The sequence below is a fragment of the Camellia sinensis genome, chromosome 3 (genome assembly GCF_055761805.1).
Source record: "Camellia sinensis isolate YWXY chromosome 3, ASM5576180v1, whole genome shotgun sequence".
Taxonomy (NCBI): domain Eukaryota; kingdom Viridiplantae; phylum Streptophyta; class Magnoliopsida; order Ericales; family Theaceae; genus Camellia; species Camellia sinensis.
The window spans coordinates 227,821,474-227,893,562 of NC_138963.1; the positions used below are offsets into that span (position 1 = coordinate 227,821,474).

At 42.5% G+C, this 72,089-nt stretch overlaps 1 protein-coding gene and 1 long non-coding RNA gene across 2 annotated transcripts; both read left to right on the plus strand.

Moving 5' to 3' along the window:
- The first annotated feature begins 16,896 nt into the window (after nucleotides 1-16,896).
- On the plus strand, nucleotides 16,897-17,763 carry LOC114306011 (uncharacterized). The gene has a single exon (XM_028251169.2). The coding sequence runs from the start codon at nucleotides 16,897-16,899 to the stop codon at nucleotides 17,761-17,763; it is 867 nt and encodes a 288-aa protein (XP_028106970.2).
- A 2,797-nt stretch (nucleotides 17,764-20,560) lies between these two features.
- On the plus strand, nucleotides 20,561-21,142 carry LOC145823148 (uncharacterized). The gene is made up of 2 exons (XR_014365348.1): nucleotides 20,561-20,669; nucleotides 20,845-21,142. It is a non-coding gene; the product is annotated as an uncharacterized LOC145823148 (long non-coding RNA).
- Nucleotides 21,143-72,089: the final 50,947 nt, after the last annotated feature.

Genomic DNA, 72,089 nt, shown 5'->3' on the forward strand with positions numbered 1-72,089 from the left:
TTGTAGATGATGTTTGCAATGACTCCATGGCCATCACTGCCTTCAAAATGGGACTACACCCAAATAGTGCCATCCGCAGTTCCTTGACCAAAAGACCCCCCAAAATAATCTGGGGGTTGATGAAGAAAGTAGAAGAATACTGCAAAGAAGAAGATGACGCTTTGGGGGTTAAAGGCGGACACAGTACCACCAAAACGTCCCCCCCTAAGATTGCCCAGCCAATAAGTTCCGTACCTCCTTAGAGCCCTGAACCACGCCAACGGACTAAACGAGAGAAGAAACGAGATTCTTGTCGACCAAGCGATCAGTGCCCACACCGAACAAATGAGCAACTGCAAGTTGATAATAGGCACACAAAGCGCGCCGACAAGAAATATATAGAGCTGTCAGATTCAATCAGCTTGGTTATGTCCCAAATTCAACATATTCCGTTTTTTAAATGGCCATCCAAAATGGTGGGACTTCTCGACACGAGAAGACGGGACAGACGGTGTGAATATCACAAAGATCACAGTCATGATACGGACAACTGCTATGCTCTAAAGACCACCTTGAGGAATTGGTGCAAGATGGTCTGTTTCAGCAACACGTGCGAAAGAACACAATCAAATCTGTTGCCCTTCGGCAGGATTCGCTTCCGCTCGGCATCATTCATATGATATACGACCTTCCAACGCCACTTGCCGTACACGCAATTCAAGCCCCCCAGAAGCAACGCACACCATTGAAGCAGCCCCACGAAGCTCCGAGTATTATCTTCAATGATTCTGATCTTATCGGCGTAACACTCCCCCATAGTGATCCATTGGTCATAGAGCTACACGTAAACCGATTCGTCGTTGAACGCGTCTTCATAGACTAAGGAAGCACTTCCGAGGTTATGTATTACGAAACCTTCGTCAAACTCGGTTTCAATCAATCAGACCTGTCTCCGGCTCCCCATCTATTGTTTGGCTTCAACACGAATCCAGAGTATCCGTTGGGGAAGATCACACTACCCATTCGAGCTGGCTCCCGAACGATGGATATAGTATTCTTGGTCATTAAGCTCCCATCGTCGTATAATATCATTATGGGGCGAACTTGGTTGCATGCTATCCAAGCCGTGCCTAGCACCTACCATCAGCTGCTGCGCTTTCCTACCCAACACAGTATTGAGCAAATTCGTGGTTCCCGGCACTCCGCACCAGCATTCTGTTCCCCTCCCGAAATACCGAATCGAAACATCCTCGACTAACGCGGTCATCGGAAGGATTCCATATCGGCTTAGAAACACGTTACGGCCTTGGAACTCAAGAATTGTCATTAAACCCGACTTGTGGGGAATGATCTCAGTTCTAAAATGATTCTCCATGGACATATTCCTCCTTTGTAAATGCAAGGATTCTTATTGGGTAGATTTAATCCCATCCTCTGCAAAATCTAATTAAAAAGGGCATTTCGACCAAAAAGCCCCCTCGACGCTTGACACCGTTGGGCCGATAAAGCCTCCGGATTCGGAGCGCCCTTCGTGGATATCATGATTGGCCAAGTAAAGCCTCTGGATTCGGAGTCCCCTTGGCGCATGATGCCGTTGGGCTGATAAAGCCTCCGGATTTGGAGCCCCCTCGGCGCATGACGTCGTTGGGATGATAAAGCCTCCAAATTCGGAGCGCCCTTCGTGGATATCACGATTGGCCAAGTAAAGCCTCTGGATTCGGAGCCCTCTTGGCGCATGACGCCGTTGGGCAGATAAAGCCTCCAAATTCGGAGCGCCCTCGGCGCATGACGTCGTTGGGCCGATAAAGCCTCCGGATTCAGAGTGTCCTTCGTGGATATCACGATTGGCCAAGTAAAGCCTCCAGATTCGGAGCCCCCTCTACGTCGTTGGACCGATAAAGCCTCCGGATTCGGAGCGCCTTCAGCGCATGACGCCGTTGGGCCGATAAAGCCTCCGGATTCGGAGCGCTCTTTGTGGATATCACGATTGGCCAAGTAAAGCCGCCGGATTCGGAGCCCCCTCGGTGCATAACGCTGTTGGGACGATAAAGCCTCCGGATTCGGAGCCCCTTCGGCGCGTCAAGCCGTTGGGCCAATAAAGTCTCCATATTCGGAGCGCCCTTGGCGCATAACGCCATTGGGCCAATAACGCTTCCAAAAGCCGAATAACATTCCGAATTCGGAGCGCCCTCAGTGCACATCAAAGCAGGGAAATGTAACTCAAGCCAGCACAACGGCATAAACAAAACAAAACGTGCCAACACTCGAAATAAGATGCTTAACAAAAATTCACAATGGAATACAAACTTTTGAAATAAACCATTTTATTCGATTAAACAATAATTACAAAAACGCAATTTGCGTTCAAGCATTACAAAGTCTACTTTCATACGACGTCACCTTCATCCTCACCCTTCTCAAATTTCGAAGGCGAAAAAGGGGAAGTGGTCGTGAAGGTACATCGGCAGCGCCGGATCGACACCCGCTGCCCAGAGAGTGTCCGTAGCTCGAAATTCTTTGATCTGACCGCACATGAACCCACAATGTTCACACCGGCGTGACAATCGTCCTCATGGTTGAGAGCCTTGACACCATAGACAATATCAAAGCTAAGATCCAGGACAAGAAAGGAATTCCCCAGGAAAACAGTAAAATTCAACGGTTGTAGCGCTATGTCGACCTCTTCCTTCCTTCAGGGTGATCTGCTTCGACGACTTGGAGGTCGACGTTCTTCCCGTTCTTTGAACGCCCCACCCCTCGCACGGGTGGGTTCCTTGCTGCGATTCATTACAGTCTCAAGCTCAGCCAAGGTTCGAGCCCCTCTTCTACTGTTGAAGAAAATTCCATTCGACATTCACATTTGTCTGCCCCATGCAACAAAGTTGTTTTAAAGCAAGTCTGAACACAGTAAGTGAAATTACTAGGACAAAAAGTCCGAGGCAATCTATTTTTACTCCTTGTGGTGACCCCAAAGCAATGTCATTAATACTGAACTCCAAAAGACGTATGTCGATAGATGTTGGCCATAGCCATTCCATGTACTAATTTTTGGCTTTTTTGACTTAAAATGGACTAATTATGGCAATTAAAGATGGGATGACAATTTCCGGATTCGAAGCCCCTGGAGCATGGCACGTTTGGGCCAATTAAGCCACCGAATTCGGAGCCTCATCGATGCATCACGCCGACCGATACAAGTCTCCGAATTCGGAGCCTAATCGGCGGAGCAACCGTGACAAGCCGGCACGTAACCGTTCGGAATTAAATGACTACTTGAGCCGGACAATGTTTATACAATGAAAACATATCCAAACACGTGTATGCCGAATGTAGATTACAATGAAACATTTAAAATAGGATGTTTTATTCAATCAAGCAACAATTACACAATTACATAGTATTTTTATGCGGCGTCGTCCTCATCCTCACTTTTCTCGACTTCAAAAGCAGAAAATGGAAAATGATTACGTTGGTAGAGTGGCAGTGTCGAATCAATTCCCGACGCCCGGAGAGCTTCCATGGCTTGAGATACCCTAATCCAACCGTGCTTAAAGCCACGATTCTCACATCGACAAACTTCTTCGGCGAGCTTCTCTTTGGTCTTCTGAATTCCGACCAGTCCGCAGTCATGAAAGCCCTTTTCATAGGCCACGTTTCTCGCAGTCTCGATCGCAAACATGCTCACCGTATTACGATCGGCGATCGCATCACTAATTAGCCTTGGAGTAACCCTCTCTACGACAACTGGGTTGGGGGGGCGGCTGATTGGGGCGACGCAGGCTTGTTTCTCCTCAGCTCGCGCTTGGCCTTTTCGGCGTAAGCTTCTAACTTTTGAATGCGTTCGTCTCTCTATTCTATGTCCCGACGAGCGGCGCAGAGACGCATACCGATCTCATAAGCCGTGTAAAGTCCCCTCACCGCCCTGTGAACGCCTTCACGAAACACTCCGAAGTCCGGACGGCCTACCATCGACTGCTGAACTTCGGGCGGAAAAATCTATCGAGCAAACTCGACTGCCACATTTGGGTCTCGAATGATGGAATCCGCCTCCGTCATCAGTCTGTTGCCCACGAAGACTGCAAAACTCAATGGGCGAGGAGTTGCGTCGGATTCCCTTCCAAGATGAGATTGAAGAGACTTATGCTGTGGATGACTATCTCTCCTAGGTGATCTACTTCGACGTCGAGGAGATTGGTGTCTCTCCCGACCCCTTGACGTCCTACCGCCTGTGCATGACGGTTCACCGCTTCGATTCATGGCACCTCCCAGCTCAGCTAGCGTCTTCGCTTGACCTCTACTATTGAAGAAATGCTTATTTGACATTCGCACTTGTTTCGCCTTCCTCAAAGAGCGGGACTGAGATGCTCATTTAGCACGTAAATAGGACTTTCGTTCACGAAGTACACGCCCATTTATTCCCTATAAGGGCAGCATCTCCGAGGCTATCTCATTAATAATGAAGCATCAATCGCCCATCCTGTACCATACTGTACCAGTCCCAATCGCAACGATCGCCGACTGAACCAAGCCTCAATCGCCCCATCAACCGTTGATATACGGTGTTCTCGGTTCCTGAACCATTTGGGGCACGGGCAGATTAATCAATCTATACGACTCGAGTGCCCTCGCCGTTCCACGTTCGTGAACCAGCTAGGGCAATGGCAGATTCATCAATCTATACGGCTCGAGTGCCCCAGCCGTTCTACAAATCGATTCTTCCATGCAAAAATTTATTACGTTTTATTCGGCGTTCTACGTTCATGAGCTAGCTGGGGCAAGGACAGATTCATCAATCTATACGGCTCGAGTGCCTTAGCCATTCCACGAATCAATTTTTGTGTGAAAAATTTATTACGTTTTATTCGGCGTTCTATGTTTGTGAGCCAACTGGGGCAAGGACAGATTCATCAATCTATATGGCTCGAGTGCCCCAGCCGTTCCACGAATCGATTCTTGCGTGTAAAATTTATTATGTTTTATTTGGCGTTCTACGTTCGTGAACCAACTGGGGCAAGGGCAGATTCATCAATCTATACTGCTCGAGTGCCCCAGTCGTTCCAAGAATCGATTTATCTGAGCATTAGTCTTGAATTCATTTTGTTTCTGACTAAATCAGATCCCTAATTTTAATTGGCTGTTAAGTCTGTCGTCTCACGCATGCTTGACATTTTGCCCTAACTGTTGACTTTTCTAATTATACGCTCACATAACAGACAATACAAAAAATAACTTGAGAGCATATAAAATTTTCATTCATAAACTGGGCGCTGGCAGCGGACATTTTACATATGAAAATCCAAAAAATGTACATTGAATATACTTAATAAAACTAGAATGTCTCCCAGATCAATCCTCGGGATCAGACTCAAGTGGCTCAACGTCCACTTGCTTATATGGAATCGGCACGGCCGATGTAGCTCCAACGGCAGCAAGAGCTTTGAGCCACCCATGTTTGAATCCCCGATTTTCGAATTTGGGGACTTCGTCTACGTTTTCCTTAAAGACGGCGCTCTTCCCAGCCTCAAGCGCCGTAGAAACTTCGGATTCGGCTTTTTCCTTGGCCGCCTTCAACTCCTTTAACTCAGCCTTTGCCTTGGCAAGCGCCTCATTGGGTTACTCGAGCGATTCCTCACTCGCGTTCGCCCTATTCTCGGCTTCGGATCTGAGCTGGTCAGCAGTCTGAGCCCTTTCCATTTCCGCTTCGGCTCGTGCATTTTCCATAGCGGCCCTTATCGCCTCGAACTCGGCCCTGCTCCTTTCACCTTTAGCTTCAGACTTTAAGCGGCCAATTCTTTCGACGGTATCATGGTGCCGGCGGCCTAGTTCGGCTATCTTTCCAGCCGTCTGCAAAACAAATCGGGATCATCACATCAAGCAATATAGTCTGCAAACCAAATCAAACGAGCAGAAAAGAGAATATCGTATACATACCAGAAGGGCAGACTAGGCAGCGAACGCTATAAGCTCCAAATCTGTCTCTTCTTGAAAGGTGGCCTTATCAGCCGGCAGTGAAACTGAGGCGGCCAAGCTCAACACTACGGCCGGATCCTTTATGACGGATGCGTTATTAGAAATTGGCATGCTTTTGATCTTTGGTTGAACAACAAAAGGAATAAACACATCGGATTCCTCTAAACGAGGCCTTTTGCCAACAAGACTATCCTCCGAGCCTGCGTCTCCCTCGGCATTACGTTTTTTGCCCCGTTCTTTACGAACCAGTCGTTCTTTCGTGACCTGCTGTTCGGCCTCCCTCTCTGTCTCATTTAAAACGATTTGAGCCGTTTCTTCCGCAGTAACGGGTTGTAAAGATTCAACTAGGGCAGGCTCAGAACGAGCGGCCTCTGTCTTCTTTCGAGCGGCCATTCGCTCGGCATTTCTCTTTCTCGCCACCTGCGTGAGATTTTCCCCAGCAATGCCTTCAGAAAAATCGCCAGGCAGGTCCCCCAAGTCCGTAAAAATGTCTCCGAAAGCAAACTCTACCAGACCCGAAATGGACGGTGAGTCAGGCTGGTTAAGACCGGCAGTTTCAAACGCTGATTTCAGAGCTTCATCGACCTCTTCGGCCTTGGTAATGAACTCCCTGGTTGATTCGACGACCACCTCGACCTCCGGCTCTAAGTCTCGCTCCAAATCAGAACTCTTGAGACCAATTTGTCTCAGGGACTTGAAGTTGGGGAAGATAAGAGCCATATGGTGTTGTTCGCCGATTGGGATCGGAATGTTGTTTGCGGCCGAGAACATAGTATAGGTAGGCTCGTACCTCAGAAGAATATGGGCGGCTCTGCCTTGTTTCTGTACGTTTGGACGGCCAAAATACTTTAGCGCAGTCTTAATGTCCGAAAGTACTATGTCGTCAGCCAAGCTAAGAACCCTCTTCAACTTATTGCCTGCAAAAACGGAGGATTATATTTGGAGAAGAAGCTGAATAAAAGAAAGTTCAACAAACAAGGAATCACGCAGCAACCTGGTTCACCCCTCTGTTTAGGAATAGGGTCCAGGTGATCTTCGCCTTCGCCGAATTCCCAGTTGCCCCGAACATTGACCATTACATCATCAACTCGTTTGCTAGAGCTGGCAAGCATGGTTACCAAGTGATGGTCGATGTCCCTGGCCTTGAGAAAGTAACGCCCGAGCCGACCAGAGGATTTGGCTGAAGCATAGCAATGCCGAATCGCAGGAATGCCCAGGTTGATCTTGAGGCGCCGGTTCAAGTCAACAATTCCTATTACGATTCGAAAGAAATTCACATTGAGTTGCGAGGGAATCAGATCCCAGTGGCGGAGGACGGCCCTAAGAAATGGATGTAGGGGAAAGCGAACGCCAGCCTCCGTAATGGACAGGAGAGGGAACACGATTGTATTTGGGTCATCCCTCTCCATATTCGGGGAACTCTTCATTACTAGAGATAGATGAACATCATCAGGAATAGAGAAATGTTTTCGGAACCCAGAAATTCAACCCTCAAAGAGGAGGTCTTTCAAATGCTTAGCCATTCTAGAGGGAACTCAAGGATATTCTAAAAAAATAAATAAATATGGAAAGTAGGGTTGCAAATAAAAGAGAAGAAGACTTACGAGAGGCAAAGGGAACGAGAAGAAGATGGAGAGGAGTTGCAGAAAATACGTCGGAGAAGAAATACCGATAGGCGGTCCAGAAGGTTCAAATATTCGAAAAAGTATGTGTTCAAAGGGACTTAAACTTCAAATCATAATAAATGCGAGAGAAGCACGAATGAGGCGGGAAGGCGTTATAGTGACCGAAAAGCATGTACGCGTCCTGACATGCATCGGGAAGAGGATTAATCGCCGAATTTCCATTTTCCCAAATCAGGAACCAAACACGCCGACTAGCTGATGTTAGAAGGGTGTTTGAGGGGCAATTGTGGGAGCCGAATTTTAAAGGAGGCATACTTTAACAGACAGGTATTACCCGGCTCTGTCCAGAATCATCAGGATGCCGAATATAAAGGGTAGATGGGCCGAATAGGTACCGAGCTATGGAGCCGAGTAAATATGAACATAATGGAACAAGTATAAATAAAGGAACGAGTGGACCTGGCCCCGAGGCCCAGGGAACGAGTGTCACGACCTAAACCTGCCCCTAAAAGTTTGGCATCGTAACCAACCAGTAATCTAAGATTACCACAATCCTTCCTGTACAAAACGTAAATAATCGGGGCTAATGGAAGCAAAGACAAAATGCCATAAGTCCAAAGAGCTGTGCATATATATGAACAAATATTTACATGTCAAAAATGTTAATTTACCCACTCACATTACATAACACATAACAAAATATCATATACAAAACATAGGTACGTGCCACAAGTGTACAACAAAAATAAATCTTGTAGACGGCCTTCCAGGCCTAGCCCCAGCTTGGAGGCACACAAAACACCTGGTAGGCTTCCAAAACGGCGGCTCTGTTCAAGACTCTGCCTAGGCTTAACTCCCAGAACGCTCACCTATAATACATATATATACAAACAGTGAGGTAAAGCCTAGTGAATAACATTAAAGTAAAGGGGTAGTGAACGAATTTCACGTATAACGTATTTGTAAAACAAATCATTCATAATCATTCATATTAGAACATAACATAATGGTACATCTCACAGGATATAACACATATCGTCTTCCGACTAGAGAAGCAGTTCCGGATATCGATTAACACATATCACCACAATGTAGTGGCTAACGAGATCTCGTATCACGTGTATGTCATGGACCCGCACTAATGTGCCGTCCCCCATGACTTGGGACTATCCGTAGATGCCATACTAGTTTCGCAAATAGGATATTCGTTCACAGAATCAAGATAGCACTTTGAGAAAACATAGCGTATCAATAACAGTTAAAACATAATTTTTTATCAACATAACTTTACAGAAATGTTACTCACCGTGGGTTTCCAAAACCGGTTGCGCGGTCTTCGAATTTTGACCTACAAATACCAACATTATAACAGAATTCCTTAACACATTTTGCCATCGAATCAATTAGTTAATGCCATTCTATTCTTTCTTTACTTTATTTCATGTTTATGAGATGCTAATGGATGCATATAACATGTGAAAATCAGGTAAATGAAGGCCCAAAAGTCAGAAAACGATAAGAGAGCAAAATTAGAAAATTACACTGTTTGGCCGCACGTGCGGTGGCCCAAGCCGCACGTGCGGTGGCTTGGCTGCTCGTGCGGTGGCCCAGGCCGCACGAGCGGTGGAACTACAGTAGCCAAAACACTGTTTGGCCGCTCGAGTGGTGGCCCAGGCCGCTCGAGCGGTCTGGGTGAAAAACCAGTCCGAATTTCTGCTAAACCGTGGGTCTTCCTCTTTTACGAAAACAACTTCACAATCATGAAATCAAGGCCCAAAACACTTGAAAATAACTTGAATTTCTAGCTTCAAATAGAAATCATACATTCCAAACAAAAATCCAAATGCATCATGTAAAGATTTAAACCTTGAATTAAAATGAAAAATCATAAACATGCACATAAAAGCTTCATTTCTCAAATCCATGGAGTTTCCTCCCCAATATGTCAATCATGCAAGGAAAACATGATTATAAACATGAACTTCATAATCTTATGCCATGTATGCTCATATATGCTTCCTAGGTTAAAATACATCACAATATTCTCAATTAGACATAATTTTCTTTTCATTCAATTTACTTACCATGAGATCATGGGTGAATCAACTCTATTTCAAGAAATTAAAAATAGATTCTTACCTTAGGTAACTAATTGGAGAAGATTTGGCCCAAACCCTTTCTTTATCCCTTCCTTTCTCTTGATCTCTTCTTTTCTCTAGAACTCTCTCTCTTTCCCAGATTTTTCTTCTTTTGTTTTGAGTCGAAACAAGGGTCTTTAGCCTTATCTTTAGATATATATATATATATATTTGTGCCAAAAAGTTGAGCCAAACATGGCTTAGCGAATCAGACGAAATCAGTTCTCAATTAAATTTCCCAAATGGCTCTAAAAATTCCCGGTAACACATAGGCGTGTTCAATTTCGTTTTCCGAACCCATTATGGTCGTCAATTTCAGTCCCGAAGTTGTAGCCTCAACAGATATTTTTTTCAATTCAAACAGATAGTCCCCAATTAATTCATATTAGCGCATAATTAATTACGGATAATTGTGACATGCGTTTTGGGCCGTTACAATGAGTATAAATAAATGAATAGCAGACTGAGAAAGGTATGTGATAATTGTGGTGTTTATCTTAGAATACAAGTAATCTAAAACGTGAGACTGACTTGTCCGTCGGAGTGTTAATTCCGGCACCCCCGACCGGAGTGCTTACTTCCTTTCAAGTGCCTATCGGTGGATCACGAGCGTCCCCCAGAATCAGAATTAGAAGAGTATTTCCAAAAAGTTTGCCTTTTGTCTGCAAATTGTACACCCTCTCCTTTGAGCCTGCCCCTGTTTGTATGATGAAACAACCCTAAACCTGACTAATTGGTTTTCTTATACAGTAATAATGTTAGTATAAATTGTTACATTTTTACAAATATTTCTTTTCTTACTCAAGTTATTTTTGTTTTAAATTTTTATAATTTCATACCTACATCTCCCATATGTTAAGTAGGGAAAAAAATGATTTATTATATAGGGTTCGTTTGGGATGTAGGTTGATTTTTTGACTATTTTAGTCTGGGGCTAATAAAAAGTCTTGTTGAGGATAGGTTTTTTGGCTTTTTTGACTTTTGTGAGAGAAAAAATAAAATGATTATAAGTTAGATGTGATGATTTGTCTTATTGGGATAAAAAATTTATTTTGTCTTTTTGTAGTTAATAAAATAGTCAAAAAGTCAAAAAATCTGGCATGTCAAATGAAGGCATAGCGTTTTTCTTTCTTATAATAATAATATTTCAAATTTTGCAGTTGTGAAATTTACAGCAATGCTACATACCACTAATTTGGTAGCTCTAATCCACCACTAATGAGGTGAAAAAAAAAAAAAAAAAAAAACAAGACACATCACACACTGTGGCAGTGGGTGGGACATCATTAGTGATGACACTAATTACTGCTCTCACTCATTTTCATGAAACTTTATAATTGGAATTCAAAAATTGCAGATCATGTTATTCCTTTTCCTTCTAATTTGGTTCCACCATAATATGAATTCTGCCCTTCCAAACACTTCCATTAGGGAAACATCGGAAAAATATTATGTTATTGAAATAGTAAAAAAAATAAAGAATTTTTTTTGTTTGCTAGTTGGTTGGTTGGTTGGGTATAGCCCAGTCGAGATCAACTGCTGTAAACAATTTTGAAGGCTGGAAATTAGGACAGGCCCTTGTTCTGAAAGGCACATAGTGAAGTGCCCAGCTAACTGGTTCTGATTGTGCCAAGGGGGGACCTTAAAGTAACCAAATGGGTGTTTTTATTGAATCACAATATTGGGCATATGTGGTTGAGCTGGCTGTTAATATTTGCATTCAAATGGGTTGGGAATGATAATCATCAGCCCTGGCATGGGAGTTGGCTACCACCACCCAGCAAAATCACAGCTAGCATTGGCGTGTTGCCTCTGGTCTCAGAGTCTCTGATCAACAAGATAAAAGAAATCCATTGCAAATGACAACTAAGACACAAAAAGCAAACATATTAGTAATCGTTTTGTAATGACTTTTTAATTGATATATATATTTTTTTTTTGACTTTTTTAACTTGGGACTGTTTTGGTCGTTTGGTATTCTTGTTTAATTTTTTTAGCTTTCGAGCTTTGGAATGGCAAATTTTTTTTGTCTTTTTGTGATTTTTGTCCTTTTGTGATTTTTTAGCCCAATTCAAAAACCAAACGACCCCTTAATATATTATACTACGCATGGGGAGAATTTTTTTAATTTTAAATACAAATGTTCTTACAAAATAAAATTGATTTATTTTATTATTTTAAGTTGTATGTAGATATTTTTATAAAATAAAAATTATATATTAATTTTGAACTAACTACAAAAGTTGATTGTTAAAAAGAACCTCAAAAGAACAAAAATAATACAGTAGAAATTTTCAATTCAAAATATCAAAATTTTACTATCAATACCTTAAATTATGATTTTATTATTAGTCCTACTAAAGGTTATATTGATTTGTGTTCAATGAGTTTTTGAATTGCCAATACTTTAAAATTATGATTTTTATATCAGTCTATCCTAAGTGAACACTCATGGTGGTATCCTAAAGTCTTTGACTTCTCCATATGCCAAATACATTCTCAATTTAAAAAGAAAAAAAAAGAAAAAGAATAGAAAAGATAGTGAGACGCTGATAAAAAAACACTCTTACCATTTAAGTAGTACATAATATGTAATATATATATTTTTTTGTTTAATTTGTACTAATTTGAATTGCACACAAATCGTATGTGCCAACCGCTAGTACTGATTTAAGTGTATTGTCTATTAAGTGCATCTGCTAATACATACATAATTATCACTTAAAATTGAAAATTTTACCTAAAAATGATTTGAATCTTCGAGTTCTGATCTTACTTAAGTTAGGAAATGCAAAATCTCTCGTGCCCAATCCAAGGTTCGCCCAACTTAGATCATATTTGTTTGGAAAGGCTAGATTAGGGGAGATTGTAATCTATCGGATTGTTAATTTTAGGAGACATAATCTCTGGAGTATTTGGTTGGATAGTATATGTATTCCAGGTTGTTTAGTCATAGAATTAGATGTAGGGAAATGATTATTCCATTGAATTGTATGTTTGTTTGAGATATTATGAAAATGATAAATGTTCAAATGATTATTATGCCCTTTCAAATTGTTTACTAAATAATATCAATATTAAACATGTCTTTAATATTTTAATTTTTTGGGCTAGATTAAATAAATTTTATTTTTTTATAAAAAAAATAACAATTATTAAATAAAACATCAATAAAATTTAAATAATGAAATTAAATAAAGCATCAATAAAATTTTAAATACAACACCTATAAAAGTTTATTTAAAAAAATTAAATAAATAAAACATCAATAAAAATTAAATAAAATTATTTTATTTTTTAATTGAGACATTTAAATTTTATTAAATATAATACATAATTAAATCAAATACTTAGAGGGAAAATATGTCATTTTACCATTTAATCTTAGGGGATAGTTATCGTACCAATTCTATCCCGTACCGGTCCTAGGATACACTAGTCCACATATATGGGATTGATAGTCCAACCAGACTCCTAATCTGACTTACGAATTTGTAACCAAAAAATGGACTCCATGATCCAATGGACATGGCGTCCAATCTCCCCTCAAATCCTTCTAAACAAAAAGTCTTTTCCAATCTCAACCCTAAAATATCATCTTTTGTATAACTTTATTTTTTTTTTCAAATAATATAAATGGGTAGAACTTTAAAAAGAATTATTAGCAATATATATATATATTGAAATTTTTTGTTTAATCAACCATTAATAGGGATAAATTGGAAAAAAATTAAAAAAATAATAAATAATTGTTTTTATTTTTTGGAATTTTTTGTTTATAATTTGTAATAGTATAAATTAAAAGTAAAGGATCAAAACACTGACACAATATTTGGACTAGCAATTTATGTAGAGAGAAGGAAAGTGGGAGAGTGACCCATTAAATTTCTTGTAAGAAAAAGAGATTTGTGTGAATTATTTATATTGAAAAGTTACATACATGGGGATATGGGAAGCTAGTTAAATGTTAGTTTTTTGATTTTTTTTTTATAATTATTTTGTCTTTTTATATGTAAAAATTATAAGAAGTGATGTGATTCAAAATATGTTAAAAGTTAAAAACTAGTTTTTAGCTAGCTTCCTAAATTGCCCCACAATCTATTTTGGAAAGAAGCACATATTATGCATAAAAATTAAACATTTATTAGAATTTTAACTTGAGCTTCATTTTTTTGCTTTTCATATTTGGCTTGAAATATTATATATACTTTCCTTTTAAAAATAACTGAAATTTTATTTAATGGATAAATAAGAGTTAGAATTTTAAATTGTTTAGAAATAAGAAAATTAAGCCACCGTTTGGAAAGTAGGTTGGCTTTTTGACATTTTGACTTTTTTGTCTATTTTAGCCTAGGCTAAAAAGATGGTTTGAAAATGACTTTTTGGCCTTTTGATTTTTTTTAACTTTTTTTGTGAGAGAAAAGTGTAATGATTATGAATTGAATTTGATGTTTTGTTTGTTGTGTCTAAAATAATTTATTTTGTCTTTTGTGACTAAAATAGCCCCAAACCTCCTTAAGTTTTGGAGTTCTCATTACTCTCTTCATTGTAAACACCATTTGCTATATATAGTATAGATTATATAATATAAACAAAAATATTGTTGAAAGTCGTAACACAATTTTTTAAATTTTTTAATTTTTTAAAATAAGTATATAAATACACATTTCATTCAATCATTGGTTATTACATTTTAAATGTAATTAATAATTAATTATTTGATTCATATGGTAATAATCATCAAATTACTTCAATTTAGAAAATAAATTAAGATTTTGAATTGTTATTAATTTAAAAGCACATTTATTTTTGTTGATTTATTATCAATATGGTAATGTTTATATACACGTGGATATACACTATACTATTGGATTTTTGATTTCTTTATATTAAAAATATTTAGTTTTAATTTTTTTTTTTTAAGAAATAAACTCTTATTTTGAAAAATATTATGCATTAACGTAGATAATGTTTTCAATTTTTTGAGCTTATACAAATATAAAACCACATGTGTCATTTAATCATTGACTTTTCCTATAATATTTATGATATTTTTTTGCTAGCAGTTAAACCTTTACAATTTAATTTATAAAGTCTTGTTATAAATTTTATAAATTGAAGATATTCATAAACAGTTATATTTCGATTGAAGCAAAAATCATAGTATGTGTGGGGAAGTATTTTGTGAAAGACAGCACGTAGCAAAGGTGACGCCAAAGTGTCAGCTGAGGTGCCACGTGGTTTGGTCACATGCTGAGATGATCTCAGCTAGGCCGAGATTGTTTACGAAAATACCAAAATCTGAGATAAACGGATAAGAGACAAATATCCTAGATGAAAGAGGGTTCTGGTTTGGATAAGGATAAACTCCCTAGGATAAAGCTCTTAGGGAGTTTATCCCTATCTAACTGAAAGTTTAGGACGAACATTGAGCTTGAGTCCACTGAAGTGAGGCTTCTAAAGGAATCAGGTCACTGCTGGTTATAAAAGTAAGGCACCCTCGTGAGTTTGAAGGAAGTTATTTCTTGTGAGCTTAAGCACAATTTGCTATTTTTGAGAGATATTGATTACTAATTTAATTGTCAGAGTGCTCTCTGGTGGACGAACCACAGTCGAATTCTTATTTTCTTGTGTAGGTTGTTGGGCTTAATCTATTCTGCCGGTACTTTCTAACTGAGTTTCCTTTTAGTTGTGTGGTCAAAAATCAACACCCACAATTTGGCGCCATCTGTGGGGATTTAAGGAGAATAGATGGCCAACAACGAACAAGAAGAAAAGATTGGGGATGACATTAACAGCAAGAGTTGTTAACATAGAGATCCTAACGTCGGGAAAGAAAACCATAATGAAGAAGCACACGATCCGAATCTTGTCGGCAAAGAGGTGCATGCCCCAAAGAAAGCTGATCGAGATGAGTACTACAATGAAAGCAACCTCTAGGTATGGAAGGATAGATGCCTGAGGAGGGACGACGAGATGAAAGGGATGGCGAACAAGTTGACAGACCTATAGTCGGTTGTCAACTTCATGATGCAGAACAACGTGATGCGTGAACATAGAGATCCTAACGTTAGGAAAGAAAGCCACAATGAAAAAGCATGGGATCCGAATCTTGTCGACAAAGAGGGGCATGCCCCAAAGAAAGCTGGCCAAAGTGAGTACTACAATGAAAGCCACCTCCAGGTACGGAAGCATAGATGCCTAAGGAGGGACGACGAGATGAAAGGGATGGCGAACAAATTGGTAGACTTGCAGTCGGTTGTTAACTTCATGATGCAGAACAACGTAATGCAACCACTATTTCCGTTACAGGACAAGCCGGTACCAGCGGCAAAGACTGATACCTAGAAAGGGGGCATAAAACAATCCCAGCAGTCCTGCAGCATGGCAAGAAAAAGGAATGCTCACATCGGCCCTCATGAGATGTCGAGTAGGAAGAGTCAGTGAGAGGTGAGTCGTAGAGGACGCCTCGTACCAAGGAAACCTATGTCAAAGAACCTCGGCATGTACAGCGAAAGGGCCTGTGTTTCGATATAGTGAATGAAGAAAATTCTAAGAGGACACACCACGACGCCGGGAGTAGCACGCCAAAAAGACTGAAATCTGTTGATAGCCGAGCTCCCGATCGAACAAAGAAAAATCTGTGAGCTTACCTCCAGAGGAAGCGACTCAACGCCGAGGTCACATCGTCCGTTAAGCAAAGAATGCCGTTCTCAGTGGAGTTGGATGGGTTTGAGGCCCCAAAGAGGTTCCATATGCCGAGGTTTCAGATTTATGACAGCAAGCCTGATCTGAACTTTTTTGTCGGCTTATATTTAAATTCAATGGCTTTGTATAGCAGGAATGAGCAGTTGCTGTGAAAGGTGTTCCTCTCATCCTTTGGAAAAATCGTATCGAAATGGTTTCACAAATTGTTAAAAGGAACTATAAAAAGTTAGGAAGGCCTGGCCGAGATGTTTGTGGCCAGGTTTGTTACAAACAAGTTGCAGCCACAAAAGGTAGACTCCCTGCTGGCTTTAAACATTAATGAGGGTGAAAGCCTCAGGGCTTACACCGAATGGTATTATGAGGTGTTCAACTAAATACCAGTATACAACCAGGAGCTGGCGGTAATATCTTTAAAAAATGGCCTGGAGGATGAATGCCCATTTCGAAAATCACTGGAAAAAACTCTACCAAAAAGCATGGAGGAGCTAATGGCATGGATCGAGAAGTATGCCAGAGCAGAAGAGGACACGCTAGGGATGAAGGCACCAAAACAGGAGAAGAGAAACGGCTCGTCGAAGCGAGACCGAGGTAACACTGGTTCTAATAGGCAGGAAACAGGGTTGAGGGCTGCACAGGCAGTCACCACTGTATTCAGGATCCCGATCTACAAAGTTCTGGAAATGATCAGAAACCAATCGTATTATAGAGTACCAGAGAAGATCCCTGGTGAGTTTATGGAAAGGAGCCTTGGGAAGCATTGTGTTTACCATAATGAAGATGGGCACTTGACTCAAGGATATAGGGCTCTAAAGACACACTTAGAGGATCTGGTCAGACATGGTCACTTAAGAGACCTAGCAGATGAAGCCAGAACAAAGGAAGAGCAAGTAAGGCAACCCGAGGCACTGGCAGCACCACCTTTACCACCGCCACCACAACAAGCAGATGAACCTTGGGTGATCAATGTGGTTCACTCAAAGGTCAATAAAAATGATGTGCGTGGGAAAACTCAGAGGGTAAGTCACCTACAGCATGTGTACCAGGTCCAGCAAAAGAAGCTTAAGATAAATGAGTACTATGGTCCAGTTGTTTCTTTTACTGAGGCAGATCTGGATATGGTGCAACATCCACAAAATGATGCCCTGGTGATAATGCTGCAGATTGGAAAGTGCCAAGTGAGGTGCATACTGGTTGATCAAGGCAGTTCTTGTGACATCATGTATGTTAGATGTTACAAGGAGTTTGGCCTTCACCTAGATAACCTAGAACAATCCAACAGCCTGATGGTTGGATTCAACAGAACACCAACATGGCCTCTAGGAGCTACGAATTTGGAGGTGTAGACAGGTACGAAGAAGGTAAGCATGGAGTTTACAGTGATTGATAACCCCCTCCCCTTACAATGTTATTTTGGGATGACTGTGGTAACACGCAATGAGGGCTGTTCCCTCAACGTTGCACTAGCTGTTGCGATTCCCAACGGAGCATGCAATTGAGGAGGTTAGAGGGATCAAATGTAGGCAAAAAATTGTGCCACAGTAGCAATGAAGTCCACCTGCAATGTGCGAGAAGTAGAGACAGTTGAAATTGAAGACGAGGACATGGAGGTCCTAAATGAAGTCAGAAAAGAACTAGTCGATAAGAATGAGGAGGCTTTGAAGAAGATTCTCGTCCAGGAAGATGATGGGGAGCTCTTCTTCCTTCTCGGCTTAGGCTTAGCCGAGGAGCAGAAAAGAGAGTTAGAAGCTTTCTTGCGAGCAAACATAGAAGTGTTTGCCTGGACGCCTTATGAGATGCCTAGCATCGACTCCAAGGTCACTTGCTATATGCTCAATGTAGACAGGTCGACTAAACCTGTCATCCAGCGAGCAAGAAGGTCGACATTAGTACATGTGGAAGCAGTTGAGTAGAAAGTGGATAAGTTGTTGGAAGCCCAGGCCATCTGAGAAGTACAATATCCAACCTAGTTGTCTAACACAGTGGTAGTGCAAAAGAAGAATGGCAAGTGAAGGGTCTGTGTGAACTTCACCATCCTAAATAAAGCTTGCCCCAAAGACAGTTTTCCACTGCCTAAGATTGATCAGTTAGTAAATGCCACTTCAGGGCATGAGAGGATGAGTTTCTTAGACGAATACCGAGGCTATCATCATATAGCAATGTATGTCCCAGATGAAAAGAATACGGCATTCATCACCCCAAAAGGACTCCATTGTTACAAGGTAATGCCTTCCGAGTTAAAAATGCAAGAGTAACCTACCAGTGGTTAGTGACCAAGATGTTTAAACACCTAATTAAGAATTGTAACAACCCCGTCCTCTGATTAACGCTAATTCATAATTAAATAAGCCTAATCAGTATTTAAGGTGAAATCCTGAATTAATTGCATGTGTGTGTTGCGTTAATGTGCTTACATCTGTTTATCGTAGAAATACATATTTCTGTTTCTGTTTCTATTTCGTTCTACGAATTGAAAGCCTTATCGGCATCTGATTACGAAATTGACTTGATTTATGTGTTATTTAGGATTTTTGAAAAATTATGGTAGGTTTAATTAAAATTTGGTTCGGAACGATTAAATTAGAATAATTTAATGTCCAATTGATTAGTTGATTAACAATTTAATTAAACCATTAGTCAAGCCTATATGAGGCTCCCATATGTGTCTTCACTCATTCTTTTCTTCATCTCAACACATTTTTGAGCTCACACACAAACCAAACGTGAGAGAGAGAGAGAGAGAGAGAGAGAGAGGAGAAGTTTGAGCTCAAATTAAGAAGATTGCTAGCGAACTTAGAAACTTGGCTTGGAAACCCCAACAATTGATCATCTAGAGCATCATTGACAAGCCTAGGTAAGAATTCAACCTTTAGATTGTACAATTATGAGGTGTAAGACATGAACTCTAGAGAATGATGATGGATAATGTAAGAATTAAGTTAGAAATGAAGAGAATTGAACCATGTCATGCATGCATGCATATATCATAGCATTTTGAGTTTGAATTTCACTCAAGTCATACATGCATGTGTCCTTCTTTACTTGGTTTTCAGAATCCACCACATTTCTTACGTTTTGACCTTAATTGATCATGTTTTTGGAGAGTCTAAGTTCATATCAATTCATGCATGTTATCTTCAAGTTATGTTCTTTGAGCTTCAAGCTTGGTTTTGTATAATTGACTTATCTTTGGGCCTTGATTTTGTGAATTGATTTTGAATTCAAGCTGTTTTGTATGTTCACACTAGTTTGTTTCAATTTTTGGCCCAAAGGATCATGAATTTTAGTTTAGAATTGGAGTTTTGAGCTTGGGAGAAAATCTAGAAATTCCAGAATTCTGCTTCTACGCTCGAGTGACCACTCTGAGTGTGTGCACTTCCATTCAAGTGACCTAAAGTTGGCTCGAGCGTGAAATGCATGCTCCCAGAAGTTTACCATTTTTGTAGACCGCTAGAGCGACAAGGGTTGCACTTGAGCGAGGACCTAAGTCTCACGCTCGAGCGACCTTCAAGTGTCTGTCAAGCGTGAAAACCACACAACCAGTACTTTTGCAGAAGTTTACAGACCGCTTGAGCGATAGAAGTTGCGCTTGAGCAGCTACTCATGTTTTGAATGTCCACTCGAGTAAAGGATGTTGCGCTCGAGCGGGACCCCTGTTTTCAACAATCTTTGTTAAGTGTTTCCAAGTACATTTTAGCATCCTCTCTACATCCTAGGCATTCCTAAGCCAAGGTTAAGAAATAATAATGAGGACAAGAAGTACAAACACATCAAGATAAGAAAGAATTAAGATAATGATTCTGAGTGTGTAATTTAATAAGTGTTCGTTCTATAACTGTGTAGGTCACGCGCCATAAGGCGTCTGATTTTTCATTCTATTTGTTTGCTTTGGAGCCATCTGTGAGTAATAACTTAGTAAAGCTATGTTCAACTCTAATTATTTTCTATATGAGGAAATAAGATCTATTCTATGAAATGTTATGTTTTGTATAATGAATGATTGTCCAAATTCTGATAAGTATTCAGGGCTTAAGTAAGCTATCTGTACCCGGTCCGAAGGTTCCTTTATGGAACTGACAAGTTATCAGTACCCAGCTAGAGGTTCCTTTATGAAATGACAAGTTATCCGTACCCGGTTTGCAGGTTACGTTATGGAACTAACAAGTTATCCGTACCCGGCCGGAGGTTCCTTTATGGAACTAACAAGTATGATCTTTGATGCCCCGTATATGATCTGTTAGCGCTAATGGATGTAAGATTAAATATGTGTTCTAATTTCTATCATTGACTTGAACATGAATAAATATATAAATCTGTTTCTGATATGAACTCTGATTTCTAAATATGTTATGGACATTATTCATCAAACCTTTTACTTTCTTATTATTCACTAGGCTTTCACTCACCATTTATATTTATGTTTGTAGGTGAGCAGGCGTATGACCAGGCCTAAGTTCTGCCTGGCGAGTTTTGGAGTCAACCAGCCATCGTACCTCCCGTAGAGGTTCCCTTTTAAGATCTGATCAAGTTTTTGAGTCTATGGGACTTTTGTACTTTTTGATGTTTATGTTTTGTTTGAACATGTTTTGGAAGTTTTGTATATGTGGCCTTAGTGACGTAAGACTAATGTATTTATTACGTCATATATAAGCTTGTTAAAAAGATTTCTGTCTCATATACATTAACACAACTTTATGGACAATGTATATTTCTATATTTGCTTCCGCAGTCCCTTATTATATGTCATTCTATAAAGAGACCTTTGGTAATCTAAGGATTATTGGCCAGTTATGACGCTAAACCTATAAGGGTGGGTTTAGGTTGTAACAGAGTGGTATCAGAGCACATGTTCTACCACACACACGAGTCCATATGAGCTTAGGATGTCCTAGTAAGAAGTAGGGGCATTCCATCTGCATGTGTGAGTGAGTGTGTTCTTTAAATGTGAAGACTGAATTTGACCATGACCCCATGAAATTGAAATGAATGACTTGACTATTGAAAATAAAGACTATTTGCCTATGTTTATGGTGCTCTGTTTACCAATAGCAAATGGAAAATACAAGAAGCGATGGAACAACTAAATCATCTTAGGCTCGAATGAGACGAATGGAACAAATGCTTATAGCTCTGTAGAAGCACTAATACAGCAACGGAGGCAATAACCTATACCCCTCCGCCTCTACCAGCATAAAATGAGCCGGATAACAATGATGTAATCAACCTAACTCAGAAATTTATGAAGATGAAGCCGCCAACTTTCTTGGGTGGCATTGAACCCTTAAAAGTAGAAACCTGGTTGCTCAAAATGGAGAAACTATTTGAAGTGTTTCCTTACTCCGAAACACAGTAAGTTCTTTTGGCCACTACACGTTAAAAGATGAAGCCCGGAGATGGTGGTTATTGGTCCGAACTAACAATGGGAACATGATGTGGGCACAGTTTAATGAGATTTTCTACAACAAGTATGCAGACACCCTATTTTTGACCAACCTTAAGACTCAGATGTCATCGATTGAGCGCTCAGTGATAGTGCATGTTTGTGCTCGTTTCAAGTTTTCAGAGTTTTTCGCTAAGTGCCTTGCCTCCGGGCCTCTGAACTCTTTTTGTTTTGGCTCGGTTTATGGACCAAGCCTTGTTGATGTGATGACCCAGAATTCTTCCCTCCGCTCGAGCGGACTTTTAGGGTTCTCAGCAATTTTGCAGACTACCCGAGATTCTGAGAGTGGTAGATTTCTGCTCGAGCGTAGAAGTGGACGCTCGAGCGGATGTCTTTGTTCGTCTGAGTGCTCGAGCGCAAGGTGGGGCGCTCGAGCGGGTCGCCTGGTGAGCTTGAATTTTGAGGCACGTGGGGTCGTCTGAGGCATTTTTATTAATGTATTTGGAACCTCGTTATTTTATTTTGGGGTCTTGATTGTGGTGGTAATATGATGGTAGAGTAAGATTGGATCAAAAACTTTAGTTTGAATATTTTGTCTACGATCAGCCGTCACTCTTTTGCCCTTTTCTTTTTCCACACTTTAAATTTGGATTTGAGGTTGGAACCATTGGAAAGATTATTTTCGGGGATTCAATTTGAGCACAAGAACGACTTAAAACGGAGTCCGGATGGGAGAGTTATGCCTATTTGAAGTTTTGACATCTGTGCTGAATGCATGTACGCTCGAGCGTGAAGATGTGCGCTCGAGCGGGTTTTTCGGACCAGCAGCTTTAAAAACGGGATTTTGGATCATTTTAGATGTTTTTCTTCTTTCCTCTTCCTTCCTCTCTTCCATGTCCGAAACCTTAGCCCCCAAACCCTTGAATTCCTTTACTTTGATCACGATCCACCATGGTTTTTGGCATCAAGGATGAAGAACAAGGGAGGATTAATGTTTTTACCCGATTGGAACTTGGATTTGCGAAGGCTTCTTTCCAAGCTCACTCTTTTGCTTGATTATTGAGGTAGGGGTTCTATTTCTCTTCAATACTTACATCCATGGTTAGATTTGAGGTATTTTCATTGTATAAATGTATAAATTTTCATTTTGAGCATATAGAGGAAATTATGAGATTTGGGGAATTTTGAGTTTGAAACATTGAAGGTTCAATTGATGGGTTAAAGTGATGGAGTATGATCCCTAGATGTATAATCAAGGAGGGAATTGGGATGTAAGGTCATGGTATGAGAAGTATGAATTTTTTTGTGGAAAACTTTATGTTCTTGAAACCCTAGATGAATTTGTGATGATAAAGAATGATTTTGCTCAAATTGGAAATAGAATCATGGAATTGGTGGGTTGAGTTATACGTGTACAAGTTTAATTGGATTTCTGAGATGTTTTGCAATAATGTTAAAAATTTACGAATGAACCTTGTTATGGGCATTATAAATCATGTTAAATTGAGAAAGGAAATTAGGGGAAATGATTTAAAGAATTAATGTGTGACTTCATATGTGTGTAGGACACGCTTTGGAAGGAATAAATGCTCCACCAATGCACTGTGAGTAATAGTACGGAGATGTACATTTTATTTATAATTGATGATTATCATCACTAACGCTCTGTTTCTTGTAAGTGTTACACGAACATGTTACATGAACAATTATGATGAGTGAAAGTCAATGTGAACATTGAAAGATTGGCATATATCGGTATGACTTTGGAATGACTTCGTTCTATCAATAGCGAATAATAATTCTCTATTATCTATAAGCAAACTACGTCGTTTCTTAATGAATAAATAGAATTATGTTCATCTTTAAGCCAAGTATCTGTATGAAACTGAGATTATTCTATTGTGTTACTTATGGACCCGAGGTCATTAAGAACCTATGACACGCATGCAATGTTTAATATTATTATGTGGTCTCAGTTAATAATTGTTATGATTATTATTATTCAGTTGTTCGTGAGACACCTGTATTAATTTGTAATCAGGCCATGGGAAACTTATGTGCATTATTGCATACTGATACTTTAAGAATACTGAAATCATTCTCATTACAAGGGCTTTATGCCATTACAAGTTTCATGGGCTTTATGCCATTACAAGTTTCATGGGCTTTATGCCATCACAAGTTACAAGGGCTTTATGCCATTCCAAGGGCTTTATGCCATTACAAGGGCTTTATGCCATCACATGGGCTTAATGCCAATCTATGTTCAAGGGCTTCATGCCAACTTTTCAAGGGCTATATGCCATCTTTCAAGGGCTTTTTATGCCATATGTTTCAAAGGGCTATTGTGCCAGATGTTCCAAGGGCTTTTATGCCATATGTTTCAGGGCTTTAATGCCAATGTGTTTCAAGGGCTTTATGCCGTTTTGATAAGAGCTTCATGCCATTTTGTTAAGGATTTCAAGCCATTCTGTTAAGGGCTTAAAGCCATTGTGTTTAAGATTAGGCTCAAGGCCGTTCCGTAAAAGATACTTAAAATATAAATGATTTTGATGAAATCCGTATTTGGAGTTACGAAATGTTTCATATGATAAGTAATTTCTGAAATGAGAAAAATGCTATGAACTTATGATATGTTTATAATATGATATGCTTGCCGGATAATTTTTCCCAAAATGCCTAGATGCACTATGAAACCCCGAATGTTCAAGATATGATAAGTTTTCTGAAAAAGATACTTAGCTATGCATACAGAAACAAATAAACCATATGTTCTCTTTATTGATAAACACACGGATATGGATTATAATTCACGTTGAGCATTGAATTGTTATGTGTTATTATTCACTGAGCTTGACTCACTCTATTTTATGTTTGTTTCTGTAGGCACTCAACCTGGAGATCAACCTTCACCTGTGGCTTTTGTTACCCAGTTGTCAAACCCTGAGTATCTAAGCTCTTAGCTGTTGATCGTTCAAGTTATGGAGTTTTGCTAAGTTTTAATTTGTACCCTAAATGTCTGTTAAGATCGGCGTATATGTATATGTACATAGCTATCTTCAGGTGCACGTCGCTGTATATTTATCTGCATTATGTTCTGTTTGTGATCCTGGCATGGTAGTGGTAGCTCAATGGATATATTGTTATTATTATTATTATTTTTGTTTGCTATTATATACTATTAAATGCTTCCGTTCAGGCCCCGTAGATTATATTCATCAGGTTTTATGTCCGTTTTCCGAAGTGGTCATGCCCAAACTTTTAGGGGCGAGTTAAGGGCGTGACAGTTGACCTTCCTTGGAGGGAGAGAGAGGTTCGTAGACCATCTTTTGTGGTCGTAGACCACTTTTCCCTTTGGTAGGCCAGTTTCCGATTTCCAGAGCCTTCGGCCGAGCGCCTTGTCTTGCTTCCCTTCTGGTTTGGTTTTGAATCAAACCTTGTTTTCCCTTTCCTGGAGGGGAAGAGAGGTCTGTAGACCACTCTTTTGTGGTCGTAGACCACTTTTCCCGCTTGGAGACTAGTTTCTAATTTCCGGAGTCTTCGGCCGCGCGCCTTGTTTCGGGACCGCTTAACGCTCTCCTCTTGGCTTGGTTTTCAAACCATGCCTTGTTGCCTTGCTCTAGAGGGACACAGAGGTCTCGTAGACCACTTTTCCCTCCCGTACACCACTTTTGGTGCCCGTAGACTAGTTTTCAGGGCTTCCGGCTGCGCGCCATGTCCCATGGACTTTCGTCTTTCATCATTTTTGGTTTGTTTTTGGTACAAACCTTGTTTTCCATGCTTAGAGGGTGGAATAAGGGTGGGAGACCAGTTTCTCTCCCTGAAAATGATTTTTCTTCCCGCCAGCTAGTTTTCTGGTTGGCCAATTGTTCTTCTTGGTCTTTGGACCATCAAAAGTGGTCGACCACCACACCACCAGCTTGCTTTCATGGTGTAGACCACTCCTCCCCCCCTGCCGACCACTTGGTCTCCTTGCAGACCACTTGTGGTGTCTTGCACCTTTTTGAAGATCTTTTCTTGCCAGTTGTGACAGTTGGTAAGCACAGAAACCATCCTCCATATGTATGGAGGGATGGCTTAAAACCTTAAGCTTGTTCAACAAGCTTGAACTTTGATTTTCTATAAAAGAGAACCTCCCCCCTCTTGGTTTAGGTTCAAAATTTTGGCATTGAGCTATAGATACACACCTATCTCTGTATTTGCTCTTTCTCTCTTGTTTTGTGCTTAAAAGTCCCATTTCTTCTTACTTTTGCACACAAACACATAGTGAAACACCACACCTTTGTTGCTAAGGCACTTAGAAGCTCGTTTTGGTGTTTTTGGATTGGTTTGAGCTCAGAAATGCTGCTGGAGTTGCAGCTTTGAAGTGGTTCTACAAGGGCGAGTTTCTAAACCCTTAAAGCTTTGTTTTTGATTAAGCTTTTAGCCCTATTTTCATGGTGTTTTAGGCTTAACTTTCAACTGAAAAAATTTCTATTTTTTAAGGCTTAACATGTTTGTTTGAGGTCTCTTTAGTGTTTGGGGTGGTCTACCCCCTCTTGTGCCATGTTTGGCCTTGTTTTTGTGCTATTCTTTTAAGATATTGGGACCACCTCATTTTGGCCTTATCACCACTGAAACTCAGAGGAATTTCGGTGGTGGAAAGTGTGTTTTGAGGTCCCAAACAGGAGGGGGTCATCCCCTCTCCTTGTGTCTTGTGTGCTTGCCTTGTATGCCTCATGTTTGAGCATGGTTTTCTAGCATGTGTTGGCTTATTCTCAACTTGTTTTTGGTACTATTTTGACATGGCATACCGCTGTTTTGGCCTGGTTTGGTCATCCTTTGCATGCTATTTACACTTGTAGTGTAATCCTTACAAACTAATTTTGTATGCCTCATGTTTGAGCATGTCTTTCTAGCATGTTTTGGCCATATCTCAGCATGTTTTTGGTGTTTTTTTAGCATGCCTTAGCTCTTTTTTGGGTTGGTTTGATAGCCTCTTGCATGCTTCACACACTTGTAGTGTAATCTTGCATGCTAGCCTAACATGCATCATGCTTTTGGCCATCATTCTAGCATGATTTTGGCTCAACTCCAGGAAGCTTTTGGCCATGTTTTAGCATGATCTAGCTTTGATTTATGTTTTTTTTGTCATGCAGGCCATGCTTTGTATAGTCATAGTGCATTTTAGCTCACTTGCTTTGAGTTTCCAAGCCACTAGCATGCATTACTTGGACTATTTTCATGATTTGGCATCATTTGATATGTGATTTCAGTGCATGTATTGTGGTCATACCCTCTCATATGTCACTCTTTTAATGCTTTGGAGAGTTCATACTTTATGCCTTAAGCAAGAGCCCATGTGTATGCCATCTTGCCTAGGCTTTTGGACCACCATTTCAGTGTGTTTTGGGTGTTTTTTTGCCATGATACAACTCTGTTTTTGGTTGGTTAGGGCATCCCTCATTTGTTTCTTACACTTGTAGTGTAAGTCCTCTTTATTAGTCTTGCATGCCTAATGAGTGAGCTTGTTATTCTAGCATGTTTTGACTTGGTATTAGCACATTTTTGGTATTATTTTGACGTACCATAACTCTGATTTTTGTTGGTTAAGTCATCTCATGCTTGGTCTTGGTAGGTGTAGTGTAATCCTCCTTATTGGCCTTGCATACTCCATGTTTTGACCCTTCATGCTAGCTTGTTTTGGTTTTGCACCATGCATGTTTTAGCATCATTTTGACATGCTCTAGGACTGTTTTGGATTGCATTGGCCATATGCTTCGTGTATTGCATAGCTATAGTGTAAGTGTCTATGCTAGTTTCATGCTTTGAGCCTCCTAGCATGCTTCATTTGTGACATGTGCATGATTTGGCATCATTTACCATATTATTTCAGAGCATATAATACTGCCATGCTCCTACTTCTTTCACCCTTTGAGTGCCTTTAAGGGTTGGACCATTATTGCCTTGTTTGTGGCGTAGCTTGTATTCATGCATGCCTAGACCTTTGAGCTCACCTCTTAGCATGCTTTGGTCCTTGTTTTGACCTAATTGAGCTCTGTTTGTGGCTGGTTCATTCATTTGTGCCATGCATTGCATGCCTCTTGTGTAGTCCCATTCACTAGCTTTCATGTTTAAGGGCTCTTGCATGCCATACTTGTGTTCCTTGAGTGGTTTGGCACCATTTCATACATAATTTTAGTACATTTAGTGTTGTCACACTTCTACATTTGTCACTCCTTGAGCACTTTTGAGAGTTGTGCTCTTGTGCTTAATTGATAAGCCATTGCATGTGCATGCATTGTCTTGCATTTCATGCCTTCATTTCAGCATTTTGGCTACTGTTTTGGGCATAATTGAGGTCTGTCCATATTCAGTTTAAGTCCATTGAACATGTTTGTTTGCATGTTGTTCGCATGTTGTTACATTCCATGTTGTTTGCACATTGCATGGTGTGTGCATGCCTTGCATTGTTTGCATGATAGAATTTTGTGCATGCCCTTCTAGCATTGGTTGCATTGCTTTGTTATTTGCATGCTTATGTTGCATAGCATTGTGTTTGCATGCCATTAGCATTGCTAGGCTGAGCATTGGTTGCATGCTTGTTTCCTTGCTTCATGTTTGCATGCTTGTTTCATTGCATTATTGTTTGCTTGCATGCATTACATTGTGTTTGGCATGCTTGTGTTGCATTGTGTTTGGATAGGGCGTTAGTCTAAACACGAGAAACGAGAGACGTTTCGTACTTGAAATGATGAAACGTGCCTCATTTCTCAGTCGCTGACCCTCTTGATCATGCATGATAGAGGTTAAGGCTTTACGTGTTATTTGTGCATTCATTTACATTGAATTGTGCAATCTTGGCATCTCGGCCATCGTGTATTGCGATGCTTGATTGGTGGCCCGAGAGTTGAGAGCCGTACTCTCTTGAGATCATGAAATGATAGGGAGGGTGGTTGTGCACACATATCTTGCAAATATATTGCCATACCCCTTCTTGTTCTCTGTTGCAGCAAACTGGAGAAGTACAACATTTTCTGGTTGGCAGATCAGTAAAAGTTGCTGGCCGACCACTTTTTCTGGTCTGCAGCAAAGGTAGGTGGTTAGCAAGTGGTCGGCAACACCACCAAGTGGTCGGCAATGCTCCTGGAGGTTCCCATGGTGGAGCAAAAGCTATCTGGAGCTTTGTGCAGTGTTCTGAGAACAATTGAAAATAGAGACAAGTTGGGGCATCACGATAGATTTCCGAACGAGGCGACTGAGCATGCACACGCTTCTCACTCTGAGGCCCTTTCTATTTGATTTACTTAGTTGCTTTGCTTAAGCTAGCTAATGCTTTGGTTTTGTATTTAAGTAGTTAATGCGCGTAGCTATTCATTTGTGTTTATAATAGCTAGTTAGTTAACTTGTTAGTTAGTTAACTTGTTTTGTAATTACTAGTTAGTTAACTTGTTAGTTAATTAGCCTCGTTTTGTAATAATTAGTTTAATTAGCTTAGATTGACTAGTTAGCATATTATTCGAACCCTCCGTCGAGAGGGCACAACTATTGTAATAAGTGTGTGTGTGTGTGTGATGCATGTCTTCCAACCCTCATTTCTTTCTCTATTTTACTTAACCGCTTTCGATGGTTAGTTTAGGGCATGTTTCGATTAGCATCCTTATGCTCGCATGCGTGCATCTATTCACCTGTTTTGCATGCACCGGGCTCGGCGCATCATACAAACTGCATTGTATTTCAATTCCTATTTGAATACATGTTATCAAGTGCTGCATTTTACATGCCATCTTAGAATAGCCGAGCCTATTTTAGCTGCATTTTGCATGTGTTGCATTAAGCATCTAGCATAGTTATGATTCATGCATTGATTTCTAATTAGCTTTTTTCTTTGGCTCGGAGTACACTGTGAGTGTTTATGCTTTAGCATCCTTGCATGTGTGTAAGTGACTGCCATGTTAGCATGCTTGCCATGAGGCTAACTGCTTAACTAATATAACTGCATGAATGCCTGTGGATGAAGGTTGGATCGCTTGAATTGGAACAATTCATCAAAATGCGAGTTTTAAGCCCACTTGAGGGTGGCAAAATCCATGACTTAGCCTACTTGCGAGTAGCATTTTCAAACCGTTTTCAAACAAACAAACATGAGATGCTTTGTTCTAATTTAGGCGATCTAGTCTATACTTGTATACTATGCGCATCACATAGTAAGGTTAGTTAATAAACCGAAATAAGAACGCATGTGTTTTCAGAAACAACATATCATGTTAATAAAGGCCGATCCTTTGATCGGGCGAGCGGGGGTGCTCATTTCAGGACCCTCCCCTCTCGTACCCAAGTTCTAGAGCCGAAGCAACTTTGGTGATGATGGACACGTGGCCTTAGGTACGAGTTAGGGTTTCCTAAATTTCCCAAAAACAAGATATTTAGGTGGCGACTCTAAAATCTGGCGAAGCAGTCCATGTTTGGCACTTTTTGATTAAAATCGATTTTCCAAAACGATTTGTTAGATTTGGACTCTTTGGTGATTCATCAGTCTTACATTGCACTTTGTGAGATTAGATTCAGAACCGTGACTCGAGTCCGAACTATAGTATCTAAGAACAAACGATTCGCGCCCTCGCGCGCGGAGCGGAGTTCTGGGCGGTCTACAAAGTATTTTCCCCAATGCCTCAGAAATCAGAAAGTGTCAAAATTCCAAGAACTCAAACAAACCAGGATGTCAGTGGCCGAATATGAGGCCAAGTTTACTGAGTTAACCAGTTTTGCTCCATACATGGTAGACATCGATTACAAGAAGGCACAAAAATTTGAAGGTGGTTTGGACTTGGAAGTGTTCGACCGCGTCGGTGTCTTGAAATTGCCAACATATGTAGAAGTTCTTGATAGAGCATTGATGTCGGAAGCCATGTTAGCAGCAAAGAAACAAGTTCCAGCTCTGTGGAGATAGTGGTTTGGAAATACTTTTTGGATCCCGTAGGATGCTCGTAAACCTCAGCTAGCCACCTAAAAAGGAATGAACACTCCGGTCGGGGGTGCCAGAATTAGCACTCCGACGGACATGTCAATATATACTCTCTTAGTAGCTTGGATTTTAAGTTAAGTGCACTAGTTCTCACATACCTCTCTTTAGCTGATGTTCCTCTATTTATATTTTTCCCTGGGCCTCAGAGTTGGGCCCACCTTTAGTCCAGCGTGTAGCTATTTAGACTCGGCTCCTTCTGTTGCTGTCTGAGCTCTACTCGGCTCCTTGCTCAGTTGGTTCTATAGCCGATTAGGATACCCCTGAATTTATATATGATGGGGCCGAATAGAGATATGTACATCTCGATTCTCCAAGAATATTATTCGGCTTCTTTACATCCCTTAATACTCGGCTCCCACAATTGCCCCCCAAACACTCCGCTAACAACAATTGGCTGGTGTGTTTGGTTTCGAACTTGAAAATTCAGAGCTGAAATTTGGTGGTTAACCTCATTCTAATGTGAGCGTCAAAGCACACGTGCTTTTACGGTCATCATTACAACTTTCTGCCCCTTCGTACACTTCTTTTCATTTATTATTATGATTTTAAATTTTGTTGTCTTTTCGAATGCGTGTATGATGTTTTGAACAGTCGAAGCTTCTAGTCTGCCTTCTAATACATCTCTGCAACCTCTGTCCATTCATCATTGTCCTCTCTGTCTCTTGTAAGTCCTCTTCCTCTTTATTTCGAATCCCATTTCCTTGTTTGTTTTCAATTTAGCGTATTCCATAGACTAACAAAAATGGCAAAGCATCTGAAAGACCTCCTCTCTGCTAATCAAGTTTCTGGCTTTCGATGCCATTTTTCCATTCCCGACAATGTCCGTTTGTCGCTCGTGACCGACGGCACCCTTGATATGGAGAGGGACAATCAAAGCACAATTGTCTTCCCTCTCTTATCAATTGCTGAGGGCGGAGTTCATTTCCCCCTTCACCCATTTCTTAGGGCCTTCCTTCGCCATTGGGGTTTAATCCCTTCACAACCTAATGTAAATTTCTTCTGAATCATAATGGGGATTATAGAGTTAAACCGTCATCTTAGGATCAACCTCGGTATACCTGCTATTCGGCATTGTTATGCCCTGGCCAAGTCGTCAAGCCGACATGGGCACTATTTCCTCAGGGCCAAGGACACCGACCATCAATTAGTGACCATGCTTGCCAGCTCCAGTAAGCGAGTCAATGATGTTATGGTTATTGTCCGAGGTAACTGGGAATTCGGCGAAGGCGAAGATCGCTTGGATCCAATTCCCAGATGGAGAGGCAAACCAGGTGGCCATATAGCTCCTTGCGTTTATTTTCCTTATGTGTATTCGACTTTATTGTCGTGGTCTTATAATTTTTACTTGTATAGGAAACGATTTGAAGAAAGTTTTGGTTTCTACCGACGACTCCGTTCTCGCGGAGATCAAGGTTGCGCTCTAATACTTTGGCCATCCAAGCCTCCAGAGACAAGGTAGGGTGGCCTACATTCTTCATCGTTACGAGCCAACGTATACGACGTTCTCAGTGGCGGACAACATTCCTGTTCTGCGGGGTGAAGAGTACCTTACGGCCCTCATCTTAACCAACTTCAAAAACTTGAGGCAAGTTGGTTTGGAGGACACCAATTCGGAGCAGGCGGAAGTACGCGAAGAGGTCACTGAGGGGTCAAACCAATCTGAAGTCGAGGTAGATGAGGCTTTAGAGTTGGCCTTTGAAGAAGCTGGACTCAATTTGCCTGACCCTCCGTCTACCTCAGGCCAAGGGGACGTCTCCTCTGAAGACATTTTTATGAACTTAGGGGACTTACCCAGCTCCTACCCCGGTAACATGACCGATGAGTCGCTCAACCAATTGGCCAAACGAAGAAACGTCGAGAGGATGGTTGCCCGAAAAAGGGCTGAAGCCGAGCATAACCAACCTCCACCCCCTCCACCTGTTAGGGAAAAAACTCCACCCGTTCCCGTTGAAGAGGGGGTCCAGAATGAAGTTTTCGAAAAGGAACCTGTTGTCGAAGAACAAGAGGGTCAAGTGGCGGAGCACAAGGGTGAAAAATGCCCAGCCGAACTCAAAGCCACTTGTTTGGAAGACCCACTGGACAAACGACCACGCTTGGAAGAATCGGATTTGATTGTGTGGTTCGTAATGCAGCCAAGGATCAAAAACATGCCGGTTAACTCCGATGCATCGGCCATAAGAGATCCAGCTGTGGCTTTGAGCCTGGCTTCCTTTATCTTTCTGCCAACTGATGGGGCAACCTTTAGGGCAGAGGCCAATCTTCTGGCCATTGCGTTGGTTGCTCAATCAGCGATACTGGTACGTGATCCTTTATAGTTTTGAAGGCTAATCAAAAAAGTTTCTATATTGGCATACTGATCCTTTGTTTTGCAAGCGGCGGGGAGGCTAGCCGAGATTGGACATCGCCAACACGATGCGATCGAGCAGATCGGCTTTCTTACAGTCGAACTGGAAATCGAGAAAGGGAAGACATCCGAGGCTTCTCTACGTGCCGTGTCCGAGGCCGCGAAAGCGGCGGCATAGAGAGCTAGGGCCGATGATGAAGCTAATAAGGCCAAGACTGCTGATGAATTGAAAGCGGCCGTCGAGGAAAAGGCGAAAGCAAATGAAAAGGCGCTCAAATTGGCAAACGAGATGATTGCCAAGTTGGAGGCTGACCTGAAGGAATCGAATCGGGCAAAGGCAAATGCGGAGTCCGCACTTTGCGAGTCATTCAAGGCTGGCAAGGATGCGGCCTTGGCTGACTTTGTAGAAGAAGTGCCGAAATTAAAAAATAGGGGGTTCAAACACGGCTGGCTCAAGGCCTTGGTTGCTGCTAACGTGGTATCGGAGGAGGCGATTCCGTACGAGCAGGTAGACGTTAAGCCACTGGAGTCTGACCCCAAAGACAGTTGAATATTTTCCATTTTGATTTTAGCATTAAGCGTATGTAGGTTTTACTAAATGTATTAGGTTTTTGATTAGTCATCATTGTGAGAAGCTGATGTAGAGTGATTATCATTTGTAGAATGGATTCTATTTGTGCTTAATTTACGAATGAAAATTATTTTTGCTATTTGTGCTCAGTTTATGAATGGAAATTATTTTTGCCTTTTCTGCTTGATGAATGTGCCTGTTAGCAGCTAAGTGATGTAACATCATGAAATTAATGGAACATGCTACTGAACTAAACATAACTGAATACGCCCTTGTTCTAGTAAGTTAATGAACCAGTCAGGCTAAAGACAACAGTTCAGGGATTTGCTGGGGCACAATGGAAATTCGGCTCACTGATAGTTAAGCCGAATAGATTAACGAATCTGCCCTTGCCCCAACAAGTTGATGTACCAGTCAGGCTAAACATGGCAGTTTAGGGATTTGCTGGGGCACAATGGATATTCGGCTGAGCTCTGATCGTTAATCCGATTAGATTGACGAATCTGTCTTTGCCCCAGTAAGTAGATGAACCAGTTCAGGGATTTGCTGGGATACAATGGGAATTCGGCTAGGCTCTGATGGTTACGCCGAATAGATTGATGAATCTGCCCTTGCCCCGGCCAGTGCTTGAACTGGAGCGCCGAATATTTTCAGTTCATGGCGAGAGGCTTTTGAAGTTTATCATTAATGAGATTACCTCGGGGGTGTTGCACTTGTAAGGAATAAATAGGGTGAGTACTTTGTGTGCGTAGGTCCTATTAGCGTGCATAGACTCAATATCCTAACCCAGTCTGTGGAGGAAGGTTAGACAAGTACGAATGTCAAATAGACTGTTCTTCAACAGCAGAGGAGAAAGGAGGACATTGGGTGAACTGGACGCAGAGATGAGTTGAAGTGGTGAGCCTATTTGCACGAGCAGTAGGGTGACGAGGGAGCAGGAGAGAGGCCAGTCCCCTTGTCGTTGAAGTAGGTCACCCAAAAAGGAAAAGCAGCAGCGGGGCAAATCCCCTCAACTGCACTCTAGAGGAGAATCCAGTGCGACACCGCGCTCGTTGAGTTTTACGGTCTTTGTGGGGAACAAACTGATGATGGAAGCGGATTCAATCGTTTACGACCCAAACGTGGCAGTCGAGTTCGCTCGACAGATTTTTCCACCGGAAGTCCAGCAATCGATGGTCGATCGAAAGGATTTTGAAGTGTTTCGGGAGGGCATTCATGGGGCGGTGAAGGGGCTATACAATGCCTATGAAATCTGCATGCATCTTCGTGCCACACGGCGAGAAATAGGGCAAAGAGACTAACGCATTTGAAGCTTAGAAGCTCGCGCGGAAAAGGCTAAACGCGAGCTAAGAGAGGTTAAGGCTGCCAAGGCTCAATCTGCCGACAAATCGAACCCGATCGTGGAGGAGATGGTGACTCAACGGCTAATAAGTCATGCGCTTGCCCATCGAGATACGGCTAGCATGTTTGCAATCGAGAGTGCCAAGGCCAGGGCTTACGAAAAAGGCTTCCACGACGGCCGAAAAGTCGGGATAGAAAATACCAACGAAAAACTCACCGAGGAGATTTGCTGATGTGAGAATCGTGGATTCAAACACGGGTGGATCAAGGCGCTGCATGCCTCGGAGGCTCTCCGGGTGGCAGGCGTTGACTCAGCGTCGCCACTGTATCAGACTCATCAATTTCCCTTTGTGGCCTTCGAAGTTAAGAAGGGTGATGATGAGGGAGATGCCAATTTAGATTAGATATTGTAAACGCTCCAACACAGAATGGGAGCAAATTATGTACTCGTTGGTTAATTTAATAAAACTCTATTTTACATGTTTGCATGTTTCAACTTTCGTTTTCAATGCTTGCGTGTTTCATGTTTGCATGTTTCAAATTATGCTGAATTCAGAGGCTTTTTATCTTGGCCAATCGTGACATCCACGAAGGGCGCTCCGAATCCGGAGTCTTATTTGGCCCAAATGAGTCCTGCTCGGATAGGGCTCCGAATTCAGAGGCTTTTTATCTTGGCCAATCGTGTCCACGATGGGCGCTCCAAATTCAGAGTCTTACTCGGCCCAAACGAGTCCTGCTCGGACGGGGCTCTGAATTTAGAGGCTTTTTATCTTGGCCAATCGTGTCCATGAAGGGCGCTTCGAATTCGGAGTCTTATTCGACCCAAATGAGTCCTACTCAAATGGGGCTCCGAATTCGGAGGCAGTTTATCTTGGCCAATCATGATGTCCACGAAGGGCACTCCAAATCTAGAGTCTTATTCGGCCCAAACGAGTCCTGCACGGATGGGGCTTCAGATTCAGAGGCTTTTTATCTTGGCCAATCGTGAGATCCACGAAGGGCGCTCCGAATTCGAAGTCTTATTCGGCCCAAACGAGTCCTGCCCGGATGGGGCTCCGAATTCAGAGGCTATTTATCTTGGCCAATCGTGAGATCCACAAAGGGCGCTCCGAATCCGGAGTCTTATTCGGCCCAAACGAGTCCTGCTCGGATGGGGCTTTGAATTCAGAGGCTTTTTATCTTGGCCAATCGTGAGATCCACGAAGGGCGCTCCGAACTCGGAGTCCAATTCGGTCCAAACGAGTCCTGCTCGGATGGGGCTCTAAATTTGGAGGCTTTTTATCTTGGCCAATTGTGATGTCCACGAAGAGCGCTCCAAATCCAAAGTCTTATTCGGCCCAAACAAGACCTGCTCAGATGGGGCTCCGAATTCGGAGGCTTTTTATCTTGGCCAATCGTGATGTCCACGAAGGGTGCTCCAAATCCAAAGTCTTATTCGGCCCAAACGAGACCTGCTCGGATGGGGCTCCGAATTCGGAGGCTTTTTATCTTGGCCAATCATGAGATCCACGAAGGACGCTCCGAACTCGGAGTCCTATTCGGCCCAAACGAGTCCTGCTCGGATGGGCTCTAAATTTGGAGCCTTTTTATCTTGGCCAATTGTGAAGTCCACGAAGAGCGCTCCAAATCCGAAGTCTTATTCGGCCCAAACAAGACCTGCTCAGATGGGGCTCCGAATTTGGAGGCTTTTTATCTTGGCCAATCGTGATGTCCACGAAGGGCGCTCCAAATCCGGAGTCTTATTCGGCCCAAACGAGACCTGCTCGGATGGGGCTCCGAATTCAGAGGCATTTTATCTTGGCCAATCGTGATGTCCACGAAGGGTGCTCCGAATCCGGAGTCTTATTCAGCCCAAATGAGACCTGTTCGGATGGGGCTTCGAATTTGGAGGCTTTTTATCTTGGCCAATCATGTTGTCCACGAAGGGCGCTCCGAATTCGGAGTCTTATTCGGCCCAAACGAGACCTGTTCGGATGGGGCTCCGAATTCGAAGGCTTTTTATCGTAGCCAATCGTGATGTCCAAGAAGATCGCTCCGAATCTAGAGTCTTATTCGGCTCAAACGAGACCTGTTCGAATAGGGCTCCAAATTCGGAGGCTTTTAATCTTGGCCAATCGTGAGATCCACGAAGGGCGCTCCGAATCCGGAGTCTTATTCGGCCCAAACGAGTCCTGCTCGGATGGGGCTCCGAATTCGGAGGCGTTTTATCTTGGCCAATTGTGATGTCCACCAAGGGCGCTCCGAATCCGGAGTCTTATTCGGCCCAAATGAGACCTGCTCGGATAAGGCTCCAAATTCGGAGGCTTTTTATCTTGGCCAATCGTGAGATCTACGAAGGGCACTTCGAATCCGGAGGCTTAAACAGGAAGACTTTTGAACTGAATTTCGCAATAAGAAAATAGGAAACTTTGCATTGCAAAAGTGAGATATATACATGGTGAAACATTCAAAGCAAGTATCATGCCCCACAGGTCAGGTTTAATGATAGAATTTACCCAAGGGCGTTGAATTCCGAGGTTGTGGCAGACTCCTCCCAGACATGTCTTTGAGTCGATATGCCCTTACTCCCGCGATTGAGTTGATGTGATAGGGGCCATCCCAGTTAGGACCCAATTTTCCATCGGCCGGATTCCTGGAAGCCGGGAGCACTTTCTTCAGGACCAACTCTTCTCCTGTATAGCGGCGTAGCTAAACACGTTAATTGTATGACTTACCAAGCTACTGCTGGTACCGTGCCATGGATGCGAGGGCACGGTCTCTTCGTTCTTCAATCGGAGTCGAATCCAAGGCCAACATCATGTCATTTCGACCCATATCAAAAAAATTTGATTTCAAGGTTGGGAGGCCGATCTCCAAGCGGATAATTGCCTGTGTTCCGAAGCACAAAGCGAACGGCATCTCCCCAATGGATCACCTCGGAGTAGTGCGATGAGCCCATAACACACTCGACAATTCTTCAACCCATCTGCCTTTAGCTTTCTCCAGCCTCTTCTTGATGCCGTTCAAAACAGATTTGTTGGAGGCTTCAGCTTGGCTATTACTCTGTGGATAAGCCGGGGTGGAGAAATAGGGTCGAGTACTGTACTTGCTACACAGTTCTCGATAGACACCGCAATCGAACTGGGTGCCGTTGTCTGAAATGAATGCTCTTGGAATGCCGAATCTCGTTATGATATTTCTCCATACAAAACGCTTCATATCAGAATCTCGAATGTGCGTTAGTGCCTTCGCTTCCACCCATTTTGTGAAATAATTTGTTGCTATAATAAAAAATCGTTTGTTACCCGGGGAGCGAGGCAATGGTCCAACGATGTCAATTTCCCATTGGGTGAACGGCCAAGGACTGGTTATAGAGCTCAACTCTTCAGCAGGCAGATGGATTAAGGGAGAAAACTTCTGGCACTGTTCACATTTTTTCACGTAACATTCGGCATCAGCTCTCATTGTCGGCCAATAATACCCCTGTGTCACAACTCGATGGGCCAAAGAACACCCGCCAGAATGGGCACCACAGCTACCTTCATGTATTTCGGTCAGGAGTTCTTCGAATTTATCCAGATGAACACATTCTAGGTACGGGCCGGATAGGGATTTTTTGTAAAGCTTTCCTTGCGGATCCAAATAATATCGTAGGGCTTTGTTTCGCAGCTTGTGTGCTTCTTTCTTATCCGACGGGAGCTGTTCAGAAGATAGGAATGCAACAATGGAGTCCATCCAACTCGGACTTGACTCTATGACATTCATCTGGACTTCTTCTGAAGGGCCAATGCTCAGATTAGGGATGAAACCCACTTCAATTGTCCGTTTAATCTCTGAGTTAATGGCGGAGGCTAGGCAAGCTAGGGCGTCTACATGTGTGTTCTGATCACGGGCTATTTGGTTCAATTCATGATGGTCAAATTTTTCTAGCAAGGCAATTGTCGTTTTCATGTAAGTGGCCATACGGTCGTTTTTGGCCGCGTACTCTCCCTTTAGCTGATTGATCACCAGTTTTGAATCGCAAAATATAAGTAGACACCGAGCACCCAGGAGATGTGCATTTCGCAAGCCGGTTAGCAAGGCTTCGTATTCGGCTTCATTGTTCGATGTTTCGAAGCCGAGTTTGATAGCCCACTCGATTATTGCTTCGTCGGGAGCCATGATTACTACTCTAGCCCCACTGCCGTGTTGATTGGACGATCCATCACAGTACAACTGCCAAATGTCCCTAACATAAATTCTCCAGTTCAGCCTAGGTTGTGTTTCATCAGACTTGAAGTCGGCAAGACCCCCAGTGAATTCGGCCACAAAGTCGGCAAGCACCTACCCCTTGATTGAGGTTCTAGGCAGAAACTGAATATCATACTGGCCGAGTTCGAAAGCCCACTTTGAAATACGCCATGATGCTTCTGTACTACGAAGTACTGATCGGAGGGGGTGGTCCGTTAGTACGCCAATGGTATATCCCTGAAAGTAATGCATCAGCTTTCTTGTTGCCGTGACGAGGGCTAGGATGAGTTTTTCCAACGGTAGGTAACGTGTTTCGGCGTCAACCATTGCCTTGCTCACATAATACACTGGCCGCTGCTCCCCAAGCTCTTCCTTTAACAGTACGGCTCTGACTGCCCGGTCGGAAACTGCCAGATATAAAATGAGCGGATCACCTACTAAAGGTGTTGTCAAGAGTGGAATTGATCGGAGGTAAGTCTTCAGACCGTTGAAAGCGGTTTCGCACTTAGAGGTCCATTGAAAAGCCTTGCCCTGCCGTAGGGTATGAAAGAAATGTCGACAGCGATCTGTGGAATGACTGATGAACCTGTTGAGTGTGGCGGCCATCCCCATCAACTTTTGAACCTCCTTCACCGATCGAGGGGAGCCGAGCTCCAAGATTGCTATGATTTGCCTCGGGTTGGCTTCGATTCCTCGATGATTGACAATGTAGCCAAGGAATTTGTCGGATTCGATCCCAAATGCACACTTAGCAACGTTCAACTTCATTTTGTACTTGCGTAAAATGTCGAATGTCTCTTCCAGATCGGCCAGATAAGTTTGTTCTTCTTTTGACTTGACCACCATATCGTCAATGTACACTTTCATAGTACGGCTGAGTTGCTTCTTGAACATAACAATGACTAGTCTTTGGTAAGTTGCCCCTACATTCTTCAACCCAAAAGGCATAACTTTATAGCAATAGGTTCCTCTTGGGGTGAGGAATGCAGTTTTGTCTTGGTCCTCAGGATGCATGGCGATTTGATGGTAGCCTCTGTAGCCATCGAGGAAGCTCAGACGTTGATGACGTGCTGTGGCGTCTATGAGTTGATCAATTCTGGGGAGAGGAAAACGATCCTTGGGGCAAGCTTTATTTAAATCTGTGAAGTCCACACAGATACGCCAAGTCCCATTTTTTTTCTTTACCACCACAGTATTCGACATCCATGTAGGATAGGTCACTTCCCGGATTGCCCCGGCATCAAACAACCGGTCAACTTCTTCAACAACGACAGCAGTGTGTTCTGCGGCTGACCACCGACTTCTCTGAATGATCAGCTTACATTTGGGGTCAACATTTAGACGGTGCTCAGAAACAAAGGGATCTACCCCGGCATCTCATACGGCGACCATGCGAATACATCAAGGTTATTGAGCAAGAAGGTAATTAGTTGCTACTTGTTAGTTTTATTCAAGGAGGCGCCGACCATGAAGAACCTATCGAGATCCCCATCAATTTCAACTCAGTTTAGGGTCCTCTTCGCCTGAACCATTTTGCCTTCGCTTATGGCGTGCATACGGACTCTCTTCAGAGGAACTGGTGGTTTTAACTCATCCCCTCCTTTTGGGTTCTGGGGATAATGAGTCAGAATCACTGTCACTTTCTTGTCTTCGAACTCGAGGTTGTTGACCATCTTCTCTTAGAGGTCGTCTGGGATCTGGGCGTGCAGCTTGCTTGGATTTTGCCACTTCCAAGGCCAAATCCTGACGGAGGCACTCATTCTCAGCGATCATGTTTTCCATCCTCTGTTCATTGTGCTTCGCCTGTTCCATGATCGCTTGCATTGTCTCATATGCTGAAGTCGAGGGTGAGTTCTGGGCAAGTGAGTCGAAGTTCAAGGCATGTCTTGCGGCGATAGTCTCCGGTCCCAGTATGTTTGTTGGAGTGAGGTCATCTCTCTGTGTGGTTTCGTCAGTGACTATTGGAGGATCTTCCATTACGCCCGCCATGGATGTAGTTGAGTATTCCCACAGACGGCGCCAATTGTGGTGATAATGGTTTGGAAATGCTCTTTGGATCTCGTGGGACGCTCGTGATCCTCAACTAGCCACCTGAAAAGGAATGAACGGTCGGCGGTGCCGAAATTAGCACTCCAACGGACAAGTTAGTATATACTCTCTTAGTAGCTTGGATTTTAAGTTAAGCGCACTAGTTCTCACATACCTCTCTTTGGCTGATGTTCCTCTATTTATATTTTTCCCTAGGCCTCAGAGTTGGGCCCACCTTTAGTCCAGCGTGCAGCTATTTAGACTTGGCTCTTTCTGTTGCTGTCCAACCTCTACTTGGCTCCTTGCTCAGTTGGTTCTATGGCCGATTAGGATACCCCTGAATTTATATACGACGGGGCCGAATAGAGATATGTACATCTCGATTCTCCAAGAATATTATTCGGCTTCTTTATATCTCTTAATACTCGGCTCCCACAAGCTCCAACAACTGAATGGAAAGGTAAAGGGTCTGGATTCAATTCCAAGAAAGGCCGATCATTTCCAAAAAAGCAGAATACAGGATCCTCTAGCAGCTCCAGCTAAAGTAATGGCTCTACTCTAAACTGTTTTGATTGCGGAAGGAAACATAAAGGCCCATGTCACCATGCCTCCGGTGCGTGTTTTCGGTGTGGCAAGACCAACCACATGATTCGACATTGTCCATTGAGGTTTGAGAATGCTACCCGCCCTGGAACTAAAACACCGAATTAGAGGTTTGAGATTCGACATGTTAGAGGTAATACTGGAACTAAAACACTCAGACAAGGGAGGGTGTTTGCATTAGTGCCTAGAGATGTGCAAAACACCGAATTTGTGGTGTCAGGTATAATCACTATCTGTACTCAGAATGTCTATGTGTTAATAGATTCTAGCTCCACGCATTCATTTGTTTCACATGCTATTTCTCGGAAATTAACTAGACTAGTAGAGCTTATGAACTGTTTACTATCTGTATCTACACCATCTGGAGGTTCTATGATATGTGCTTATGTATATCCAACCTGTGATATTGTGATTGGTGACGTGACATTGTATGTTAATTTATTACCCTTGGGGATTGATCATTTTGACTGCATATTGGGTATGGACTGGTTGACAAAGTATTGTGCAACTATTTGTGTGAATAAGTCTGTTACAATTCGTCCATCTGGTATACCTGAGTTTATTTTTACTAGAACTGGAGTGGTCCCTCCACCGTACTTGATTTTGTAATAACCCGACCCTTTTATATGCTTTATATCCCTAGATCTTTGAAAAATTACATGCTTAATGTGAAATTCCATGCAAAGTTATGCTTACATGTGTGAATTGTTTGATCATGATTTCCTATCTGTTGATTATTGGCACACATCTGTTAAAATTAAAATGCTAAATTGGACATTTAAAGCCGTAGAGGCATACTAAACTGAAATTGATTATGTGAACATGCTAGTGGGAATTTTTAAAGATACTTGGGAGGTTTAATTGAAAATTTATTTTGTTTGATTCGCTAGGGCTTGTTTGGCAAGTCTAGAATTGAAGGCTTATTATGTGTTATATAAACCCCTCTTTGACCTCATCTCTTTATATAAAAATTTATGTTGAGTGAAAAATCTTGAGAACCTTGAAGAAGAGAGAAAGAAAAGGGAGAGAAGAAGAGTCAATAAGATTTGGGAGATTGAAGAACTTGCTAGGAACAATTGAAGAATCCAACTCAAGATGAGTGTAGATCATTAGTTAAACTTTCAATTCATCTTCAATTAGTTGGAATTAAGTTTTGACTTGAAGTATTCTTTCTCCATGTAAGCTAGGGTTATGATTGAGCATAATTGAATCTCATAAATGACCATGTATCTCTTAAATATGTGTGATGGGAAACTTAGTCACTTGATTTCTTTATGTTTTTGCCTAAATTCACTCTTTTGTATGTTTGAACTCACCTAAATGGGAAGCTAGACATTGTACATGTACATTTACATAGTGTGGGAGAGGGAATTATGGAACTATTGAGGTGTAAGGGCCAAAGGGCTAGAATTTCATGTTTATATATTTCTATGCTATGTTTTTAGTGTAAAACTACCTTGATTTTGGCTTGGTGAATACCTCTTGTGAATTTGGAATTGTTGAGATTTCGGGCAGAAAAACAGAGCAAACTAGTGCACGTACGGGGCCCTTGGCCGCATGTATGGGAGGCACAGCCGCACGTGCGGAAATCAAGGGAGTAAGTTGGGAGTATTCTGCTAAAAAGGCACATGCAGCCAGTACGTGCGGCGGGGACTTCCGCACGTGCCGCCCAAGTCGGGAAATTCTATAATCTTCTTGGTCTGTTTAAGCCTCCAGATGTGTCTACATGTCCGTTTGATATTCTTTAATACGTTTAATTATTCGCAACTTATTGAGGAATAAAAGAAAACTAAGGAAAAGCAATATATTTGATGTACTAACGAGGTGTGTGTTATGTGTAGGGCATCTACAAGAGGGGACCATCGATCACTCGTATCACTGTGAGTGATAGTAGCGTAATATCATGCTTTAGTCACATTTTGTGTTGGTATATCATTTGAGATCTTATGGACTCTTGTGAGTACCTTATGTTATAAGTGATATGTTTGATATACGACACATGGACCCGAGGTCGTTCTATTGCTAATGTGATGGGCCTAAGGCCATTTTGATAATATGATGGGCCTAAGGCCGTTTTGCTACTATGATGGGCCTAAGGCCGTTCTGTAATGTGATGGGCCCAAGGCCGTTCTGTATTATGATGGGCCTAAGGCCGTTTTGGATTCTATTGGGCCTGAGGCCGTTTTGTTTTACATGGGCCCGAGGCCTTTCTGAAAAAGGAAAAACGAGTGGGATTATGATTGGTGAATATGTGTTGTTATGTTCGTTATTTTTATTTTGTACTACTATCATTCACTGAGCCCTGCTCACTCTATTTTCCTGAATGTTTTGTAGGTAGCCAACTTGCGGGTCAACCCAGGAGCCCGTAGCTGAACCCGTTTCATTGAGTCATCCAGAGTGACCCTTTGTTATATTTTGGAAACCCCTATGGAGGAACGTTTGGTTATAATTTTGGGAACGACGAATATGTATATAAGTATTGTTAAGACTTAACTTACAAGATGACTCCTTTTTGCTTTCAGTAATGTGTATCATTCATGGAATGTTATGTATGTACAGTAATGCATCTTAATCCTGGCTCTTAGACACAGCTCAATGAATGTTTGTTTTCTCATTAGTTCTCTCATTATCTAGCTTCCGTTCAGGCCCCGAGATTGAGTAACGTATTAAGTAACTAAGTTAAGGCCATAATTTAGGCCGGTCATGTCCAAACTTTCAGGGACAGGTTTGGGTCGTGACAGATTTCATTTATGAAAGCCAAGAGATTGTTAAGAAAAGGTTGTCAGGGCTACTTGTGTTGTGTGTTGACTGTGTCTTCGGATAGTACTAGTATGGAAACGATTCCTGTGGTCTGTGAATTTCCTAATATATTTCCTAATGACCTACCTGGGGAGTTAACTGATAGGGAAATTGAGTTCACCATTGATGTTGTACCCGGGACACAACCAATTTCTAAGACTCCTTATAGAATGTCTACTTCTGAATTAAAAGAATTGAAAACTTAACTTTAGGAATTACTAGATAAGAAATTTATTCGACCGAGCACTTCACCTTGGGGTGCTCCAATCCTATTTGTCAAAAATAAATATGGATCTTTGAGATTGTGTATTGACCACCGTGATTTGAACAAAGTAACCGTGAAGAATAAATAGCCATTACCCCCAATAGATGACTTGTTTGACCAACTTCAGGGAGCACAAGTGTTCTCCAAGATAGACCTTAGATCCGAATATCACCAGTTAAAGGTCAAAGCAGAAGATGTTGAGAAAATGACATTTAGAACTAGATATGGGCATTATGAATTTTTGGTTATGTCATTTGGAGTAACAAATGCACCCGCAGCTTTTATGGATCTAATGAACAGGGTTTTCAAACAATTCTTTGATGAATTCATCGTTGTTTTTATTGATGATATACTGATTTATTCCAAAAGTAGGGAGGAACATGAAAATCATCTGAGAATTGCCTTACAGACTCTGAGAGAAAATAAATTGTATACAAAATTGTCCAAATGTAAATTCTGGCTTGACAATGTAACATTTTTGGGGCATGTAATCAACAAGGATGGTATCTCTGTTAACCTACAGAAAATTGAAGCTATTGTGGACTAGCCTAGACCGACAAATGTATCAGAAGTTAGAAGTTTTCTAGGACTTGCAAGTTACTACAAAAGATTTGTGAAAAACTTTTCAAAACTCGCTATACCGTTGACCTAGTTGATCCAGAAAAATATATCATTTGACTGGAACAATCAAAGAGAGTCTGCCTTACAAGAGTTGAAGACTAGGTCAGTGACTGCACCGATTTTGACTTTGCCTAATGGTACTGATGGGTTTCAGATTTACAATGATGTCTCCTACAAAGGCTTGGGTTGTGTGTTAATGCAGAATGGGAAAGTAATTGCTTATGCCTCTCGACAACTCCCTCCTCATGAAAAGAACTATTCGACTTATGATCTCGAATTGACAGGCTGCAGCTTGACTTTCCGCGCTCCTTTCGGAAGGCAAATAGGCCTACAATTCGGACTCCACTTGTGGTTTTGAATCTGATTTCACAAGTGCAATGTGAAACAGTGAAAACACAAAAAGAGTCCAAATCTGGCAATTCTTTTTAAAAAAATTGATATTTGAATCAAATGCCAAAAATAGACTGCTTTGCTAGATTTTAGCGTCACCACCCAAATATTTTTGGAAAATTTAGGACACCCGAGACTCATGCCAAAGGCCGTTAGTCCGTCATCACCAACGTGTCCGACTCGGGAACTTAGGTACAAGAGGGAAAAGTCATGAATTGAGCACCCAACTAGCCCAATCAAAGATCAACCTCTACTAATCATGATGTGTTTCTTATTTACATTATATGTTGTTGTTCCAATTTATTTCCTCTTGTTTACTATGTGACACTCATACAAATGTAGACTAGTTTGCAGAAATTGAAACATTTGATCTCATGTTTTGTTTTGAAATTGTTTTGTGAATTTGCCACTTGAAAAAGTGGGCTAAAATGGATATTTAATCAAATCATCCCAGTTTAAGCATCTAGCCTTTATCCACAGGCATTCAAACAATTATATCATTTAAGCACTTAGCCTCATGGTATTCATGCTTTGGACATGGCAACACAAACACTCTGTGCGATATGCTAAAGCGAGTAAAGGCTTACCTAATACTCCACACCAAACAACAAGCTAATTAGAAAACATGCATGTCCCTAATCAATGCACCATGACTAATGTAATACATGTGATATGCAACTAATAGGCTCGACTACTAATTTATGACATGTGAATCAATTTGTTAACATGCGGTCTAAGTACGTATTCAAAGAATTATTTAAATGACAATGCAAATTTGAATGATGAACTAAGTCTCGGTGCACGCAATACAAGTGGATGCAATGCATGAGAATGCTAATGAAACGTGATGCCCTATACTAACCAGCATAAGCGAATAAATAAAATGGAGAAAGACATGGGATTGAAAGACATACACATTATTACAACGTTTGATCCCTCACGTAGGAGGGCGCGAATCAATGTTCGAAAGTCTGAATTAAACTAACTATTCCAAAACTGAATGACTGAATAAAATATGCTAAGCTAATTAACTAGGTAATTAGGCTATCTATGCTATTACAATGGACAACCAAGATTATTACAATAATTATTGACGTGTATAAGCCCATAAAGGCCATGAATCATTATGAACAACCTAAGCCCATCACTTGGAGCCCAATACATAACCCAGCTGGTGAGGTCCAGGACAGCTAGAATCCAACATGGCATAAAGAGCCAATGACATTCTGACACATGGCAGGTGAAGGACGAGCCACATCAGCAGACAAAGATCTGCAAAGTTATTGCCACTGCACATTACCATTAATGCAGCCCATCACAGTATTTATTACGACAACACCTCTCCATCGGAACAGGACCCCCTTACCCTAAACAAGGTAAGCTACAGCATAGACTTTCGGTGAGGAGGTCAGGTCGAAAGAGACAGCGAAATGAATACCAAAGGATATAAGCAGACGTTGAAGACAAGAAGAAGGTTAAGCTTTTCTATCTCTAATCTCTCCCTCTACACTCTACTTCTCTTCTTAACTTGCTCGGCGGAGGGTTCACTGGGGGACTACCCCGTTCCCCGTTGAACTTGTTTGCAGATTATCTGGTGGGCTTGATCATTTGGACCTGGGCTTAAGGAGCTTGGACCAGTCCGATCCATTCACTAGGACAAACTGCATCATCAGTTGGCGCCGTCTGTGGGAAGTGGTTCTTATCCGGACGCCAGTTGTGCTCATTGTCGCCGGAGGCCCTGTCCTAACAACCTTTTCCTCCTACCCATCCAAGTGTATGGTCACGACTAGATCCATGGCTTCTCACCATAATGTTGCCGACCATCAAACCGACCCTCCCAATCCAAACAACCCACCACAATATATCATTGAGCTTACCGACAGCATTAACCGTATGGCTAAACAAAACCAGGCCCTGATAAATGCTTTACTCCAAAGAAACCTTCCGATGCCTCCTCCACCACCTCCAGATATTCCACCCAACCAAGAAAGAGCCCCGAGCCATACTGTTCCTCAATCCTATCCACCCAACTTGGAAGGTTTGCAACCTCCTCCCCAGAATATAAATATACCACCTCCACCCCCACACCCTTCGGTCGTGGCACCAGCCCCTGAAGAGGAAGCCAGCAGCGTCCAACCCTCATTAGCTGACCATGGTGACCACATTCCCCTCTGGGACGCTGAACTCCGAGCAATGAAGCTCCAACTCCAAGAGATCATGTAGAACATTCAGCATAAACCCTCTACCACGACAAGCTCACCATTTGTTGCCTCTATCCAGGACAAACCTCTGCTCGCTAAGTTCAAGATCCCCACCATTGACTCTTTTGACGGTACGACGGACCCAGTCGATCATCTGGAGACCTACCGTACCCTTATGATCCTCCATGCCTTCCCTGACGAGATCATGTGTTGGGCTTTCCCCATGACACTGAAGGGGTCAGCTCGACTGTGGTTCAACCAGTTACCAGCAGACTCTGTCTCTACTTTCCAGCATCTCAGCGACTCCTTCCTTAGCCATTTCATTGGAGCCCAGTGCCAATGCCGCCCTGCAACCCAACTCCTCAACATCCGTCAGACCGAGGGGGAGTCGCTGCGCAGTTTCGTTACCCGCTTCAACACCGAAGCCTTACAAGTAGCGAAAAACGATGACAAGGTCATCATCACGACTTTCATGGCCGGGCTACGATCGTCCGATTTCCTCTTCTCCCTCTCCAAAAATCCCCCGACCTCCATAGCAGCCCTACTCTCGAAAGCCCAGAAATACATGAATGCTGAAGATTCACTAGCCGCTCGGCAGGATCCAATACCTAAAACCCGACCCCCAGAGAAAAGAGAAAAGACTCAGAACCCAGAAACACCCAGTATAACAGCCAAACACCCCACTATACCGACCGACCTTCTCGCGCTGACCGGTCGGCACCAGCCCGACCGCCCGGTCGGTTCGAGTGGTACACGCCCCTTAATTCTCCTATGGAACAAGTCCTCCACCAGATCCAACGGGACTACCCCCTCAAATGGCCCCTACCCTCACGGACCCCTTCCAATAAGAAAAATCAGTCAAAATATTGTCGTTTCCACCAGGACCATGGCCATAACACTGATGACTGCATCAACCTCAAGGATCAGGTCGAGACCCTAATTCGTCAAGGGCGTCTCAGCCGATTCACAGACACCCGCCCACAGCAGAGGCAAAAAATCGAGCCCCTCAGAAACAACCGCCGGCGTACCCCACCCCAGCAGCCAGCCCAACCTAACCAAGGCCATGATCGCCCCCCACAACAGCATCGGCCGTCAGGTAATCCCCCTCTGCCAGTTGGTGAAATCCGAGTCATTTCAGGTGGCCTTGCTTGTGGCGGACCATCCCGCTCTGCTCAGAAGGCAGAACTCAAGAAGATAAGGCAAGGCTCGGACAGAGTAGTTGCCACAGTAGACTGACCCTCTAAATAGCCCAAGCAGTGGACAGAGCCCATCACCTTCACGGACGCCGACTGTACAGGCATCCGTTATTCTCATGATGACCCTCTCGTCATTTCTGCCCTCCTCTCCAACTATAAGGTCAGACGGGTTCTCATCGACAACGGCAGTTCTTCAGACATCATATTCCTCAACTACTTTCGCCAGCTCAAGATTGGGGAGGAAAGTCTGTCTCCCCTCCACACCCCTTTGGTCGGTTTCACTGGTGACTGGGTGACCTCCATCGGCTCCATCGATCTCCCCCTCACCATCGGCGAATACCCACAGCAGACTACCAAGTTGGTCACTTTTCTTGTGGTTGACTGTCCCTCTACCTACAACATCATCCTTGGTTGCACCGCCCTCAACGCTTTCCAAGCTATCACTTCAACCTACCACCTCGCCATAAAGTTCCCTACCGACCTTGGCGTCGGGACAGTAAGGGGAGAGCAGATCGTAGCCAGGGAATGTTATGTCGCCTCACTCAAGGAAGTCAAGCTGAAGAAGGCCATGATCATTGAAGGACTTGACGTCTAAGATGAGAACGAGCTGGTTAGAGGAGAATCGGTGGAGGAGCTCGTTGAGGTTCCCATCGATCCCACTAACCCTATGAAAACTGCCAAGATCGGTAGCCAACTATCCCCCCAAGCCAAGGCCGACCTTACCGCTCTTCTGATCGAGCACAATGATGTATTTGCCTAGACCCATTCAGACATGCTGGGCATTGACCCCTCTTTCATAACTCACCGCCTCAGCATCGAACCCCATTTCCGACCTTACCGCCAGAAGCAGTACATCTACCATCCAGAGTGCAATACACTTATAGCCGCAAAGGTTGACAAGCTCCTTGAGGCCCAATTCATCAAAAACGTGGATTACCCTAAATGGTTGTCAAACGTGGTCCTAGTCCGCAAGAACAATGGAAAATGGCAACTCTACGTCGATTACTCTGACCTAAACTGAGCTTGTCCCAAAGATAGCTATCCTCTTCCCTGCATAGATCTGCTGGTCGACGCCACGGCCAGTCATCAAATGCTCAGCTTCATGGATACTTTCTCTTGGTACAACCAAATCCTGATGCACCCGTCCGATCGGGAACATACATCCTTCATTACCGACCGAGGTACCTACCACTACCGCATGATGCCATTCGGACTGAAGAATGCTGGGGCCACCTACCAACGGTTGGTCAATGCCATTTTCCATCATCAGATAGGTCGGAATATGGAAGTATATGTCGACGACATGCTAGTCAAGAGCAAACTCTCTATTGATCATCGGTCCGACCTGCGAGAGACCTTTGCCACCCTGCGCAAGTACCAAATGAAACTCAACCCAAAGAAGTGCGCCGTCGGCGTAGGATCTGGGAAGTTTTCGGGTTTTATGGTCAGTCAGCGGGGCATTGAAGCTAACGCTGAACAGATCAAGGCCTTGATTGAGATGCAGTCACCCAGAACAGTTAAGGATGTTCAAAGGCTCACTGGCCGAGTTGCGGCCCTCAACCGCTTCATTTCCCGCGCAACAGATAAGTGCCTACCATTCTTCAAAGTTCTTCGGCAAACTTTTGAATGGACAACTGAATCTGAAGAAGCTTTTTAGCAGTTGAAGCAGTTCATGGCAAATCCCCCCCTCCTTTCACAAGCAATTACGGGCGAGCCCCTCTTCCTCTATTTAGCCGTCTCAAGCACCGCAGTCAGTGCAGCTCTTATCAGGGAAGACGACTCTGTCCAACAGCCGGTCTACTACATCAGTCGGGCTCTTAGGGGAGCAGAACAGAATTACCCGCTGTTAGAAAAATTGTCCTTGGCCTTGGTCACCGCCTCCAGACGGCTTCGTCTTTACTTCCAGGCCCATTCCATAGTGGTTCTCACCGACCAACCCTTGAAGAAAGTCATGCAATAATCAGAACTTTCCGACAGACTCATGCAATGGTCAGTGGAACTCAGTCAGTTTGACATCTCCTACAGGCCTTGAACAGCAATTAAGGGACAGACTGTCGCGGATTTCATCTTGGAATTCACTAATCCTACCCCAACCGCTATGCCCCCACCCCCACCAACCCCTACCAAGCTAGAAGACCCACATTCATGGACCCTCAATGTCGACGAATCATCCTGCAGGGAAGGTAGTGGGGCTGGCCTCATTCTTACTGCCCCTGAGGGTGGCTATTTCAAATGTGCTCTCTGTTTCTTGTTTAATGATAGTAACAATGAGGCCGAATATGAGGCATTAATAGCAGGACTCCGCTTCGCCAAGGACATTGGAGTCAACCACATCCGGGTGTTCAGCGACTCCCAGCTCATCGTCGGCCAGATTACGAGGGAATTCGATGCCAAGGAGGACACAATGCGGGCTTACAGGGATATGGCCCTCCCCCTTGTTCGCCTCTTCAATACCTTCCACATCAAGCACATACCTCGGGCGGAAAACTCCAAGGCAGATGAGATGGCTCAGTTGGCCTCTGCAGACCATTCCGACCTCAGCCACAGTGTCCGCCTCGAATACCTAGCCCACCCGGCCTCTCACCCGACTTACAAGAAGTGCAGTTCCTCCAAAACGAACCTATCCCTTGGGCGTTCGACATTTTCCTATTTTTGACAACGGGGGAACTCCCAGATGACCAACAGCAGGTCGCCAAAGTCAGGGCCCGGTCGTCCAATTACATCCTGGTTAGTGGCGTCTTGTACAAACGTGGTTTTTCACGCCCATACCTGCGATGCCTCAATTCGACTCAAGCAACCTATGTAATGTGGGAAATCCATGAGGGAATTTATAGTAATCATTCGGGCGGCAAATCTCTGGCCCACAAAATACTCCATACTGGTTATTTCTGGGCAACTCTCAATCAAGATGCGACTGATTTCGTGCTCAAATGTGATAAGTGTCAACGTTTTGCCAACATCCCCTATGCTCCTCCTACAGAGTTGATCACACTTTGCAGCCCTTATCCGTTCGCCAAATGGGGGATCGACTTGGTCGGTCCACTTCCCACCGACCGAGGTCAGACCAAGTTCGCGATCGTCGCCATTGATTACTTCACCAAGTGGGTAGAGGCAAAACCCCTTGCCACCATTACCGAGCGGAACACAACCAAGTTCATCTGGCAGTCGATCGTTTGCAGATTTGGTATCCCTTAGGCCATCGTCTCCGACAACGGCAAACAATTTGACAACGCCAAGTACAGGAAGTTCTGTGCCGACCTCCAGATTCAACCATGTTTCTCTTCCCCTGGTCATCCCCAGGCCAATGGCCAAGTTGAGGTCACCAACCGTTCTCTCCTGAAGATCATCAAAACTAAGCTTGAAGCTGCTAAGGGACTTTGTGCTGAGGAACTACCGAAGGTACTCTGGGCTTACCGAACTATAGCTCGAACTACCACTGGGGAAACCCCTTTCCGCTTAACATATGGCGCTGAGGTGGTTATTCCAGTAGAAGTCGGTCTGCCTACTCCCAGGGTTTTACATCCGAATCCAGCACTGACCGAAGAGCTCCGTCGGGTAAACCTGGACCTAATTGAAGAACTCAGAGAGACCACCGCTGTCAGATTGGCCTCATACCAACAGAAAATGAGAACACACTACAACCGCAAAGTCCGACCAAGGGAGTTCGCTGTAGGGGACCTTGTCTTGAGAGAAGCAACTCTTGCCACCAAGAATCCGACTGAGGGTAAACTGGCAGCCAAATGGGAGGGACCTTACATTGTGAAAGCCCGACCACATCCGGGCACCTACCGACTTCAGGACATGGAAGGTCGAGACCTCCCCCACCCATGGAACACCGAACACCTGAAACGTTACTTTTTATAATCTCCTACTTTTGTATCACTCAGTTATTGTATTTTCTTTTCGGCAAATTTACACGTTCTTGATATCCCCTTACGCAATGTAACTTTTTGATTAACTGGGTTACACTTTCCCTGCCAACAATTATATATCTCAGTTATTTGTATGGTGTCTCGATGGCGTTTTGATTGCAGCACTCATGAAAAGCCTCAGCCAGACAGAGCATCATAAAGCCTTAGCCAGACTGAGCATTAAAAAGCTTCGTCCAGACCGAGCATCATAAAGCCTCAGCCAGACTAAGCATTAAAAAGCTTCGTCCAGACCGAGCATAAAAAAGCCTCAGCCAGACGGAGCATCATAAAGCCTCAGCCAGACTGAGCACTAAAAAGCCTTAGCCAGACTGAGCATCGAAAAGCCTCAGCCAGACTAAGCATCATAAAGCCTCAACCAGACTAAGCATGAAAAAGCCTCAGCCAGATTGAGCATCATAAAGCCTCAGCCAGACTGAGCATCAAAAAGCCTCAACCAGACCGAGCACGAAAAGCCTCAGCCAAACTGAGCACTAAAAGCCTCACCCAGACTGAGCATGAAGCACTCGGCCAGACCAAGCCTCAGCCAGCCTAAGCATAACAAGTCTCAGCCGGATCGAGCGCCACAATTTCAGGTTCAGACTGAGTTCCTTACAACGTCAGTGAATCATAGCTTAGCCCCAACTGAGCACGCGTGTAGGGCTCGGTCAAAGCCATCTATGCAAACTCCATGCTTATGGAATTAGTAGACACACTTAGTCACAATTCCAGGTCCAAGTCTTTACACCACTCTTTGCTTAGCCAAATTCCAAAGACGTTCTTACACGTTTTCTTTACAAGTCAGGTTATTTTCTTCTCAATCAAACCCTTACAAGTCAGCCTGTTTTCTTACAAGCCAAGCCTCACTCCAATAAACCACTAACCTACTTCAGCAGTGTGGTAAACACAAACTTATAATTCTACTACATTTTAAATTTCACTCTGCATTGAGGAGTTCCTAACTTTACCCTGCATTGAGTTTTTATTACAACTTCAATTTCACTCTACACTGAGGAGTTCTTAAATTTATTTCTTATTACAAGTTTAACTCCATTTTGCACTTCACAATGAGTTATACATGCCTCACGCACGCCTCATTCATTTCAATTGCACAAGCACAGACAATCAAATGAAGACATAATTGCAATTTTATTCATTCAGAAATTTGTACATGAGTTCATTACAGCCATTCAAAACAGAAAACAAAACAAAACAACAAACAAAACAAACACAAACACACAAGGTCTGTGCAAGGCCTTCTTCTTCTTCTTCTTCAAACTACTCCTCTTCACTGGACACAAGGTCTTCTTCTTCAATACCCTCATCAAAGGGGGTCTGGGCCACATCGTCGTCATCAATTTTCACACTACTCAGGTCCAAGTCTGGGAACAGCTCCTCAGCTTTACGCTTGAACATTTTCCAACCACTGTCCCAGAACTCAACCATTTCGTGCTTATAAAAGTCTGACCACTAGAAGCTCTCAATCACTTCTGCCTCAGTCCTTCCTCCAGCAATCGTCTTCGACGGACCCGCCCCCCTAGACTCCTCCCTCACCAAGCTACTGGCGACCGCGGCATCCACTGCCATCTAAAATTCAGCAGACCCCTTGAACTGGTCCACTGCTGCCACATAAAGATCGGCGTAAGCCGCCCTTTCAAAGGCTGCCTTAGCCCTCTCCTCCACCAACTCCTTATCTAGGGTCGCCCTTTCAGCAGTTGCCTTGGCTTTCTCTACCTCCAACTCCTTCTGAAGGCTCTCCTTTTCAGCAGCCGCCTTGGCTCTCTCTGCTTCCAACTCCTTCCGAAGGCTCTCCTTCTCCTTCACTGCCTTAGCACGCTCGCCCTGCAGCTTCTTTTGCAGACCGTCAATCTTCACGACTGCCTCATCCTTCTGCCTGACCAGCTCTTTATTACTGCTCATCGCCTCTTCATGTCGTTCGACCGCGACCGCGACCGCGACCGCGCAGGCTTTTTGGGCCTCATCCAACCTCTTCCGCTCACCAGCCAGTTAGAACTCGAGTGACACAACCTGGCAGCGTGTGTTCTCCAGCTCCACCTTGACCGTTTGTAGCTCAGCGTGGGCACTCTCCCAGTTTGCGCTCTCCTTCTTCAACCTTGCAAGTTGAGCCTTGGCCTTACCTGCCTTGAGCTTTGCAGCCCCAGCCTTCCTCAGCAGAGCCCCTGCTAAGATGGTTACCTCTATTTGAGCAGAGCATAACCTCCTCAGCAGTTCAGCCTCATTGAATCTGGCTGCTGAGCGCAAGGCTGCCTCTTCTACAATCCCCACAAGGCGGTCTGCCCCTGCCCTGGCTGGGCCTTCTTCTCCCTCCAGCCGCCCAGCCACCACACGAGCATGGTAGATCATAGTAATCAGACTGACTCGCTCTCCTTGGGGTGCAGGACCCCGCTGGGGCTGTTCCCCCCTCCTTGGCTCAGGGCCAGTCGCCCCATCTTCTACTTGCACTTTAGGGGAGACCCTCGCGACCCCCGCGGCGATCGCCGCCACTACTAGAACGACTTCCATGCCCTCTGAGGCAATGTCCACCACTTCTGGGGCAATTACTCTTCCTGGGGTCTCCTTCACTTCCCCCCTCCTACCTCCTTCACCATACTGGTCTCTTCTGCCCTCACTTCCCTCTTTCTCTTCTGGGCAGGCTCTTTTTCACTCCTCCTCACTCTCCTCTTCTTCTTCACTACGCCCAACACCTCCATCTCCTTCAACGACCTCTCCTTTAAAGGATCTATTGGGAGTGGTCGTGGCACAAATTCACCTAAGTTTTTTCCCCCAAGGGTTTGGGTCGCGGTCGGATCCTCTCCCTTGTAACCGGCTTTGGCGGTCGGTCTGCCTGAGACTCTTTGAATTTTTAGACTTTGGCAAGGATAGTCTGATCCTCCACCTCTTGAGCCTTCCTCCTTGCCTCCAACTCCGTTCGGTCGAGGTCCCCAACACTCGGCCGTGGACCCAACCCTGCCTCAAACAAAGCCGACGGTTGAACGAGCTCGTCCCACCTGGCCCCTTCCTTCTCCCTCCATCCCTTTACCCTCTTCACCCTCTCCTCTGCTGCTGCTCCCAGCTTTGGCTCCACAGACTTGGTAGGCACTTTCCAAATGGTACGCACTCCAACCCCTCCACTAGCAGATACATAGAACCACTGTGGTCTCCACCCCTTGATCGATGACGGCAACCCCGCCACCAGCCCTTTCCCTACCACTGCCTGTAGAGTGACCCAAGTCTCTTGCTGCCCTGAGGCCTTGTAACATGCGAAGAATTCGTCTACTGTCATGGCCGCCCCTTCGTTCGCCTTCGGCCACGCACTTGCACAGGCCAGTAAGATCTTCCACGCATTGGGCATTAGTTGGCCCGGCGCTACCTCCAAACGATTCAGGACATCTACCACCACTTGCGGCAGGGGCAGCCTCAATCCTCCCTTCAATGCTTCCTCATAAAGGGCAAACTCCCTTGACCTGGCGTCGGATGGCCTCTCTGTTGACATTGGCAACAACAACTCTATTTCAGCAGGCACCTAGTATTTTTCGCGAATGGCCTCCAAATCCGCTGCAGTAACCGTTGATCTATCTGTCTTTGTATGCCAGTGATCTGGTTATGCCTGGCTGATTGGCTTTGGAGCTGCTATCATAGTGGAACCATGGGATCGTACCACCGACTCCCCTACCCTCTCCATCCTATTTTGCTGTGCTAACTCCACTGCATCATCATCACCAAGTGGATCCACCCTGACATTCGCAGTTTCTTCTTGGGCCATTTCTATGGTATGCCTGCGAATCGCTTCGGATGCAGGTGCAAGGAAGTTGAAAAAGTGTTGCAGAGGTGTATCGCGAGCAACAAAGAAATTCACACTTGGAATATTTTGATTTTTCGTAAATAAGTAGGTGAATCAAATAATGCCAAAAGCCCACGGTTTGCCCGTATTCCAAGGATCCCAATTAATTTTCGCCAGCTTGAAAAATTTTCAAATCATCCGCCAAAACTGTCTTTTCAACACCCATAATGACCTATCGTTTCACTTCTGATCTAACACCTAATCCCCCCCCGCGGGATGTTGCCACGTGTACGACCACGATCCACTGTCTCCTCCTCTTACCCTGTCTTTTCCACTTCAAATCACCACGTGACACGCCGCCTCTCGAGCCCCACGCCCCTCCACCTCACCCTTCGCGGTCGACCCTCCCACTCGGTCACCCTTCGCGGTCGGCCCTCCTCGTGGTCGACCCTCCCACTCGGCCAACCTTTGCGGTCAGCCCTCCTCGTGGTCGGCCCTTCCACTCGGTCACCCTTTACGGTCGGACCACCTCCCGGTCTGTTCACCCTCTCGGTCACCCCTGCCGGTCAACCTCCATCCTGCCAATCCCTAACACCCTCATCTTCTTCATTTGTATTCCCTTCGTTGGACTAAAGCTGCAATCGAGAATGGGGGACTACTGACGTATATAAGCCCATAAAGGCCATAAATCACTATGAACAACCCAAGCCCATCACTTGGAGCCAAATACATAACCCAGCTAGTGAGGTCCAGGACAGGTGGAATCCAACATGGCATAAAGAGCCAATGACATTCAGACACATGGCAGGTGAAGGATGAACCACATCAGCAGACAAAGATCTACAAAGTTATTGCCACTACACATCACCATTAATGCAGCCCATCACAGCATTTATTATGACAACACCTCTCCGTCAGAACAGGACCCGCTTACCCTGAACAAGGTAAGCTACAGCATAGACTTTCGGCGAGGAGGTCAGGTCGGAAGGGACAGTGAAATGATTACCAAAGGATATAAGCAAACGTTGAAGACAAGAAGAAGGTTAAGCTTTTCTATCTCTAATCTCTCCCTCTACACTCTACTTCTCTTCTTAACTTGCTCGTCGGAGGGTTCACTGGGGGACTACCCCGTTCCCCGTTGAACTTGTTTGTAGGTTATCCGGTGGGCTTGATCATTTGGACCTGGGCTTGAGGAGCTTGGACCAATCTGATCCATTCACTGGGACAAACTGCATCATCAATTATAAATAGACAATAATGCATAATTACAACACTTAATAATTAACGAGATTAATTACAATGAACAACATTAAATTAATTACAATAATCATAATACAAGCGAGGATACGCAAAAATTGCATGCATGCACATGCACAATGTTTGAGAAAGATTTGTTTGTCCCTTTCTTCCTTCTCTGTCATGAGAAAGCCTCGGGAGAAGGTTGAAATTGATTCCAAAGCCATCAATGAGAAAATTGATTGCTTGATGATTTTGGATATAATTTTGGACAAAAATCAATGAAATGTAATGAATATGACCACCCTCTCTCTTATCATGGAGTGAACTCAAAGAAGGTGGTAAAGACGCTTGAAGAATCATCAAAACGCCATGAATTAGCACATGATCACTCTTGACTCGATAAATTTGAAATAACATCCAGCCAAGTCTAAGCAATTTAAGCTATTTTCTTTATGTGCGTTGATCCAATTTTAAATCATTTTGTTTAGTCATTGCCATTCATTAGTCCATTTGTCTGTGATGATGTTAAAGTCCACTAAACAAGAAGTAATGTCAAACGAGAGGTTCTTCTAAAACATAAGAGAGAGAGAGAGAGAGAGAGAGAGAGAGAGAGACTATACCATTGACAATGAATCTCCGAAAAGATTAAGCCATTAAGTAGAAGTCTCTCTTACATGTTTTGAGCAACCTCAATCGGTTGAAATCATTCTCAAAAATGAAAGAGATAGATGGTTAGATGATTTATTAGAGTGAGACTCTTAACATGAAAAGTAAGTAAAAGAAAGCTTGGAACAACATGCAACAAGTTATGTATGTCAATTCGTTGGACAAGAAAGGAACTAACCAAAGCTTGAACCAATTTAAAAGGCTAGGACAGTCCTAAAACAGCCCTTAATAAACAAAAAACAAAGGCTAAAAGTGCATGAAAAGAGCCTAAAAAGCTAAACAACAAAGGGAAGAATCAAGGCTAGTAAATAAGAACAATGAGGGGTGGCTAACCCCTCCATTTTTGAAACCCCAAAAACATGATTTTAGCCCTTTTTTAACTCTGAAAATCAGTGTAGAGAACAAAGGAAAAAAGTGGAAAAGTAAGGGTTTGAGCTATAGGTAAAAATGTAGAAAGAGCAAACTCTCTCTACTCTTTTGATAACTCTCCAACCCAAACTTAAACAATTAAAATATGATCAAAACAACACAAAATGATAAGAAATAGATAGAAAATGAAAGAGTTGAAAGCAAGAGGGAAGAACAAGCTTATATCTCTCAAAGAAGTTAACTTTTGCTTGTGATCCAAACTAAGTATCAACACACCCTCAAGCTTGAATTAGGCTTCTCAAAGATCAACTATGGCTTTAAGATGGTGAGACAATGTTGTGTATAGTGTATGGAGATGACACAAGGGAGGTAGGTTTACTCAAAGGTTGCTTGCCATGGAAGAAGGAGGAAGAAGGAGCTCTCAAGGTGTATTTAAGTTTTCTAGAATTTTTGCAAACCTCCAAAACAAAGGCTGGACCTCGTTTTTATAGAATTTGAGCTCAAAAGGTGATAAATATCTTCAAAAATGGACAGCTGGCGGGCTCCTGCCCAGTACAGTGTTTTTTGGCACCAAGGCCAAGCCAACCATTTATAGCCATGACCGGCCTTCACTGAGGCACGGCGGGGCATTCATGCCCTCCCCTATTTTTTTGGGTTCAAACTCAGCTCAGTGTGGCAAAAGGTCCAAAAATGGGACTCAAAGATTCAAACAAGATAAATGTTGACGATTCGAGGTTAGTTCGAGAGCTTAACTGAATATGAATCGCTGTGAATTCAAAGCACACAATTCAACTTTCATCATCAAGTGTATCGAACCAAGCGCCTAAGTCTTGCAGGCGGTTAAAATGGGGTGTATACACAGCCGTGGTGTTAGCTTTAAAAATTTGGCGCCATTATCTGTATAGAGTAACTTGTGAAGTATACACAGATCATAAAAGCTTAAAATATTTCTTCACCCAAAAAGAGCTAAACATGAGATAGAGGAGATGGCTGGAATTGATCAAGGACTATGATTTGTAAATTTTGTATCATCCAGGGAAGGCAAATACCGTTACAAATGCATTGAGCTGGAAATCTGTTGGGAATTTGTCATGTTTGCTTACCGATCAGAGAGAGTTATTGTCTGACTTGGAGAAGAATGAAATTGAAATTGTGTTGCGTGAACAAGGCAGAATCTTGGCTGTCATTTCTGCCTAACCAGCAATCATTGAAGAAATTAAAGAGAAACAACGTGAAGATAAGTTTTTGAAGAAAATTTTCGATAAAATTGGCTCAAAACCGAGGCCAGGATTCGTGATTAAAAATGAAGTAGTGAAATTTCAGAATAGACTTTGTGTACTAGATTGTTGTGAGTTGAGGAAACGTGTTATGACTGAGGCTTACAATTCAAAATTTGCTATACATCTTGGAAATACAAAAATGTATCATGACGTGAAACAAAACTTCTGGTGGCCTGGAATGAAGAAAAGTATTGCTGACTCTGTGGCTAAATGTTTGCACTGCCAATAAGTTGAAGTTGAACATTAACGACCCACTGGATTGCTTCAACTACTTCCAATATCGGAATGAAAATGAGAGCATATTACCATGGATTTTATTATTGGACTGCCTCGCTCCTCTCGAGGTATGGATTCTATTTGGTTATTGTTGATCGTCTGACTAAGTCTGCCCATTTTCTGCCTATTAAAACTATTTACCATGCGGACAAATTGGCCAACGTTTATATGAATGAGATTGTGAGGCTACACGGTGTGCTAGTATCTATTGTATCTGACAGAGATTCAAAGTTCACGTCAAGGTTTTGGCAAAGTTTGCAACAGGCTTTGGGGAATGAACTGAAGCTAAGCAATGCTTATCACCCACAAACAATAGCTATCATTCAAGTATTGGGATGGCTCCCTATGAAGCTTTGTATAGTAAAAAGGGTCGTTCACCGATATGTTGGACCGAGGTAGGTGATAGACCTTTGTTAGGACCAGAACTTGTACAAGAGACAACACAAAAAAGTGAACCTGATCCAACAACACTTGAAAACCGCACAAAGTTACCAAAAGAGTTATGTAGATGTTCGAAGAAGAGACAGAGAATTTGAAGTCGGAGATCACGTGTTTATCAAAGTAACTCCTATGAAAGGGCAAACACGGTTTGGTGTGAAAGGTAATTTGGCGCCGAGATATGTATGGCCATATGAGATTCTCGAGAAGATCAATCCGGTGACATATCGGGTAGCCTTACCTCTAGTGATGGAACATATGCACAACATTTTTCATGTTTCAATGCTTCGGGATTACTTACGAGATCCACTCCATGTCATTGAACCGACACATGTACTTTTAAAAGATGACTACACGTATGAAAAAAGACCAATACAGATTGTAAATCACCGAATTAAAAGACCAAGAAACAAGGAAATACCATTGATAAAAGTTGATTGGCAGAACCACGGAGGGAGGTATGCAACCTAGGAGACGGAAGAGGATATGATGAAGAGATATCCAGATTTGTTCCCGCTGAACCCAACGTTCTTCCAAAATGAAGGTACTTCGAGTTTGAAGGACCAACTCTTTGAGGGGGGAAGACTATAACAACCCCAACCTCTTATTAACATTAGTTCATAATTACATAAGTCTAATCAGTAATTAAGGTGAAAATCCTGAAATAATTGCATGTGTGTGTGTTGCATTAATGTGCTTATATCTGTTTATCGTAGAAATACCTATTTCTGTTTCTGTTTCTGTTTCGTTCTACAAATTGAAGGCCTTATCGGCATCTGATTATGAAATTGACTTGATTTATGTGTTATTTAGGATTTTTGGAAAATTATGGTAAGTTTAATTAAAATTCGGTTTAGAACAATTAAATTAGAATAATTTAATGTCCAATTGATTAGTTGATCAACAATTTAATTAAACCATTAGCCAAGCCTATATAAGGCTTCCATATGTGTCTTCACTCATTCTTTTCTTTATCTCAACACATTTTTGAGCTCACACATAAACCAAACGTGAGAGAGAGAGAGAGAGAGAGAAAAAAAAGAAGTTTGAGCTCAAATTAAGAAAATTGCTAGAGAACTTAGAGAACTTGGCTTGGAACTCCCAACAATTGATCATCTTTAGCATCATTGACAAGCCTAGGTAAGATTTCAACATTTAGATTGTACAATTATGATGTGTAAGACATAAACTCTAGAGAATTATGATGGATAATGCAAGAATTAAGCTAGAAATGAAGAGAATTGAACCATGTCATGCATGCATGCATATATCATGGCATTTTGAGTTTGAATTTCACTCAAGTCATACATGCATGTGTCCTTCTTGACATGGTTTTGAGAATCCATCACATTTCTTACCATTTGACCTTAATTGATCATGTTTTTGAGAGTCTAAGTTCATATCAATTCATGCATGTTATCTTAAAGTTATGTTCTTTGATCTTCAAGCTTGGTTTTTTATAATTAACTTATCTTTGGGCCTTGATTTTGTGAATTGATTTTGAATTCAAGCTATTTTGCATGTTCACACTAGTTTGCTTTAATTTTTGGCCCAAAGGATCATGAATTTCAGTTTAGAATTGGAGTTTTGAGCTTGGGACCAAATCTGGAAATTCCAGAATTCTGCTCCTACGCTCGAGCGGATGAACCTACGCTCGAGTGACCACTCTGAGTGTGTGCACTTCTGCTTGAGTGACCTAAAGTTGGCTTGAGCATGAAATGCATGATCCCAGAAGTTTGTCATTTTTGCAGATCGCTCAAGCGACAGCAATTTAGCTCTCGAACGAGGACCTAAGTCTCATGCTTGAGCATCTATCGAGTGCGAAAACTACAAAACTAGTACTTTTGCAGAAGTTTACAGACTGCTTAAGTGACAAAATTTGCGTTCGAGCGACTACTCATGTTTTGCATGTTCGCTCGAGCGAAGGATGTTGCGCTCAAGCGGGACCCCTATTTTTAGCAATCTTTGTTAAGTATTTCCAAGTAAATTTTAGCATCCTCCTTGCATCGTAGGCATTCCTAGGCCAAGATTAAGACATAATAATGAGGACAAGAAGTAGAAACACACCAAGATAAGAAATGATTAAGATAATGATTCCGAGTGTGTAATTCAATATGTGTTCGTTCTGTAACTGTGTAGGTCATGCGCCACAAGACGTCTGATTTACCCATTATGTCTGTTTTCTTTGGAGCCATCTGTGAGTAATAACTTAGTAAAGCTATGTTCAGCTCTAATTATTTTCTGTATGATGAAATGAAATCTATTCTATCAAATGTTATGTTCTGTATAATGAATGATTGTCCAAATTCTGATAAGTATTCGGGGCTTAAGTAAGTTATCCGTACTCGGTCTGAAGGTTCCTTTATGGAATTGACAAGTTATCCATACCTGGCTGGAGGTTCCTTTATGCAACTGACAAGTATGATCTTTGATGTCCTGTATGTGATCTGTTAGCGCTAATGGATATATAAGATTAAATATGTGTTCTGATTTTTGTCATTGACTTGAACAAGAATATGAATATAAATCTGTTTCTAATATGAACTCTGACTTCTAAATATGTTATGGACATTATTCATCAAACCCTTTACTCTGTTATTATTCACTAGGCTTTCGTTCACCATTTATATTTATGTATGTAGGTGAGCAGACATGTAACCAGACCTAAGTTGCTGCTTGGTGAGTTTTGAAGTCAGCCAACCACCGTGCCTCTTGTAGAGGTTCCCTTTTAAGATCTGATCAAGTTTTTGAGTCTATGGGACTTTTGTACTTTATGATGTTTATGTTTTTTGGGAACAGGTTTTGGAAGTTCTATATATATGGCCTTGGTGACGTAAGACAAATGTATTTATAACGTCATATATATATATATATATATATAAGTTTGTTAAAAAGATTTCTGTCTCATATACGTTAACATAACTCTATGGACAATGCATATTTCTATATTTGCTTCTGCAGCCCCTTATTATATGTCATTCTATTAAGAGGCTTTTGGTAATCCAAGGATTACTAGCCAGTTACGACGCTAAACCTATAGGGGCGGGTTTGGGTTGTGACATGGAGAGTAGACACCCATTCCAAATTAGAATAGTTTAGGCAAGAGTTTTCCATTATAGCCGACGTTCAACTTCGGTTGGCTGGAGAGAATGACTCTATCATGCTTGGGATGGACTACATGCCTTTTTCAGCGGTTTCCATCATTGAGAGTGGAGTCAAGTTTCCCCTAGACATCCTATTTAGCGAAGTTCTCCATTACTACAAGCTCAATCCAATGCAACTGGCCGTAAATTCTTTTAGGATCATCAATGGCATTGTCGAGCTAGCTCACCGGCAGAATGCCAGAATTACCCTGTCTGACAACCAATATTGTTGTACTATGTGTGGCCTCAAAACCAACACCAGCTACATGTATTACCTTAAGCCGAGATCTACACAATACAAGCTGATAGCCGATATACCAGACTCCAATAAGGGCAGGGCCGACGACTACCTGATTGTCTCGGGCAATTAGGAGTCCGTGCCAGATGATGAGCTCTATCTTTTCCCTTTGCATCATGAAGTTTTTAGGGATGACAAGGATAAGGAATTAGTTCCCCCCTTCAAAGTCCCTTATTTACTGCCTTATTTAGCAATCTTTCTGTTTATCTGTTCTGATGTTTCTTTTTGCCTTGCAGTTATCCCTTAGCCAAAGAAGAACTTCCGCAGTCCTGTGTGCCCAGCAAGGACTTGGTTCGACTTCTCAACTTACCCATTGAACTCTGCAAGGCTCCACTCCTTCTCAACTACACCCTAACATACAGAAGTCCCCTGCCCGACGTTCCTTGCAAAAGCAAGTCTCCTCGGTCTGCCATGACTCCTCCAGCTGCTTCATTTCCAAGGCCAGATCAGGCCTCCATATCTGATCCTGCCGACCAGTCGTCCACTTCTGTCGCCCAGCTAATTCCTCTAGCTCAGCGTCAGTGCCGACGCCGAGCTCCTACTAACGCTCCAACAAGAAGAACTCGCAGTAGAAGGCGCTGAGGCCTTGTTTTATCAGCCACAGACCTATCTAACCCTCTAATTGCACTGCCAGCAATTCATTTCGGCCCCAGAGTAACTGTTGTTGCTACTGCTGACAACATGGGCCAAGCAAAAATTGTTCCAGATGATCTCCTCACTGACATCCCTAGAGTGGTGTCAGTTCATTCTTCATCTCCATCCCAATCCCAGCCAAAGCCCAAGGCAAATAGGGTAAAAAGGGCTAAAGCTAAAGCCACTGCCACCGAAGTGGATTCTGAGGACACCATGCCAATCTCGAAGTTGGCCGAGATTGAGAAAAAATCATCTGCCGCAGAAAAGAAGCTTGCCGAGGCCGGATCGTCGGAGGAACCTTGCTCAAAGAAGCCGAGATCAAAGGGCACAACTTATCCAGGTAATTTTCATGCTAATGAGCCCTGGGCTCCGACAGTTATGGTGGGAGACCGACCTCTATTGGCCAGCAACAGTGCACTTGAAAGTCTAGAGGTCGGGGTTGCTCTCTCCAGTGTCGTTCTCCTGCTGGGCAATATCAATCGAATGGCCAAGCTAACTGAATACGAAAACTATGCATTTATAATGCAGCACTACGTTCTGGTAAGTCTTTCTACTTGTGTCTTTTAGTTTAACTTCCATTCTGAATTTTATACATTAACGAATCGACCGAAAACGTTGTTGTGGTAGCTAAGGCTGAATTAAAAGAGGCCGAGGAGAAGATCGCTGAGGCCTAGAGCGAGCTTCAGTCTGCGCTCGCCATGAAAGAGGCCAAACTCAAAGCAACCAACAAAAAGGCCTATGCTGAAGGGGTGGCCAACATCCGTGATGCCTACAAGCGGCAAGTCAATCAAGCATGCAACAACAGGTACGTGTTTGAGTGGGTGGCTGCCTTGAAGGAGCTGTCCATTCCCGAGGACTCACCTCGTCACAACACCGACCGACTTCTTGTGCCATTCCCTCCTACTCCAAGCCAATCTGAGGATGAGACTGAGGGTGAGGAAGATGCCGAAACCAAAAAGGAAAATGAAGCTCCTGGGGCCAAGTCCCCAACTCTGAATGATCAAGTCCTAGACTTGACTCAGGATGATGAGGATGAGGAGGTCTCTAGAGATACCACTACAAAGAAGGCTACGCAAGAGGCCGAGATCCAGTTTGTCGAGAAGAGTCTTAACTAGACCCTACTCAAGATTAACGCCGAGAAGTCAAAGCAACTGTCTGCCGAGGCCGAAAGAATGCCAATAGCCGAGGTTGATCATTCCAAGACCACTGCCAAAGACCATAGTGCTTAGTTTCTTTTCCTTCTTTCCTCTGAACTTTTTCTCTTTTCAGCACTTGTAATATTTTTGTGTTTGAACAATGTTAGCTTTATTTTGGCCGACGTGCCCTATGCTTTGTTGTTAAACAAATCTTTTCTTTAAATGAATGCACACTTCTTTTTCTCCAACTGTTTCTCTTCATTGCTTCTGTATCTTGCATACACCTCAACTGTGTAATCACTTTGGACTGGAACACCTCCGACAAGTGTCACCTCAGTTAAAAACCTTTATAATTTTTTTAGGCAACACTTAAAAATATTTAACATTTTTACAAGTGTTGTTTCTTTCCTTTCAAGTCTAGTAACTTGGCTAGGTATCTCGGCTAAATACACTTTGGGTACATAGAAGTACTAACATCTCAGATAATGATTTCGGATAACTTCAACTTAAAATTTCAGAAAATTTTGCAAGTGTTATGCTTTTATTTCATTCCCATTTCCTGCCCCCTAATGTGAACCTAAGTTTCTCTTAAGTTCACATTAAGCATGCATCTCTTATTTTCGCCAAAGTCTGTTTCAAACAAGGTTTAGCCGAGGTTTCATACCTCAGTTTTCCTGTTAAACTAGGTCAAACTTAGTTCAACTCTTTCATATGGTAAGTATAATTCAACTCTACCATATGTTAAGTCTAGGTTATTCGTCATATTTCATTTCGGAAACATCGCAAACTTATTTCAACTCTACCATAGGCAAGTTGAATTTAACTCTACCATACGGCAAGTTTAAGTTATTCGTCATGTTTCATTTTGGAAACAATGCAAACTTAGTTCAACTCTACCATAGGCAAGTTGAATTCAACTCTACCATATGGTAAGTCTAAGTTATTCATCATGTTTCATTTGGAAACATAGCAAACTTAGTTCAACTCTACCATTGGCAAGTTGAATTCAACTCTATCATACGGCAAGTCTAAGTTATTCGTCATGTTTCATTCGGAAACATCGTCATAAGACTGCTCTACCAGATTGCATAAATGTCAATAAAAACAAAATCCAGCTAGTGTTTTATTATAACGTCGGCTAGTAAAATAATTACATAAATCTCAGAAAACAGAAACTAATGATAGAAAAAATTCAGATTGCAAGTGTTCCAGCGTCGTGGCAACTCTTTGCCATCAGCATCTCTAAGCCAATATGCCCTATTGCCTGCAACCAAGATGATTCTACAAGGCCCCTCCAATTGGGCCAAGTTTGCCCTCCCTAGGATCCTTCTTGTTGCCGACAACTTTCCTCAGGACAAGGTCCCTAACATTGAATTGTCTTGGGTTGACCTTCTTGTTATAAGCCCTAGCGAGCTACTACTAGTATGCCCCTAGTCGAATTGCTGCTCTATCCCTTCTTTTTTCCAAAAGATCCAGATCTCGGCTAGGAATGCCTCGTTGGCCCCATTCTCCACTCCCTACGTTCTGATTTCAAGGATACCGACCTCCAGTGGGATGATTACTTAAGTGCCCTAAGCCATGGCAAAAAGAGATTCCCCTGTTTATCTCTTCGCGGCGTAGTCCGATATGCCCACAGCACATTGGGTAATTCTTCCACCCATTTTCCTTTGGCTATTTCCCGCCTCTTCTTGATCCCATCCAGGATGGTCTTGTTGGATGCTTCTGTCTGACCATTAATCTGGGGAAAACTAGGAGTAGAGTAATAGTTCTTGATCTTGTACTTTGCGCAAAAGCCTTTGATCAGCTTACTATCAAACTGAGTGCCATTGTCTGCCAAAATGGCTCTTGGAATTCCAAACCTGGTGATGATGTTTTTACAGATGAAGTTCTTCAATATCTCGAATCTTCGCAAAGGGTTCAGCCTCTACCTATTTTATGAAGTAGTCAGTAGCCACTAGCAGGAACTTTCTCTAGCCAGTTGCCTATGGCAGCGATTCTACTAGGTCCATGCCCACTAGGCAAACGGCCAAGGACTGGGTACTGGATTCAAATCAACAACTAGTTGGTGTATCAATGGTGCAAACCTTTGACATTTTTCACACTTCCTCACGTAGGCTTTAGCATCCTTCTGTATATAGTGCCACTAGTATCCCTAAGTTATGGCCCTGTGAGCAAATGATATGCCCCCAACATGGCTTCCACATATACCTTCATGGATTTTGTATAGGAAGTCCTCTGCCTGAGAATGATGCACACATCGGAGTAGAGGTCCAGTGATGGATCTTCTGTATAGATGGCCTTCTGTAGATAGGCAGAACCTGGCCAACTTCAACTTGGTTGTATGTGCCTCCTTTCTGTCCTCTGGTAGTCTACCCTCTTTGAGGAACACAACTATAGTGTCCATCCAACTAGGAACCATTTCCACGCACATTGCTTCATACTCCGTTATCAGAGGCTCTACACTTTGTAGCTCAGCTTTTCGTGCCCCTTTCGGAAGGCGAATAGCCCTACAGTTCGGACTCCACTTGTGGTTCTGAATTTGATTTCACAAGTGCAATGTGAAATAATGAAAACATAAAAAGAGTCCAAATCCAGCAATTCTTTTTGGAAAATCAATGTTTAAATCAAATGCCAAAATGGACTGCTTTGCCAGATTATAGAGTCACCACCTAAATATTTTGAGAAATTTAAAAAACCCAAGACTCGTGCCAAAGACCATTAGTCCGTCATCACCAAAGTGTCTCGGCTTGGGAACTTAGGTACGAGAAGGGAAGGTCATGAATTGAGCACCTCACTCACTAGATCAAAGATCGGCCTCTACTAATTATGATGTGATTTTTATTTACATTATATACTTATGTTCTGATTATTAGCTATTTACTATGTGATACGCACAAGTATAGACTAATTTGCAAGAATTGGAACACTTGATCTCATGTTTTGTTTTGAAATTGTTTTGTGAATTTGCCACTTGAAAAAAAGTGGGCTTAAAAATGGACATTTAATCAAACCATCCCAGTTCAAGCATCTAGCGTTCATCCACAGGTATTCAAACAATTATATTACTTAAGCAATTAGCCTCATAGTATTCATGTTTTGACAAGGTACACAAACATTCAATGTAATATGCTAAGACAAGTAAATGCTCATTTAGTACTCCAAGCCAAAAAGGTGAAAAAGTTAGAAAAATATGCATGCTCCTAACTTAATGCAATATGAATAATGCAATGCACACATTATGTATTTTAATGGGCTCGACTATGAGCATGGCATATGATTCCATTCAAAACATGTGAAAGAGCACGTATTCAAGTAAATGAATTTGAACATTTGATATTGAGTTAGCATGATGAGCCGAACCTTGGATGTATGCAAGACAAATGGATGCGAATCATAGGAATGCTAATGAAACGTGATGTCCTATACTAACCATCGTAAACAAGTAAGTAAAAGGGAGAAAGATGTGGGGTTGGAAGGCATACACATTGTTACAACATTGGTCCTCGTGCAAGAGGGTGCGAATGAAAGTCCAAAAAGTCCGAATTAAACTAATTATTATAAAACTAAATGAATAAATGAGCGAAGAATAACTAGCTAACTACTCTATTACAACATGGATAATAATGATAAGTAAACTACTTATTTAAGCTAACTAGCTATAATAATTACAAATAAACAATAATAAAAGTTAATTAATTACAACACTAATCATGATGTAAGTTAGGATGCGCAATGTCCAAGAACAACTCTATCTGCCCCAAGCTTGCTCTGTTTCACCTTCAGCCACTGCCCTCTATTTTCTACAAAATACACTGCTGACCAAACATTGATGACAGACTAGCCCTCAATGAAGCCCAGCCAGGCCTAAAGAAGGTTGGTCGTGCCTCCATGTCATGCAAAATTTTGTTTTGTGCTCTAAAGTGAAAACAGTGCAAACAAAGTGTTCTGAACTCTATTTGTCCTTCCTACGCTTCTCTATCATGGGAAAGCCTCGAGAGAAGGTTGAAATTGTTTCCAAAACCATCAACGAGCAAGTTGATTGCTTGGTGATTTTGGGTATAATTTGGACAAAAATCAATGAATGAAATGAACAAAAACCACCCATCTCTCCTATCATAGAGCGGACTCAAAGAGGGAGGTAGAGATGCTTTAAGGTTCATTAAAAACATCATGAATTGATGTAAGACAACCCTTGACACAATGGATTCGGCATAACGTCCGGCTGAAACCCCAAGCAATATAACTCATTTTCTTTATGTGGGTTGATTCATTTTAAGCCAAATTCATTAGGCCTTTTCATTCTTTAGTCCATTAAGTCCAAGGTGATGATTACGTCCACTAAAGGTTACATCCACTAAGTGAGAAATATGTCGAACGAGTGGTGATTCTCAACATGAAAAAGAGACTACACCGTTGGTAATGAACCTCCGCAGGCAATGAACCTCCATAGAGATTAAGCCATTAAGCATAAATCGGTAGTTCACGTTTTGAATAATCGTCAACCTGTTGAAATAACTCTCAAATGAAAAAAATGAGTGGTAAGTTGATTATTAAAATGAGGCTCTTAACATGGAAATTAAACAAGGAAAAGCTTAGGACAACATGCAACAAGCTATATATGCGAACTTATGAGACAACAAGAAAACCAATCAAAGCATGAACTAATTAAATAAATTAAAACAACCCTAAAACAGCCCCTAAAGTGTAAAAAATAGTAGCTAAAACTATGTTAAAAGAGCACAAAAATATAGGCAAAAATAAAGAGATACAAAGCTAGTAAGCAAAGCTAAGAAAGGGTGGCTAACCGCTCCACTTTTGGGACTTCTAAACCATATTTTAGCCTCTGAGAATAATCCAAAAATAGTCCAAAAACTGCTCCAAAACAGTGGCTAAAATCAGAGAAATAAGTGGGAAACACAAGGATATAAGTTTGGAATAAGGTTCAAGGAAGGGTGGTTAACCCCTCAACCTTTGGTAGCTCTTAAATCACAAGTTTCAGCCCACAAAACAGTCCTAAAACAGTGTACAAAGCATGGAAAAGAGAAGAAAAGAGTAAAAGAGAAATAAGGAAGAAGATGCAAAAATTATGGCCTTGTTTGGTTTGTGTTTCTCAAAAAATTTTGGAAAAAATTCTCTACAAATAAGTTTTCAAAAGTAGTTAAACCAAACAAATTTTTCCAAAATTTTTTTTCAAAACTTGTTTGGTTTATAAGTTTTCCAAACAAATCTCTCTTTCATACACATCAAATCAATCACTTTTTCCAAAACTCTCTCTCAAAATAATTTTTCAAAACATCTTTTGAAAAAAACCAAACCAAACAAATTTTCGTACTTTTTATCACAAAACATGTTTCTCAAATACAAACCAAACAAGCCCTATACCTCTTGAAAGAGAGAATGCTTGTAGTTAAACAAACTTGATTCTAAACACCCTCAAGTTTCTGAAATTTAGGTTTGCAACTTCAACAAAAGCTTCAAGAACAAGCTCTAATGGTGCATGTATTGTGTATGTATAGCTAAAGATGGTTTGAAGGTCAAGAAAGCTTTTGTAAG

Coding starts and splice junctions, on each gene's coding strand:
- LOC114306011 (XM_028251169.2), top strand. CDS start 16,897: ATGGAGGAGCTAATGGCATGGATCGAGAAGTATGCCAGAGCAGAAGAG.